At 39.8% G+C, this 72,089-nt stretch overlaps 3 protein-coding genes and 1 non-coding gene across 4 annotated transcripts in view; 1 reads left to right on the top strand and 3 right to left on the bottom strand.

Annotated features, from left to right (window-relative positions):
* The window catches only part of Kng1 (kininogen 1), a 25,808-nt gene extending 8,247 nt beyond the window's left edge, over positions 1 to 17,561 (bottom strand). Inside the window, exons 1-6 of the mRNA XM_027951485.2 lie at positions 17,367 to 17,561; positions 13,713 to 13,823; positions 11,423 to 11,507; positions 7,664 to 7,836; positions 6,487 to 6,594; positions 180 to 264 (exon numbers count right to left, since the gene is read on the bottom strand). Of these exons, the coding sequence (XP_027807286.1) occupies positions 180 to 264; positions 6,487 to 6,594; positions 7,664 to 7,836; positions 11,423 to 11,507; positions 13,713 to 13,823; positions 17,367 to 17,561 (757 nt within the window). The remainder of the gene's footprint in view (positions 1 to 179; positions 265 to 6,486; positions 6,595 to 7,663; positions 7,837 to 11,422; positions 11,508 to 13,712; positions 13,824 to 17,366) is intronic.
* Positions 17,562 to 24,200: 6,639 nt separating this feature from the next.
* Positions 24,201 to 34,436, bottom strand: Hrg (histidine rich glycoprotein). The gene is made up of 8 exons (XM_027951417.2): positions 34,222 to 34,436; positions 32,377 to 32,490; positions 31,258 to 31,348; positions 29,913 to 30,079; positions 28,139 to 28,219; positions 26,323 to 26,424; positions 24,968 to 25,232; positions 24,201 to 24,757 (listed from the first exon to the last, which is right to left on the bottom strand). The coding sequence occupies exons 1-8, from the start codon at positions 34,402 to 34,404 to the stop codon at positions 24,201 to 24,203; spliced, it is 1,560 nt and encodes a 519-aa protein (XP_027807218.2). The 5' UTR covers positions 34,405 to 34,436.
* A 5,834-nt stretch (positions 34,437 to 40,270) lies between these two features.
* On the bottom strand, positions 40,271 to 54,791 carry Fetub (fetuin B). The gene is made up of 8 exons (XM_027951534.2): positions 54,683 to 54,791; positions 49,061 to 49,286; positions 48,623 to 48,733; positions 46,684 to 46,771; positions 44,674 to 44,843; positions 43,728 to 43,829; positions 41,578 to 41,661; positions 40,271 to 40,730 (listed from the first exon to the last, which is right to left on the bottom strand). The coding sequence occupies exons 1-8, from the start codon at positions 54,706 to 54,708 to the stop codon at positions 40,392 to 40,394; spliced, it is 1,146 nt and encodes a 381-aa protein (XP_027807335.1). The 5' UTR covers positions 54,709 to 54,791; the 3' UTR covers positions 40,271 to 40,391.
* Positions 44,142 to 44,215, top strand: Trnav-cac (transfer RNA valine (anticodon CAC)). Its single transcript has one exon. It is a non-coding gene; the product is annotated as a tRNA-Val (tRNA).
* Positions 54,792 to 72,089: the final 17,298 nt, after the last annotated feature.

Genomic DNA, 72,089 nt, shown 5'->3' with positions numbered 1-72,089 from the left:
CTGCAGCAGGTGCAGCACCCTGGGCAGGGGAGGGATGAGAAGTTCTCAGAAAGGCCCATAGGCTACCGAGACTTCTGCATGATGTCGTGGGAACAAAAGCATGTTCTATATGAAAAGACTCAGCCAGTTGTCCAGGGCCACTATTTCATTATTGGGTGGCAACACGTGTTATCTCTCACCTGAATGAATGTTGCAGTTCTGTGAGAAGGAAGCAATTCTTAGCTGAGGATCCACATATGCACTATCTGTACATTCACCCACATCCTGGTTTTTAAAAAGCAAAATTAAAATCTTTAAACAACTAGTAACATTTTAAAAGATATCTGTTTTCCAAATCAATGCTGGGGGTGGGGGCAAGGAATAAAACATAGTATAACTGCAAAAGAAAAAATAAGAAATAGGTAATAGAATCGATAACATCAACAAACATATCCCCTACATAAATAAGAGAAAAGATGAAATAACATGACAAGAATACTTATCATAGACAATAATAACCTTGTAAGTATAATTACAACATTGATGAATCATTGTTACCTTGAATTTTACTTTATACTATTCTTCTACGTCCTTGTTTTTTTACATTTACCTGATATAGCTTTGTTTATTCCTTATTTTAAAACTTTATTCTTTTTATAAAAATATATGATCCTTGAAGCTGTAATAAATGATTTTATTTTTAACTTACTTGGAATCTTTTTTCCTTTTCCTTTTTTTTTTCTTTTTCCTTTGTGTAGTGCTAGGACTGAATCGAAGGGCCCTATAAATGCTGGGCGATTGCTCTACCACTGAGCTACAACTTCAGCCCGTCTTTACCTTCTTCAAAGAAAAATTGGTAACACAGATACCTTAACAAATGCTCTGAAGCATTTGCTAAGTTTGACACCAATTCTTTTTTTTTTTTTTTAAAAAAGAACTCTTTAAAGAGTAGAAATATAAGGATGCTTCCTTAACATGATAAAGAATGTCAATATGGAACTCACAGCAAATAGTATACATAATGATAAAATTTTAGAAAATTCTAAATTTTCTTTTCCAGTAAAATCAAGGAAAAAATAACTATGTGGTGAGTGTCATTTCAAAAAATGTTTATGAAGGTAAGTTGAATTCAGTGAGACACTTCTGTCCCTCCCCACCGCCCCCCAAAAAAAGTCATTAAAAAAGAGATGATAAACCTCAGTGATTCGGGCCTGTACTCCCAACTGCTGGGGAAGCTGGGAAAGGACGGTTGCAAGTTCAAAGCCAGCCTCAGCAACTTAGTGAGACTCTATCTCAAAATAAAAAATAAAAATGGGTTAGGGATGTGGCTTAAGAGCCTCTGGGTTCAATCCCCAGTTTTTTTAAAAAAAGAAAGAAAGAAAAAAGGAGATGAAAATTATTATTTGCAAAATATATACTTATATACCCAGAAAAATCAAATGAATCAATAAAAAGCTATTAGAGTTGATCAGAAAGTTCAGAGAAGTTCCTGCATATAAGATAAACCTATAAAAATGATAATTTATACATAAACACTACTTATTAAGAAGAGAAGAAAATAAAAAGAGAAACAATGGGATTTAATTCTTAACTGCAATAACCAAACCAAATCAAGCAAAAACAAAAATAAAACCTAGGAATAATTTTGTTGAGAAATGTTCTGGCTATATATAAAGAAAATCACATAACTTTATAAGTAGACAATAAAACTTGACTAAATCGAAAGATTTAACAAATTCTTGAGTAAAAAGATGAGATAGAGTATATATGCTAATTCTCCTTAAATTAATTTAGGAAAGAAAGCAAAGCAATTCCAATCAATGTGACAATGAGTTTTTCTTGCGAACTTATTGAAAGGTTGGTTTTGGAAATACAAACATTAGAATAATAATCACATGTTTAAACTTAATATGATGTCATGGCTATTAAAATATTAAAGTATAGGTATAAAAATAGAGATCAGATCTTTTGTAAGAAACCATTATAGGATAAAAGTTGCCACAAATTTATGTAGGAGAGAAGAATGTTGAGAAGTTTTCTTGTTCTTTTGAAAAATTAAATTCAAATACCTCATAATATATATCAAAATTAATTCCAGATAGATTTAAAAGCTGTGTTTTAAAAATATTGACCACATACAAACTAGGGGAAAAAATGAAGTGTCTGCTGGGCAAGTAATGAAAGATTTTGAAAGGAAAATATTGGTAGATTTGGTTACCTATGAACAACAGTTATTTTGAGTCAGAAATACTATAATGAAAACTGAATGGTATAAACTGAGACAATGTGGCAAAGCACTGATACCTTTAATATATAAATGCTCTTTTCCAATTTAATCAAATTCATCTCAAAGAGAAATGGGCAAAGGATATAGATGATAATTCATAAGGTCACTCCATAAACTTCTAACACGTATGAAGATATTATGGATAAATAAATGCATAGTAACTGTATTGTTGATTGAGGAAATTTAAACTGAAAATATTTTAATCTATGAAATTAGCCATCCTTAAAAAAATAGTACTGAATACTACTGTGCATTATAGACAGAATGTAAATTGACGCATTTTTAGTAAACAGTTAATGTGTGTGTGTGTGTGTGTGTGTGTGTGTGTGTGTGTGTTGAGAGAGAGAGAGAGAGAGAGAGAGAGAGAGAGAGATTGATTTAAATACTCTTATATGATTTATACCATACATAAAACTGGGGCTTTATTCTGAAGATAAAAATACCAAATACAGAAATAGTTTTGCTTTTAAAAGTTTTGGTGAACTGTTAATTATAATGAAATATGGAAATAACCCAAATATTCAAAAGTAGAATGATTTAAAAAATAATTTAAAACGTCTTCATTAGAATATTACACAAGTGTTTAAAAATGATTTTATCAAGAATTTTAATGACATGGAAAAATTCTTGTGTGAAAAAAATACCATGTAAAACAATCACAACTATTAAGAGGAAAAATCACTAAAAATTGTTCATAATTATTTCCCACCGAGAGGAAAATACACTAAGATATCTTTGGGTCTTCGGCATTATAGTTCAATATTATTTTTCCTATGTCTCTATATATTCTCAAAGTTTTTTTTAATAATAAGTATATTTCCAATAAAGGAACACATATATAGTAAGTGTCATTTGAGATGGGGAGGAGGATGCTGGGAGGAGCCCGATAGTTCTTGATTCTGTCAATGCATCTAATTCACTGAGAAGCTTTCATATCATCCTAACCCCAGAGACCCACCCTACACCAATTAACTCAGTAAATCTGGGGGAATGCCCCAAAATAAGTGTTTTTAAAAGGTAACCAGGTGATTCTAATAAGCTGTGTGGCTTGAGAACTACTATAAAACCTCTTTAATCACTGCTTTTAAAACTTTATTATATACAAAAATCATCAGAGAATCTTGTTAACATTGCAAATTCTGATTCAGTATATGCCAGGATTCAAGATACTGGTCCATGAAATATACCTTGAATACCAAGGTCTTCAATCTCTCCTTTTTTTTTTTTTTTTTTTTTTTTTTGGTACCAGGGATTGAATCCAGGGGCACTTAATCACTGAGCCACATCCCTATCCCTTTTTGTATTTTATTTAGAGACAGGGTCTCACTAAGTTGCTTAGGGCCTTGATAAGTTGCTGAGGCTGGCTTTGGACTTGCAATCCTCCTACCTTAGCGTCCCCAGCTGCTGGGATTTAGAGGTATATGCCACTACACCTGGCCAAGGTCTTCAGTCTTAGCAATTGTGGGCAAACTATTTCCTTTATATTTCATTTCCTTTAATTATTATAAAAATTCTGTGAGACAGTTGCTGTTACCATCTCCTACCTTACAAATAAGGAAGTGGAGTCTCAAAGAAGTTATAACAAAAAACTGACTGGCTTTGTAACATCATTCAACACTTGAATTTCTTTGTGTTGCAAAGAGATAACATGCTACATAACATTTAGGTCTATACGACCTCAAATAGCTAACTAGGCATAAAATGCAGAAGGCTTTATCACTTTTTATATTCACCTTTACTTTTAGTTTATATATTTGGATGAATTTGTTAGGGGATAGACAGATGTGAATGGTGGGAACACAAGATTAAGAGAATAATTCTATAAAATGAGCCTACTATGCTGACCCCACCTGCTTTCCTTCCAAGAAGCAATTAACCTGCATCCCCGCCTGGCCTCAATGGAAAGGGTATGTCACATTCCTCAGCAAACTACTTGTTCACTGCAGGAAAAATGAACAAGGCCCAAAACAATGTTGATAAAAGGAACCCAAGTTACCAGAAAGGAAACTTTTGTGACCAGATCCTGAAACTCTGGGAGATAAGGATAGTTCCTTCTAACCATAAAATTTGTAAGAATGTATGGTTAAGAATTCAATTAGGGGCCAGGTTGTACCTCGGTGGTAGAATGCTTGCCTAGCATGTGTGAGTCACTGGGTTCAATCCTCAGTACCACATAAAAATAAATAAATAAAATAAAGGTATTGTATCTATTTACAATTAAATATATATGTATGTACATATATATACATATATGTATATGTATGTGTATATATATATTTTTTTCTTTTTTTTTCTTTAAGGAATCCAATTAGAACTGGTCACCATGGGCCAAAGTGAACTAAAGTTGCCATGACAGTGGAGACTAGAAAGTCTGATGTCACCTTGCTATTAGTTGAAAGTCAAGAAGTAGACCTGGGTGGAACTCTACGGAAACTTTTCTGGGATGCCCAATAAAACTGGAGTGCAAGAGAGGCACATTGTCCCCCTCCTCTCTGAGAGGACTCACTCCCTTGAGAGTGTCCACTTTCCTTTTCCCTAACCCTTCAATAAACTCATTCCTGTTACTCTGAGAAACATGCCTGAAATCTTTCTGACTTGATCTCAAGAATTGAGATTTGAAGAGGGTGTCTTTATACTGCCTCAGCTTCACAGAAAGCCCCAGATCTGTAACAGTGTAAATCTGTATGTATAGTTCTGTAACCTGATTTTTTTTTCACTGAACATATTGTGACCATTCTATTATTCTACTAAAAACTCTCCATAAACAGTATTCTACTCTATATTTATACTGCCATTTACTTAACCATTTCCAACTGCTGCATATATAATTCATTCCCAATATTATCCTATTAAAAACAACAACAAAATTAACATCCTGTGGTCTGGACTTTCCATCCTCCCTCCCTCCCCACCTCCACCCCGCCCCCATCTAATAGAATTTTAGAAGTAGATTAAAGGTCTTGCAGCAATTCCTTGGTTAAAGGACAGTCTTCTGCTACAATGAAAATATCCCTGGGGAAAGATGCCTTTAGCCATTTTAACATTCATCAACTATTGCCAACACCATTTTAACATATTGTGGTTGACCATGACAAGATATCATCCTATAAAGGGCCACTAAGGGATAGAGACTCAGAATGTGCTTATTAAAGACCAAGGTAGAAGAGGGAAGGTGACTAAAACCAGCAGAGACAAGTTTGAAGTCAGGAACTGTCCTGTGTGGAGGTGGAGAACGCATTTGAATTCCGTGCCCTTCAGGTCTCCCCAGGAGATAGGAAAGTGTGAAGACATAACAAAGACAAACCTGGCAATTTCATCATTTGTTTAGGGCCTTTCCTAGTCTTTGGTTACCGTATTTCCCCTCTCAATCGTTGCAGATTTTATGCCCCCAATTTTTTGCTGATCTTATGAGAAGTCGTTTTGTTTGTTGTTTGTTTGTTTTTATTGTTGTTTAACTTTTCGTTCACGGAAAACTCTTTCTACGGTCTGTTTCTGTGCTCCACAGCGACTATAATCACTTTCAGCTTGAAGCAGGAAGAATAATTTTTATATTTATCCACCATCAGAAATGCTTCGGACGTTGACTTATTGCTGACTGACGAACTGTGCGGTTTAGCTATCACCGCGAGATGCAAGGTTTGCCAAATCGTGTGGCAGCCTCGCCAGCAGGCTCCCCTTGTGGCTATGGCTCTTCAATAGGTTGACTGACAATACCGTTAATACCGCAGCGCTCTAAAGAAATCCCGCGAATTGGCTTTTGGAAACACACTGATAGCGCGCGGGGGCTGAGAATTCTAGGCTCAGGGCTCGCTGAGCGCAAGACAAACGCGCATTCGCTTACCACCCGCGATAGCAGTGCTGCTCCGTTTTCCTTTTAAGCGGCTGGAGAACAAAAGTATACCTTGCGATCTTTACCGATGAAACGTTATGCACCAATTTTTGGACTGAAAATTAGAGTGCAACGATTATGCGGTGAAATACGGTATACTCTGTAAATACTTAATTGCTAGATGTGCAGATTCTTTGATGGGGTAAGTTTGACCAGTGTCAAAGGTTAGGGTTGTTGTTAATTCAGGGATACTGAGTGAATGTGACTATGAATTGCTAAATGACATTTATGTTTTAGGGACAATCTTCTCACATAGCCTTGATAGTTTCTATGCCCCTGAATACTGTAAACAAAATTGAAGAACTTTATAATTAGACTTTTGCTCACTTACACCATCGGAAAGGGACTTGCAGTCTGGAGTTAAGAGTAGAAAATCCTTTTTGAGACAATCAGTTTGAACAATTGAATAGGTAATTTCATAGTTCCATCCAGCCACCACCTGCAATAATTTGAGGATAAGAGTTTAAAGTACAATTTAAATATTATTCACAGTGAGATAAAAAAGTTATGAGAAGTTTAAAGTACTGCATAACATAAGTGCTCAAGAAAACTATTACTATTTCCTGACAAAAGTCATTACTGAGTAAATATAGAGTACCCTGAGACTCAAACAAAACACTTAAACGCGCGCACACACACACACACAATACACACATTTACACACACACTCTCATGCACATCTACAAATGAAAAGCAATAATAGATGAACTTGCTACATTTCCTTTAATAAGACCTAGCAATACTTCCTCTGCCAGTCTGCAGAAAGAAAAGTTTTAGTAAATTTTGTGAAACAATAATGCTCTCTCTTCTAGTTAAGAAAACTTTAGAGGGGGAGTGGCCTTTATAGGTTCTGAGAATACCAGGTAGTGGAATTTTCCTTCTTTATTCTGGGCTGGCCCAACCCTGATAGTTGTATATGGACAGAATTGAGTAAAAAGTGTGTCTTGCCTCCAGGCAAGTCATGGGTGTCTTAAATTCAGAGAATGTTACTGACCAAAATGAATCACTCATAAGCATCTGAAAAGCAAGGGTCCCAGTGAATTAGCAGAAAAGACTTGGTGAACTGAACCAATAAAAAAAAAATACAGATTATTAGGTATTTACTGTTTTCTCCATGATGATATGGAAACTGTAATTTAGGGGCAACATTAAAAAAAAAAACAAAAAACAATCAGCCAGCCTTTTTAAGATATGGATTTTTAAACTCTAAAGCCAGAATGACTTTTCCATTTCTCTTTCTCTGGGAAAAATATGTAGTGATGACTACTTGCTCATTAAAACAGTTTGAAAGGAAGGATGAGTGATTAGCCACCCATTTTCCTTTGCATATTACACTCCTCACTCTTTGCCTTTGGTGCTCTTTACATGAAAACACAGCCACAATCTTATGTTTTCCTTCCACCAATGATTTATTTTAGGTGATGAAACCCTGAAAGTAAAGATCTAAGAAATCTAAACCCTGAAAGTAAAGATCTACATCATGTGACGTGAAAAATTTCAAAACAAACCTGTCTTTGGGCTCTTTTTACTTCTCCAAGAGCAAAGAGGTGGGAATGCTTCGTGTTGTTGTTAAAATGTTGAATGGCATGTTTCAAAATGGGCTCCAGGTCAGGGCTCTCAGTTGATATGGGATGCACACAGCCCCGACAGGTGTACTGGGCTGTCACCACAGGGCCCTCAGCTGAACGGAGAGAAGGCAAAAAGGCAGTGTTAGCTATCAAAACCAGCATCTGGTACATTGTCTTGTCCTAAACCAAGAAGATACTTCACTCATTCATTAATCATTTACTTAAATTTAATTATTTGATTTTTTTCTGCTCCAGTACTGGGGATTAAACCCAGGGGCACTTTACTACTGAGCTCCATCTCCAACTTTTAAATTTATTTTTGAAATTCTGAGACAGGATCTTACTAAACTGCTGAGGCTGGCTTTGAACTTCCAATTCTCCTGCCTCAACCTCCTGAGTCACTGGAATTACAGGTATGTGCCACTTCACCCAGCCAAGAATATAATTTAGAAAGCTCTAACAACTTTTGCAGTAAACTCTCTCTGCAGAAGGAAAAACAAGAATATAAAACTGCTTTTTAGCTTGGGAGGGGGACTATCATTCACTCCGAAACATTTTATCTATATAATATCATGCAAAATTATTTTTAATGTATTGAATTAAATTAATTAATTAGTTTATTAATTTTTTGACAGTGCTTAGGGATTGAATTCAAAGTCCTATGTATGATAGGCAAGTGCTCTACCACTGAACTATATCTCCAGCCCTTACATTTATTTAAAGTATTTTTAAATTACAAAAATTACACATGAATATATCCTTTTATTAAAAATTAAAACATTGCAGATATATTGCTTATTTTTTAGTGATAATGAAAGCAGAAGCCTAACTCAGAGTTTAAGGTGTTTCATATCAACTCAATCTGACAAATGTGCTCTTTGCTCTAAGAGAAAAAGAGCCAGTGCAAATACAGATTCATATAAAATTTTTTATGTTACACATATTGTTAAAAATTTCTTAGATCTTTATGTTTAGGATTTCATGCATCACCTAAAAGAAACCACTGGGGGAAGGAATACATGTGGCTGCCTGGCTATGTTTTTATATGAAGAGTGCTGAAGGCCAAGAGCTTTCTTATTAGTCAAGGTGACTGGGATGGTGCATGTGTGAAGGGCAAAGGTATCACACCCTTTCCTTTGAGGCTGGTCTGTACCTGCTGTGATAGGCCCAGCGCTAAGCTGGGCTGTAGGGAGACCTCCATGTGTTAGTAAAGGTCACTTTTATGAAGGATGGGAGAGACAGAAGTGTAGACAGATCCTTTCAATATGATTCGGCAAGAGCTTGTAAAGACCCAGAGTGAGGTCAAGGAGGTCTCTAAGAAAAAAGTGAAGATGCCTGAACTAAGGCAGGTGGGGGTGACCCGAGGTGTCACCATCAGGTCTGAGGGCCTAAGAGAAGGGAGGAGAGGCTCCCAAGGAAACAGGATAGTTGTGGCACAGTAGCATGGAATGTGGCATACACACATTACCAGAGCTTTGGGAACAGTCGGTAGAGACGACTTGGGCTGCTGAGCCAGGTTCTCATTCCCTAGGTCAGGGTACCCAACTGCCTTCATATTCAGCTATATTCAAAGAGACACAGACTCCATGGTGGATCCGATGAAAGTTATGGCCCCCTCCCCCAGGAAAATGCACATATTCAACATTTCTCCACATAAGTCCAGGGCATCAGAGACCTCCAGAAGTGCCTGAAGAAGAGTGTGCTGTAAGAATGGGGAATTGCAGAAGGGTTTCTGATAAATGGTGTGAGATATTTGAGAAAGAACCTGTATTAAATTATCAAGTAAAGTTCACAACAGGCAGCCCTAGCCCTGGAAAGGGGGACATAGCTGCAGAATGAGAGGCGCGCTTGGCAGGGTCACCCCCTGAGAGCCTGAGGCTTCCTCACCCAGTGGGTATGGAAGAACCTAACACAGGCAGGAGGCCAGCTGTGGTGCACAGTGCTGCCCCTCAGTGGTTAGCTTCTCAACATGACTGTCCTCACACCTCTTTCTTGGATTTCTGTCCATAAATATGCGTCAGAAAAATATTAACTGGGCAAATATGCAACTTCTCATTGCAGAAGTTATGTTGAATTGGGATAATAGGCAAAGTTAGAAATCTGGAGGGGACTGCTGGGTATGCTGGTGCACGCCTGTAATCCCAGCAACTCAGAGGCTAAGGCAGGAGGATTGCAAGTTTGAGGCTAACCTCAGAAGCTTAGCAAGACCCTAAGACCCTGTCTCACAATAAAAGATCAAAAGGGCTAGAGGTGTAGCTCAGTGGTAGAACCACTTGGATTCAACTCCCAATACCCCCCCAAAACAAACAAACAAAAAAAACTGGAGAGGAAATCAGTAGAGAAAATGAGAGAATCACTAATGATTATTTTTAAAAAAAGATATAGAGAGAGATGAGACAAACACAGAAGGTAGAAGAGGAGAGAGACAAGACCAGCAGTTTGCCTTGTCTCCAACCCGTTTTTATTCAGAAGACTGAGTGGGAGGGAGAGAAGAGAAGGATAGCTTTTTGAGGGTGAAAAGAATAGAGAAAGAAGTACATTCAGCTTTTCTGGGTGACCAAATAATTTCCTACCATATCCAGTTTTTCTTTTTTCCTTTCCTTTTCTTTTTTTTTGGGGGGGGTATTGCGGAGTTGAATCCAGGGTGTTCTACCACTGAGCTACACCTCCAGCTCTTTTGATCTTTTATTGTAAGACAGGGTCTTAGGGTCTTGCTAAATTGCTGAGGTTAGCCTCAAACTTGCAATCCTTCTGCCTTAGCCTCTGAGTTGCTGGGATTACAGGCTTGCACCAGCACACCCAGCAGTCCCCTCCGGATTTCTAACTTTGCCTATTATCCCAATTCAACATAACTTCTGCAATGAGAAGTTGCATATTTGCCCAGTTAATATTTTCCTGAAACATATTTATGGAGATACTTGGTACTTCTGCCACATTAGCAAAAGGGCTAATAGTGGTTGTACTTGTTGACAGGTTGCTCCATAATTATGTTCTTAAGCAATTTCATTTATTGAGGTTCTATTCTACCAACTCCATTACTTCCTATCTGTGGGATCCTGGACAAGTTATTTAACTGCTCTTTCTGTTTCCACACCTGAAAAATGGTGATGTTAATATCTACCTCAAAGAGTTGCTGTGGGATTAAATAAGTTCATGCACGTGAAATGCCTAGAACCATGCCTGGAACATGAGTGTCCAATAGATATTAATTATTATTTTTGTCCAGATTATCATTAATAATTATCAAGATAGTAGACATGGCACCTTCAGGCCTCCTGTCTCCTTTCAGCCTCACAGAGCTCCTGTGCAGCAGGCAGCACTGCTATCTCCCAAGTGACAGTGAAACAGGTGACAAAGATCTCTGAAAGTTCCAGGCAGCACTGACCTCAGAGCCTCTGCTTGCCTTATTCTGGGATACTGCCTATAGTTGAGGGCAGGTCTGTCTTCCTGCCCTTTTAGCAGGGGACCTCCTCCCCCACCCCAGAGTTGGGGATGGGTTTGGCATGATGATTGGCATATGATGGCCCAACATCAGGGCTCTGCAGCTCCACCCACCAATACAGCTGCTCTCCTAAGCATTGCAAATGTCATTGCAACTGCCACCCTCTGGGAGGGGACAGTCACCTGGCCTGGGTTGTGTTCCAGATACATAGAAATGGCTAATCTCCTCTGGGCAGTGTCACCAGATATATCAACTACCTGGAATAATCTGGCAGATCTGGGTAGCCACGGAGAATTTCGTACTCTCCCTCTTCCCCACGGTTGCTGTGCATTCTCCTGTCGCCTAAAAGGAAAGATAGAGACCATTTACCCCAATCTTTTCTATCGAGAAGTCCACTCAGTACTGTTACTACATATGTCTGTCTTTAAAAATAAAAATTAAAAAAAAAACTTATGAAAGTTCTTTTTTTCCTAACAGAGTTTTAAGACATGAGAATGAGCATTTTTTTTTCTTTTGTAGCCCAGTGATTGTGTTTTATGGCCCACTGATATTCATGAAGTGTCAGAGGAGAGGCAATATGAATGGGGAGGCTTTTAAGAGCCTCAGAGACACTTCTTTTTCACCAAGATATTCACAGTGCCTTAGAACATCCTGCTAAACTCTCTGCTTGCTTTACCTCTCAATTTCAGTGGATTAACACCATTTGCACAAGGTTCAAATTGACCTATGAGAAAGAGCAAGGATCTTGGTATCTGCCACTTGCTCACTGTTCCCTCTGACAAGTCTCTTTGCCCCTCAGAGTCTCAGTTTACCCATCTCATAGGAGCTCTGCCACACTTGTTGTGAAGAGGAAGTGTGCAAACTCACAATAAGGTGACCCTCGGAGGCCCACCACATCACGGGCACTTTGGCGGCTTTCCACTTCTTGTTGAACAGTATTTTTTTAGTTATTTTTCTGTCGTGTCATTTTTCAGTCACACCCATTGGACTTACCCTAAGCAGCAGACACTATTCTATTAGGATAAAGCATATCTTCATCCCCACAGCCCAAGAGGCAAGCAGGGCAGGGCACAGCAGCTCACTAGCCCTGACCACCAGAAGGCTCAGTGAGGGGGCAGAACCAGCACAACCATCCTGGTCCCCTGACTTGGAGTCCTGAGCCATTTTATAACTACAGGTGACTGTCATGTTCAAAATACACAGAGTATGGCAATATCCTGACATCAAAGAGGGGAATTCGTGGAATGTGAAAAGAGAGGCTTGCTTCTCAGGTAGACAGTAATTCCAACTTTCCTTTAGATAAAATAACCTCTATAGTGTGCCAGGCATGTGGTAGGTGTTTGGTTAGTTATGGGTGATTTTAGTATGGTTATTTGCTTTGTTTTCTAATCCCCCCTTTTAAGAATAGCCTTTCTTAACAAGGTCCTTTGCATAATTTATCTCATTTCATCTTCCAACAATGCAATGAGGTCAATATCATCTCTTTATAGGGGAGAACATCAAATCAGAGAGGTCAAGTAGCTTTCCTGCCACCACCCAGGTACTTGAAGGCAAAGTCAAGATTTGTACACAGGCCCAAGTAGATGAAGTACCTGCATTCTTCTCTCATTGGACCTTGAGTTCAGCCCAAATGTTGATCTGCTATCTCTCTGAGGTCTGACTCCCAAGTCCTGGGTAATCACTAGGATCTCCTTCTCATGGGAGGGCTTATCCATGATTTTTCTATCTATGCAAGAACACAGATATTGGGCTGGGGTTGTGGCTCAATGGCAGAGTGCTTGCCTCGAATGTGTGAGGCACTAGGTTTGATTCTTAGCACTACATATAAATAAATAAATAAGATAACTAAAAAAAAAAAAAAACACCTAAAAAAAAGAAGAGCCCAGATATTACAAATTTGAAGGTTTGTGTGCCTCCCTCAAAAACAGGCTCAATAATATTAATAGTCCCAGTGAAACATCCACAACTGATGAATGGATACAGAAGAACACCTGGTACATGTACACAAGAGAATACCTTTTTAATTCAGTCATTAAAAAGGGTAGAATTATCATTTGCAACAATGTGGATGGAACTGTGGATCATTATGCTAGTGAAATAAGCCAGGCACAGAAAGGCAGGGACCATGTGACCTCACTCATATGTGGAATATAAAAAATATATATATATCATAGAAGTTGAGGGTAAAACAGTGTTTACTGGAGGCTGAGGAGAGCAGTGCCGGGTGTGGAGGGGGGATGGGGGTGGGGGTGGGGAAAGTTTGGTCAGTGGGTACTGAATTGCGGTCAGTGAGAGCAAGAAGTTCTGATGTGCCGTTGCACAGGAGGGTGACTGTAGGTAATAGTTATGGACTGTGGATTTCAAAAGGCTAGAAGAAAGGATTTTGAATATTGTCACCATAAAGAAAAGCATGTCTGTTTGAGGAGGTAGATATGTTTAACTTGATCTAAACATTACACAATGGATACAGCATCAGAACATCACATGGTCGCCCACGAATACATACAATTTTTATGTTTTCATGTTGAGAATCACCTACGTACTCACAGCTTCCTCCACTCCCTTGTAGTCACAATCCTGCCAGGTTTTGCCACTTTGAACAGGACAATCACCCTCCTTGATTTGATACTTGAGGGAATAAAATGTTTCAGAGCCAACCTGAAAAGAGCAACCACAGATTACGGAGTTCATCCAGCTGGCCCACCAGGAATGATCTGAGTGGGTTCTACGATAGTTATTAATATTGGTCTTGATCTGATTTGATTCAATGAGAGCCACACATTCATTAAAAATATAAATACTTACATCTTTATAAATATTTCCACAGAGGAAAATTTATATTATATTTACAAAAACATTAGCTTATTTTTTTTGGTGAAAACTAATTTACATGTACATATGTCTTTTAAAAAGCTGGGAAAGATATGTAGCAATCCATTGAAATATTTGTCTCTCAGTTGGATTATAATTATCTTTCACTTTCTTCTTTAAGCAAACATTTCTAAGTTTTCTGACTTTTTTCCTAATAAACATATATTTGATAATTCTAAAGAATGAGAGATATTTAAATTAAAATTATTAATAATTATTTCTGTGTGGTAGGATTAATAATGAATGATTTTAGAGAGTTTATTTACTTTATTTTCTAATTTTTCTCCCTCTCCCCCAGCACATTTTTAAAGCAGCTTTACTGAGATAAAATCACATGCCATACAATCCATCCACCTAAACTTACAATTCAATGTTTTTTAGTGTATTTACAATGATTGCCTTAATCCATCTTAGACCATTTGATCTCCCCTGCAAAAGAAACCCTGCACCCTTTCTTAGTTATTAACAGTTACTTCCTATTCTTCCTCTCTCCATCTCCCTGGAAGTTAATAATCTACTTTCTGTCTATCTGTATTTGCTTATTGAAGACATTTCGTATCAGTGGAATCATAAACATGTGGTTCTTCTTTCACTTTGCATAATATCTTCAAAGCCTTGAAAGAATGCTAAGAATCCTTAACCTGTATATATAAAGACCTCAAAAAACTTAACGCCAAAAAAACAACCCAATCAATAAATGGGCTAAGGAGCTGAACAGACACTTCTCAGAAGAGGATATACAATCAATCAACAAATATATGAAAAAATGTTCAACATCTCTAGTAATTAGAGAAATACAAATTAAAACTACTCTAAGATTTCATCTCACACCACTCAGAATGGCAGTTATCAAGAATACAAACAACAATAATTATTGATGAGGATGTTGGAGAAAAGGCACACTCAAACATTGTTGGTGGGACTGCAAATTGGTGCAGCCAATCTGGAAAGCAGTATGGAGATTCCTTAGAAAACTTGGAATGAAACCACCATTTGACCTAGCTTTCCCACTCCTCGGTGTATATCCTAAAGACTTAAAAAACAACATACTATGGTAAAGCAGCCACTTCAATGTTTATAGCTGCACAATTCACAATAGCTAAACTGTGGAACCAACCTAGATGCCCTCCAATAGATGAATGGATAAAGAAACTGTAGTATATATACACAATGGAAGATTACTCAGCATTAAAAGAGAATAAAATTATAAAATTTGCAGGTAAATGGATGGAGTTGGAAAAATATCATGCTATGCAAAGTAAGCCAATCCCCCCAAACCAAAGGCTGAATGTTCGCTCTTATAAGTGGATGCTGACCCATAATGAGGGTGAGTGTAGGGAGAATGGAAGAACTATGATTGGGCCAAGGGGAGGGAGGGATGGGGAGGGGGCAGGCAGGAAAGATGGTGGAATGAGACGAACATCATTACCTTGGATACATGTGGTGCGACTCTACATCATGTACAACCAGAGAAATGAAAAGTTGTGCTCCATTTGCGTACAATGAATGGAAAAGCTTTCTGCTGTCATGTATAACTGATTAGAAGTAATAAAAAATAAAGTTAAAAAAATAAAGATTTTTCTATCACTGGGAAAAAAAAAAGAATCCTTAGCCTGAAAGGATGAGTGACATCGTGGACTATATCAGTGCTTCATTCCTTTTTTGGGGAAACATAATTTTTCTAAGATGTCATACAATGAATTTAATGTGCAGAGGTGAATTAGATGAGTTTTCAGATACAGAACTCTGGCATGTCAGAGCACCAAGGGGCCCACGAGGCCATGTTGTCCAACCACTCACGTTGCAGCTAAGAGCAGGAGGTCTCCCAGAAGACAGGGCATGTCTCAGACCACCTCATAACCTCAGGAAGGCAGAGACAGCCACACCTCCTTAGTCCCCTAGAGCCCAGGGTAGTGTACTCTAAGCCTGCCTGGTCACAGGATCTGTATCTGGGAGATGATGGAGTCAAACAACATTATCTCCAAGATTTCTTCCTGCTGAAGAGTAGGAGGTGATAGGAGCTGTACCCACATGGCAAAATAAAGATAAAATAGGATTATATGGACATTTTAGCATAAAGTCCAAATTTGCCACAAAATTAGTTGATGAAGACACTACCAATGTATTGTTGCTTGCAAGCAGCAGGAAACAGAATTCCTTACACAAACATATTAGGTTGTGAAACAAAATGACTCGATTTTGCTTTCCAAAAAAATGATAAAATGAAAAACCATATCGCCTAGGGTTTTCTCCTTTATCCTTCTGATGTCACAGGGTGGTAGTTTACTTCTACTGAAGTAAAACATTTGCCTAACTAATCCAGAGAAATAGTCTTTTATAGTGAAATTTAAACAAACTCTCGAAAGATTTGTATACCTTTGAATTTATTCATACTGACAGCATTTTCTCCTACCTGAGTTCATCAGGGCAGAGATAAACGTATATTAAAAGTCAACCCAAACATTACTGTTAACCTTGGTGCACTCAGCCACAAAGACATCACGGCAGATATTTTGCCTAATGCAGTAGAACCATGCTAATCTCACTCCTGACTCCTCTTAGATACACCGTACAGAGAACCCCCTCTCATTTAAGGTTTAGAGGTCTTTAGATTGTATTCTCAGGCCAGACACCTAGTGAATCAATCCTCTTTCTGCAGGCTCACTGAGTTCTTGGATTCTCCTGTAGCCCCTTTTACCTTTCTCCATTTTTCTTTCTAGTATACTGCTCCCCTGCTCCCTCCCCACTGGTATTGAGGATTCAATCCAGAGGCACTTCACTATGGAACTACAACCCCAGCCTTTTTTATCTTTTATTTTGAGACAGCATCTCACTAAGTTGTTGAGACTGGTCTCAAACTTGTGATCCTCCTGCCTCAGCTTCCTTGGTCTCTGGTATTACAGGCATGTACCACTAGGATACTACTTTTTCTATCCAAAAAGCCAACTTTGTTTGCCAAAGGACTAGCCATACCTTGCCTTCTACCCCTGGCTCTGCCTTCCTGAGGTTGTGAGGGGTAGAGAGCAGGGTATGGCTAGTTATGCCCAAGGACTAGCCATACCCTGCTCTCTACCCCTACTTGCTGTTTTTTTTTTTTTTTTTCTCTCTCCCCATATACTAGGAGAGAGAGAAAAAAAATAAAAACAACACCAAGTAGCTCTGGTCTTTTCCAACTGATTATCAGTCTTTAGTAGCTGTTATTGGTGGTGGTGGTGGTGGTGTTGTGTAGTGTGTGTGTGTGTGTGTGTGACAGAGAGAGAGAGAGAGAACTGGGCTCTGAGTGATTGCACAAATCCCAAGTGACTTCAAGGTAAAATATAACTTACTTACCGTCTTATTGACCTCAGTCACACGGTACAACACAAACTGGTTGCCGCTTTGTATCCTATTGTTATAATTCTTCAGAGCAGCATCCACAGCCTTAAATACATCCTCATCATCACAATCAATTTCCTCAGTGACAAATTCCTGGGATAAACTTGCTAGCAGCCTGGAGCAGAGGAAAAGGATGGTTATTAATTTCATGATTCAACAGTCTCCCTGTAGAATCTGAGAGATGGTTTCCCTTAGAATTGGGAGCCAACTTGGATGCTGATTTTAACAGTCTCCAGTCTCTTGTTTCCTCTGTTCTCTTCTCTCTCTACCTCAACACTTGGGACCTCAACACTTGGGGCCCTACTGCCATACACTATTTGCTCTCTTCCAAAAGGACAAACAGCTCTGCCGGTTATCCAAGCAGATTTCAGCCTGTAACATTACAACACTTGGGTCACTGACCTGACTGTTTGCCTTTGAAAAGCACATAGGAGCACATAGCACATTTTCCAGTGATTGCACAAGTTTGCATAACAAATTAGAGCAGGGTCTAATAAAGGAGGAGAGAAAAGTAGCTCTGTTATTTCCTTGTGACTTTCCCAAAGCCATTTGTGAAGGTCACTGGGTGTATAAACAAAGCAACAAAATGAGGGCAACCTGCAGACACTTTTCACATAAAATTTCTTTGCAGGATGTTTATCAGCCTAGAAGCAGGCAGCCTAGAAGCAGCCTAGAAGCTGTATGCTTGGGAACCTAAGCACAGGGGTATCAAGTGAGTTCTAGGAATTTTACCCAGGAGATTAGCATGACTGGATATAAGCTCTTGGCATCTTATCTGGCCTTTGGCCAAGCCAGCCTCTCTCTGCTCAATTGTATTAGTTCTATAAAGGAAAAGCTTCTTTGGGTAAGAGACAAAGGAAATTTAGAAAGAAAGAAAGAAGGAAGGAAGGAAGGAAGGAAGGAAGGAAACTATTCGAAGAAAGAAGGTCTCAGGGTAGGTTAAAGATATGACTTAATACTCAGTAGATGTTTGCCTTCAAGTAAAAAAAAAAAAAAGCAGAAAGAAAGAATAAGAAGATAAAGATTGAGTCTTTGTTAGTACCTACTGGATCTCTAAGTTGGCAATGTAGTCTCCCTGAGAGTCCTGGGAAAAATGGGGTCAATATGGGCTGAATGGTGGCTTTACAATGCTGATGGAGGAACATGTGCTTGGCAATGTCTAACCTGGATTCCTGTCTTGCTCTGATACTTAACTGCTATGTGACCCTGAGCAAGTCAAGGTCACATAATATTCCCACCTTGGTTTTCTCACCTATAAAATGTAGAAAACCACAACATCTGTGTGTGTGTATGTGTGCACACGTGCACAAGTGGTACCAGGGATGGAATTCATGGGTGCTCTACCACTAAGCTACATCTCTAAACCTTTTAACTTTTTTATTTTGGGTCTGGCTAAGTTGCAGAGGCTGGCATCAAACCTGCAATTCTGCACCATTGCTCCTGACAGAGAATCATAATATCTTATTGGGGTTGTTTTGAGAAGTGAGTGAGGTCAGGGCCTGAGAATTAATTATGTCTTATTAATTATATCTGTTACTAGAAGGGAATGGTTAAGAATCTCTGACTCACCAGTTTCAAGTGCTTGTTAATGGCAGAAGGTAGGTTCTATTAGGGAGAGGGGGGTGGAAATTAAAGGCAAAAGAGCTTGGATAAGAGTTTAGGCTGAGAGAAAGGAGAGAGCAACAGAAATGTAGGAGTTGAAAGGTGGGAGGATGGGGAGAGGAGCAACAGTCACTGTCCAGGATGAATTGGAAAGGAACATTCGAGGCTGATCATCATGGAGGTACTTGGTGGTAAATGGATGGAAATTCTGAAAATCATGTTAAGTGAAATAAGACAGACTCAGAAAATCAAAAGCTGAATGTTTTCTCTCATGTGTGGAAGGTAGAGGAAAATAAGGGAAAGAAGTGGCAGGAAAGGAGATTGAATATCGAAAAGATATAAGATCAGTAGAGTAGAAGAAGGAGAACAGGAGGGAGGAAAGAAGAGAAAGGGGTAGAAACATGGAATGAAATAAATAATATCTTGGTTCACACACATATAAATGCACCAAAATAAGTTTACACACACACACACACACACATACACAAATATAAAATACCAATCAAAAATAAAGGAATAAAAGGAAGATCAAGGGCTGGGGATGTGGCTCAAGCGGTAGCGCGCTCCCCTGGCATGCGTGCGGCCCGGGTTCGATCCTCAGCACCACATACAAACAAAGATGTTGTGTCTGCCGAAAACTAAATAACAAATATTTAAAAATTCTCTCTCTCTCTCTCACTCTCTCTTAAAAAAAAAAAAGGAAGATCAATAGAAGAAAGGAGAGAGAACAGGGGGCATGAGGAGGGAAGGTAAAGCGGAGGGGAATAGGGATGGAAATCATATTCCTCACATGTATTATTTTGACAAAATGAACCCAAATACTATGTATAATTATAATGTCTAAAAATTTTTAAAAATAAAAATGAAAAATCTCTAAATTTATAATAAATGTTTACTATATCATATCAATTCATTAAACAAACATTTATGAAACTCCAGTATGTGCTAGGCACTTTAGTGAATAAAATCGGCAAAATCTGTACTGACATAGAATTTACTGGGGATAAAGAAAAGGGTTAGTTCTCGAAACACTGGCCAGAGCAATTAGACAGACGAAAGAAATTAAAGGCATCAAAATAGGAAAAGAAGAACTTAAATTATCACTATTTGCAGATGACATGATTCTATACCTAGCAGACCCAAAAGGCTCTACAAAGAAACTATTAGAGCTAATAAATGAATTCAGCAAAGTGGCAGGATATAAAATCAACACGCATAAATCAAAGGCATTCCTGTATATCAGCGACAAATCCTCTGAAATGGAAATGAGGACAACCACTCCATTCACAATATCTTCAAAAAAAATAAAATACTTGGGAATCAACCTAACAAAAGAGGTGAAAGACTTATACAATGAAAACTACAGAACCCTAAAGAGAGAAATAGAAGAAGATCTTAGAAGATGGAAAAATATACCCTGTTCATGGATAGGCAGAACTAACATCATCAAAATGGCGATATTACCAAAAGTTCTCTATAGGTTTAATGCAATGCCAATCAAAATCCCAACGGCATTTCTTGTAGAAATAGAGAAAGCAATCATGAAATTCATATGGAAAAATAAAAGACCCAGAATAGCAAAAACAATGCTAAGCAGGAAGTGTGAATCAGGCGGTATAGCGATACCAGACTTCAAACTATATTACAGAGCAATAGTAACAAAAACAGCATGGTACTGGTACCAAAACAGGCGGGTGGACCAATGGTACAGAATAGAGGACACAGAAACCAATCCACAAAATTACAACTATCTTATATTTGATAAAGGGTCTAAAAGCATGCAATGGAGGAAGGATAGCATCTTCAACAAATGGTGCTGGGAAAACTGGAAATCCATATGCAACAAAATGAAACTGAATCCCTTTCTCTCGCCATGCACAAAAGTTAATTCAAAATGGATCAAGGAGCTTGATATCAAATCAGAGACGCGCCGTCTGATAGAAGAAAAAGTTGGCTACGATCTACAGTCGGTGGGGTCGGGCTCCAAATTCCTCAATAGGACACCCATAGCACAAAAGTTAATAACTAGAATCAACAAATGGGACTTACTCAAACTAAAAAGTTTTTTCTCAGCAAAAGATACAATAAGAGAGGTAAATAGAGAGCCTACATCCTGGGAACAAATCTTTACTCCTCACACTTCAGATAGAGCCCTAATATCCAGAGTATACAAAGAGCTCAAAAAATTAGACAATAAGAGAACAAACAACCCAATCAACAAATGGGCCAAGGACCTGAACAGACACTTCTCAGAGGAGGACATACAGTCAATCAACAAGTACATGAAAAAATGCTCACCATCTCTAGCAGTCAGAGAAATGCAAATCAAAACCACCCTAAGATACCATCTCACTCCAGTTAGATTGGCAGCCATTATGAAGTCAAACAACAACAAGTGCTGGCGAGGATGTGGGGAAAAGGGTACACTTGTACATTGCTGGTGGGACTGCAAATTGGTGCAGCCAATTTGGAAAGCAGTATGGAGATTTCTTGGAAAGCTGGGAATGGAGCCACCATTTGACCCAGCTATTCCCCTTCTCGGTCTATTCCCTAAAGACCTAAAAAGAGCATGCTACAGGGACACTGCTACATCGATGTTCATAGCAGCACAATTCACAATAGCTAGACTGTGGAACCAACCTAGATGCCCTTCAATGGATGAATGGATAAAAAAAATGTGGCATTTATACACAATGGAGTATTACTCTGCATTAAAAAATGACAAAATCATAGAATTTACAGGGAAATGGATGGCATTAGAGCAGATTATGCTAAGTGAAGCTAGCCAATCCCTAAAAAGCAAATGTCAAATGTCTTCTTTGATATAAGGAGAGTAACTAAGAACAGAGTAGGGTCGAAGAGCATGAGAAGAAGATTAACATTAAACAGGGATGAGAGGTGGGAGGGAAAGGGAGAGAGAAGGGAAAATGCATGGAAATGGAAGGAGACCCTCAGAGTTATACAAAAGTACATACAAGAGGAAGTGAGGGGAAGGGGAAAAATAATACAAGGGGGACAAACGAATGTCAGTTAAGGGGGCAGAGAGAGAAGAGGGGAGGGGAGGGGAGGGGAGGGGAGGGGGGATAGTAGAGGATAGGAAAGACAGCAGAATACAACAGACACTAGTATGGCAATATGTAAATCAATGGATGTGTAACTGATGTGATTCTGCAATCTGTATATGGGGTAAAAATGGGAGCTCATAACCCACTTGAATCAAATTGTGAAATATGATATATCAAGAACTATGTAATGTTTTGAACAGCCAACAATAAAAAATTAAAAAAAAAATAAAGAAAAGGAAAGAATCAACAAATATTTCTAGTCTTTAAGTCTTAAAGAATGGTAGGGTAATACAAAGAGAAGGGTGATGTTTGAAAGTAGGATTTTTCTAGAGAAGGGTGAGGAGCTCAGACTTTAGGCATTTGAGGAGTCAGCAACATTGCCTCTGTTAATATCAGTTTTGAATGTAGATAGCATAGTTGCAAACAAACATATCCATTTTAGCCATTGTGACATAAAAAATCTAGAAAAGCAACAGTCTGTGGCGTGTTGTCTAAAACCTCTAGTAGTATATATGCTCCCTGGAATAGAAATAATTTTTTTGCAGCGCTATTTGCCTGCAGCAACTGTTTGCATAGGACAAATGAATTTAATTAAAATGAATTGAGAGCTTTTTGATTCCTATGTTTTCCAGGTAACATTTTCATTAACTCAAGCAATATTTGTGCAAGTACCTTAGAAGTTATAAAATAAATGATTCTGTGGGAGAAAACATTTTGAGCTGTTGACCTGAAATCCCTGGGTTTCACCTTTCTCAAGACCTAATTCAAGCAGCTCATCCTATGTTCATGCCGCCTTGAAAGAATGAGATTCTGTAAGCCAACGTTCAGCTGGTCCCCACCAGTATGGCCACACTGGTTGTTTATGGCTGGGAATTGTTCTTATTGGTTGTTGTGTCTGGTCTGATTGGTCTGTTCTTGTGTCATGTTGGTTATTAGATATTTAGATCATCAATCATCATTGTGGCTGGAAGGTAGAGAGAACCTGAATTCTTATCAACCTGTTTCTAATTTCTTGAGTTCTGATTTGGAAAGAAGAAAAAAGAAAGAGGATTAGAATGTAGGGAAAACACCAAAAATGAATAGTGAGCTTATGTGAGACTAGAAGAAGAGTCCCTAGCCTGGGAAGAAGAGATGAGAAGGGCAGTGGTATTTGGGGGTCCTGAGCCAAAGAATGCTGCTCTGCTTCCAGAATGCAGACTGAAAGGCGGTAAAGAGGCCTGGAAGAGAATGGCCACATGGTGTGTCTCAGTAGTTATGTCCATTGGTGGTGTTACAAAGACGCCTATATTTCTAGTTCCATACAGAAAGCAGCAGACTAACTAGCCTTAGAGAGCAATGTGAACAGCAGCGGGGCCTCAGGATTCTTGATCTTGAGCCAGTGATCAAGAATCAGACCTACTTGTGCCCACCCAAACATCCTGGCACTATGTGAGACTCTAGAACCGAGCCACAACCAACTTTGTGTGGGGAATCACGGGGCAGAGCAAAAATGCCAGGAAGGACTGGGATTGAGTTTCCCATTAGTCCAGGAGGATGGACCTGAAGTAGAAATTAATTGATTCTGAAAATAAAGTGATATTTATTGTGCATATGAACTTAGGGTCTTGACTCATGCCTGCAACTTCCTTTGCAATTTATAGCTGGGACTTTATTTGCTTCTTAGTTGAACTTAGATAGTATTTTTCCAAGAGGAAATTTAGACAAATAGAAATAACCACTAGGAGACAATTTGGGTCACTTTCATAATAATCCTTTAAGTAATAATACATATCTTTTTGGTATGCTTAAACATAGCACAAGCAGTAATGGACAATCTAGAGTTAGAGAAGTTCAATCCAAGAAAGAAGGAAACTCTGAGAATTAGAAATTTACTGCAAGCAATACAGTGGCCAGTGACCTAATTAACTTCTGATTTGTAGTATGAAATCTTTCCTCACCTTTCCATCTATTTGTCTCTTCTTGCACCATTTCCTTCCACACCCACATATTGCCCTATCCTGAGTATAAAAGTATGATTAAAACAACTGCAATTTCACAGATGGCTCTAATTTAGAATATGATTTACTTCTGTCGTAATCCAAGTTTATGTGGCTTCTGAGGATGCCCATCAAATAATCAAATTTTATTTTGGAGATGGATATGCAAAAAACTTGGAAAGGTATAGAAACTCACTCTTGAACGTCCCTGGACACAATTCAGAGGCTGATGGAGGAAAGGGCTGAATCTTCGTGTTTAGGCGATTATTGCAGTTTGGCAATGAGAAGTTGGGGAAATTGGCTTCAGGAAGAGGAAGAACTTCATTTATGTTTAGTGGAGGGAGTCGAACAATGGATCCAATTTGTCTCGGATGGAAAGGAAAGTGTCCTTTACCTGGGCCTCTTTTTCCTGGGTGCCTATGTGGTGGGCCATGGCCACGGTGATGGTGATCTGGGGGACCTTGGCCAAGGGAAGGTGGATCACAGGGTCCATAGTCATCGAAATCATGGCCACGGGGACCATGTCCATGGGGACCGTGTCCATGGGGTCCATGTCCATTGGGACCGTGTCCATGAGGCCCATGTCCATGGGGTCCATGTCCATGAGGACCATGTCCATGAGGCCCTTGTCCATGGGGTCCATGTCCATGAGGACCGTGTCCATGAGGCCCATGTCCATGGGGTCCCTGTCCATGAGAACCGTTTCCATGAGGACCATGTCCATGGGGTCCATGTCCATGAGGACCGTGTCCATGAGGCCCTTGTCCATGGGGTCCATGTCCATGAGGACCATGTCCATGAGGCCCATGTCCATGGGGTCCCTGTCCATGAGGACCGTGCCCATGGGGATCATGTTTATGGGGCCCATGGCCATGGGGACCGTATTCATGGGAATGGGGTCCATGGTGATGCTGATCACTGAAACTATGATTATAAGGGTGTCTTTGGGTCTCATTGGTGCCAAAAAGAGGGTGATGACATCTTGATCCTGGAGGTGGCAAAAATGGTGGAAAATCTCCTTCTTGAAGTGGTGGTCTGTCAGAGTTATCTTTTCCTTCTGGGAGAGGTCGGAATCCGAATTTATGTGGCTTCTGAGGATGATGATGAGAATGTCCATGCCCATCAAAGTGGTGGGGAGGGCCCCAATGGGGTCTCACATCACTGATGTTTCTATGTTCCTGGTAAAAGTACAGAAAAGTGTGTGTTATCATGTAACGCAAAAGGAGAAATTTGATGTTTAGCTTGACTTAGGGCAATGGCTTCCAAACTTTTGGACTTCACAAATCAATTTAAAAAGTCAGATACTAAAAAAGGGTGTCCAATTTTTATCTAGCCAAATCAACATTTAAAATGCAAACAAAAACTGCCCACTAACACCATTATTATTTCACAAAAGGAATGATATCTTGACAACAAGAGTCAGAAAATAACCATAGAGTAAAGAATAATTTTTGGATGGAATATATGTTGTATTATGAAAAATTTTTAAATTATACATAAGTGAAACTACATTAAGGAATGGCACCCATTTATAGACCAGCCTTTGGAAAACTAGTGTCTTAAAACTTAGACTCTCAACAGAGTTCTGAGACTTGATATAAAATCCTTACTCCTACAGGATGGACACCTGCCTCTTTACTTTCCTCCTCGTCCAGACTTTAACTTTCTAAAAAGTCTATGGAGCTGTATTCTTGGTGACAAACCTACCTTTCCTTTTTCCTCTTCTTCCTTCTTTTCTTTTTAATTTTTATTTATTTATTTTTGCTAATATAAAAATTACTATGAAGAACATCTTTGTGCTCACTCAGAAAAAGCATAAAGGTTTCTTTCTGGGATGGTTATAAAATATCATTTTTAATCTTATAAACCTTTACATGATAAATTTGAGACCAATTAATTCCTCTTAGGTTCAACATCTAATAATAAAAGCTAAGAATTATGAAGTCTCATCACTGGAAGTTCTAACTATAAGGACCATTTTCAAATTCACTTAAGGTTGATTGAATTGGTCATTGTACTTTTCTGCCAAATCTTGCCCTTGCCCTATACTTGAGAAAAAATTTATACTTTTTTGGTGTCATGCCAAAAATTTTTCCTAGGGGCCTATTCTATTCTCTCCAAATCTCTCTCTCTCTCTCTCTCTCTCTCTCTCTCTCTCACACACACACACACACACACACACACACAACTCTAAGAACCAATTACACTGTGTGTGTGAAAATATTTAATCTGGCACTGTTCATAACAAAGTGTACTCTGACAACCCACCTCAAAGTTAAAGACTTCACAAATTACTTCAAGGTCTTCTGGGGCTTCCAAGTCAGAGGCTTCTATATTATAGGACAAATCTGCTCTGCAGAATCCAAAAACCTACAAAAGAGAAAGAAGTCTATAGTGGGTGTGTGTGTCTTCAAGGGGTATGAGGGTTCCCACCGAGACTTATGAACTGGAAAGGAAGAAGAGCTTTAGAAAAATCAGGGTAATGATATTATCAGACATCTCCACCAGTTACTTAGCAATCTTTCCCAGTCAACCCTTGGGGAAGGTACAGGTTGCAAAGGATTTCATTGCAACTTCTCTCCCGTGAGCAGTCACAAGCACTGGGGGCTTCCCCATGTGTGTGGCGATTGCTCATGTCATTACTGCTTTTCCTTTAGGCCAACACTTCTGCCCTGAAGATCTGAGTTGTCAGTGCCTAGAGAAAATGAGGAATGGTTTAGAAGATAAATTTGAATGACTTTAACTGGTCCCTTGAAAGTGTTAGAAAGGAGGGAGCCAGTATAAAGACAGGTTTGCAAGGACCCTGTCAAGGTAAAGAGTCTGCTGGCCCCATCCTAAGTATGAGGGCTGAACTGACTAGCCCGATGCTCCAAAGTCACCTAAGCTCAGCCATCAAAGCTAGACAAACAAGTTGACAATTCTTCTCTAGAAAACAAACAAACAAACAAAAACTAAGCTATTAAGTATTGAGGCTCTGAGTATGGTTTTGGAGTGAGGTCTGTGCTAATCCTGGCTTCACCATTTTCTACTTGTGTGAGTCTCAGGTTACACACATTTTCTGAAACTCAGACTGTAAACAAGTACAATGCTATCTACTCACATGGTGAGAGGATTTAGAAAATCAGGGTAATATTATCACCAACTTCTAATTACCAACTCTCTTGGTTCTGCACTGGTCTTTTATTACCCACACAATGATAGCTGAGTTTGTTGGATACAGGAGGGAAGCATTTTTTTTTTTTCTAGCCACTGAGCAGGAATCTAAAATTAATTCAGGTCAAAATTTTGAGCAGTCAGAAAAGGAAATAACAAATGCTTCCTCTCTTCAGCCAGAGAGAGAATGTGTTACTAAACCTCAGCAAAATCCTGGACTTGAAATTAGAATTAAAGTCTTGTGTGCACTTTCTAGCCAAGTGCCTTAGGTAAATGATTGAAATTCTAGGCCCACTTGCCCCAAAGAAATGGAGGCAGGCATTTGCTTCTCCTCAGTAGGTTATCACAAAGTTCCCAAAAGACAATAATATATGCAGGGGTGTTTTATAAACTGTGAGTCACCAAGCAAATGTCAGGTATCATTAATAAGATTCTCTAGTAGATATCAGATTAATTTGTAAATAATTAGGAAAAAATCCTACTGGACTGAGCATGAGAAGAACTGGACTATAGTCTCAGCTGGGTTGTGAACATTGGCAAGACCCTTCCTTTGTTGAACCTGTTACCTCCTTACTTGTCAAATGCAATCCCTGTGGGTGTCGATGCATTGGAATGAGTGAAAGCACATCGTAGGGGGGTCTTAATACAAGCTGGTTATTAGTTTTAGTTAAACTTTTAATTTTAACATGTTAAAAACCTGTTTTAGGTTTAGTTATATATCATGTATATTATAAAGGCATTTTCTCATGATTTGTTTAACTTTTCCATGCCTCTGTTTCCCCATCTACAAATCAGGGACAAAGAGTTTCTACCCCATAGGGTGGTGTGTTAATAAGTTAATGTATAAAGCACTTAGAAGAGTGCCTGTCAGGGAGCAAGAACTCTCTAGATGACACTTAGCATTTCACAGACATTTGTTATACTCACTCACTTTAGGGGGTCTGGGGAAATGTTGTGTGGAGCAGTTCCTCACAGAGAAGTCCAGATAGTATTTGGTTCTTTCCCCTCCTCTCTAGAACAGATAGGAACAACATAGTTTCAGGAAAAGAAAAAGTAGAAAAAGAGAACAGTAACTATCCAATGTATTGTAAAACACTAGAATGCTTAAATCACCAATAAGTGATATTTTTCTTATGGGCTTTTTTTTTTTTTTTTTTTTTTTGGTTTCTAACTAATCTTTAATTATTTTGGTTATACATTTTTATTAGTTGTTCAAGACAATACAATGATCTTGACATATCATACATTTGATTCAAATAGGGTATGAATTCTCTTGCAGGGAAATGGATGGCACTAGAGCAAATTATGCTAAGTGAAGTTAGCCAATCCCTAAAAAACAAATGCTGAATGTCTTCGCTGATATAAGGGAGGTGACTCAAAACAGAGTAGGAAGGAAGAGCATGAGAAGAAGATTACCACAAAATAAGGAAAAGAGGAGGGAGGGAAAGGGAGGGAGAAGGGGAAATGCACGGAAGACGGAAGGAGACCCTCATGGGTTCACAAAATACATATACAATTTCTTATGGTTTTTGCCTTTTAAAAATGTATCACAAAAGCTGGGCAAAGTGGTGCATGCTTGTAACCCCAGTTGCTCAGAAGACTAAGGCAGGAGGCTCACCAAGTTTAAGGCCAGCCTGGGCCACTTAGTGAAGCCCTATCTCAAAATAAAATAAATTTAACAAGGTTTGGGGATGTAGCTCAGTGGTTTTGCCTACACTCACCAGGCTCTGGGTTTCATCCATAGCACAGGGGGGAAAAAGTATCACATAAGTGATAGAGTGAACACAATTTCACTGTAAGGGTTCAAATATGCAGACATGATAAGCATGGTGTAAAAAATCACTCTTGCTGCACCCTAGCCTCTCCTTCTCAGAGTGAGCACCACGGTCTACTTGATGTATTTCTCCTTCTAGCCTTTTGCCACATATCCATGGCGACCTAAGTATCTAACTTCAGTGGGTTCATATGCTGAGTATTGCTCTGTAACCTGCTTGTCTTAGTAATATGTCTTGAACTCTTTCCAGTACCTCTGGGTCCAACACATTATTTTTGGAAATTGTATTAAATGCATTCCATTGTTGGTATGTACCGTGATCCATTTAATTTTACATTTTTGAAATATACAGCAAATATCAACCAGCTGCTCCTCAAGACAACTCTGGTTGGAAGGCACTTGAGTCCTTGGACTGTGAGGCAGGTAACTATCTAGTTCTCTAGACACACCAAATGTCATGAGATTATTTCCCGAAGCCTCATAATATAACCATATAAGCACAGATAAAAAATTTTGTTTTCAAAAACTGAGAGGTTAACACACCAAGATATCTTAGTGCTTTTTCCTTCAGAAATGTTTGGGATAGGGTCATAATCCATTTAAACAGTTTCTACCATAATATAAGAAAATTAAAATTCAATGATTGAATAATTCACTTAACCCTAATATGCTCTTGTCCTTCCCTCTTTCCTTTTTGGATTTTCCCTTCTCTCTTTCAGATGTCTACCCTCCCTTTCTGCCTCTCCAAACAAATAAAACCCTTGCAGAAGAGCAGTTCTTTGTTATCCACTATCTATTATAGCCAAAAGGCTGCCACAGTTTCAAAGGCAGCTGGTCACTTGGGGCAAGTGGAGAGGGTTGTCAACAGTTCTTGCCTGCCAGGTTGATGCCTGGGTCCTCACACTCTAGCTAGACATTAGTGGTGACTCACCCCTCTCGCAACTCTCTCTACTCGGTCCACTCTGAAAGAGGCAAAATCACTGTTCTCGCTTTTGTACTTGTCAAGGGCTTTGTCAGCTTCTTTTCTGTACTGCTCCGTGTCCTCAAAGAAATCCAGGATTACAGGACTGTCTTTGTTATTGCTCAGTGCTGAAGACACTAAAGAAAGAAGACGACGGCAATATTGTAATTACAAGTGGGAAATAGGATGCCAATGTTTAGACTCCATGTGGTACATAAAAGCATGGTGGTAAGAGTAACAGGAACTTACATCTAAAACATGGGCAAATCCAGGGTTGGAGAAACTAAGTAGCTTGTTGATCAATCAGCCAGTCAGCAGCTGAGCTAAACCATTAGTCTTTCTTTCCATTTGTTCTAACACTCAGGTTCCTATTGTGACCACTGTTCTGATGCCCTAGCATTCATAAAATGCAAATATTTTAATAAATTCTTCCTGTCTTTGCCAAGGAGGAAAGAGGCCTCCTTAACATAAAGTTTGGTCCAGAGAGAGAAGATATAGCTCAATCTTTCTTTAAGGCAACCTCCTGTAGAAGTTGCTCCACTGTGGCCTATATTGAACCAGGTTGAGATTTAGCATGTTTAAAGGCATTCTGTGATAATTCTTTTTGAAAAAGCAAATATAAAAAGCATGGACTTTAGAGTCACCATGGTTGTTGATACAGTCATGCCTTCATCACATCGTGACCATGTGCCCAAGGCCATGTCATTGAACTTCTGCCTAAATTATTTTATCTCTAAAATAGAAAGCAACACAATCTTTATTTCATAGCCTTGGGTGAGGGTGAATGATATTATTTATAAACAATCACTTTGTAAACTATAGAGTAATATATAACTTTTAAATATGAAGCCAATACTTATGAGTGGTAAATGTTCCGCAAAGCATATTATATAGACCATTTTATTTGATTCTAACAAGAATCCTAACAGCTACTACTACTATTATCTCTATTTTAAAATGAGAAAAATCTTAGATTAAATAACTTGGCCTCAAAACCACAGAACTAGTAAATTATGAGACTGGGATTCTAACACAAGCAAGTCTGACCCCAGAGCCTATGTCTACACAATGTTGCTATATGGCACTTTGGAAAGCTCTATTTTCTTGTATTGATTTTTTTTTTTTAAAGGAAGATGTATCAGTAACAGGGGAAAACTGTCCTCCTTCTATTCTCAGTAGAATGAATAATAATGAAGACCATGAGAACAGGGATCCTTTCTGATGTACATCATGGTATTAATATGATAAATACTACTCTATGACTGAGTTCTGTATTAATCGGGAATTTATTTAGCAATTTAACAGATTAACATACCAGAACTGGTGGTGCAGTTAAAGTCATTCATTCGGAGGTCCTGAGATTCATTTGAATATCTTGTAACTATTACCTTACATTGCCCAATCACCTGTAAAAAGAAAAGAGTTTTGGGCTGGGATTGCGGATCAGTGGTAGAGGGCTCACCTAGCATGGATGAGGCACTGGGTTCAATCCTCAGCACCACATAAAAAATAAAATAAAGATATTGTGTCCATCTAAATCTAAAAAATAAATATTGAAAAAAAGTGGCTTTTGACTCATTGCATACCATCCTCCTTTATGAGGGAATATGAAGGGAATGCCACATACTCCTGCTATCCATTTAAACTGTATTTGTACACACACAAAAGCCCTGGCTTCCATCCTCAGCACCACACACTCAGAAAATTGTATTTGGGGTTTCCTTCATCAAAGCCTGTCTCAAACCCTGCATTTTCTTACCTTGCTCCTGTGTGCTGCATACTATCAGAACCCAAAACCCTTAGGAGAATGAAGGAAAAACTGTTTAAATGGATTATGACCCTATCTCAAACATTTCTGAAGGAAAAAGCACTAATGCGTAAACCTCTCATTTTTTGGAAATGAAAGTTTTATCTGTGCTTATTCATTTTTGTGTTTTACACCTGTGACAGATTCTGGCATGTCAGTACCCACCTCCAATGTGCACAGCAAGAACCCCTTCCTCAATGTAACTAAGCCCTTTGGCCATTCCTAGTAATGAGACCAATTTTGATGGGATACACTTACAAGTTCATAGCTTCATGGACCGTAGATTGTGAGGCTTGGAAAGGATTTTGAGTCTATCTATTTCATGACTCTCCTCTTATTTTTACAGTTGAAGAGACTGAAGTCTAGGAATGTTAGGTGATTTTTTCCTAGGGACTCACAGCTGATCATACTATCCCAAGGAATCACAAGCCTTGTTGAGTTATCTTTCCCTGGGTTCCCATGAAGGGCTCTTTACAGGGTGTCACTCAAGGTAAACACAATCTTCATGAGTCTCAAGGCATAAACTGCTCTTACTCTTTTCCAGGTTAGACCAAACATATGGTTTCCCTGTGTAAGCTGATAGGAGGTAAGAAGGATTAAGAGGAGAATGGTACCCTGTATACTTACTATATCAGACGGCCTTCTAAAATGAGCTGGTATACAGTCTTCCTGGTTCCTGGACAGGACCCAACAGTCAGATTCTTTTACATCCAAGACTAAATAATAGACAGTCGCAGATCCCTGAAGAATGCCAAGAAAGCAACAGGTGAGTAGGATGAGGGAGCTCAGGAGGTTTTTAAAATAAAAACAATCTCTTTATTTCTTAAACAGAATTCCTGCTTATCTCCGAGTCTTTGCAGATGTCCTACCTCTGTGTCATTTGATCTATTTATTTGGATAAATGGCTTCAAATAGTTATTTCCAAGTGTTCTTTTTAACTCATTATAAGGTTTCTTCTGCCCCCAAACTTTAAAAAGTCATCACTGTAGGGCAGTGTTGGGTGGGTGGAGGTGTTGACAATACAAGCCTAGAATGGTAAGTGGAGATCGCCATATCACCATGTGCAATCTGCTGTGGTGGTGGTGTCCTCTCACCCAGCTCTCTTCCTGAATCTGGACTTCTGACCTTGATTTCAACTTAAACTCACTTCTCTTACAGATCTGCTTCCTCTCTCAACTTCCCTGGTCTTTGTCAGAAGCTATTAATTACTTAACTGCTGTAGGCTCTAGTTTAGAAAATGTGTATGGGCTTTGCTTTACTTTGGCTACACAGAAATCAAGCCATCAATGGTCTTTCTTTGAAACGTTCTCATGTGTATTTTTCATTTTCTTGCTTCAATTCCAACTACCTGGGTCTGACCATCATTTCTTCATTCCTGAACACATGAAATAGCTTCCTACTTCATGTTCCAGTCACTTTCTTACATCTCTCCAGGCACATTGTGTTCTCCTTTTCACCCCACTGCCACAAATCCATACTGCCACTCAGAGGTAGCACCATGCCCATTCATTCTGTGCCCCACACATGTGGCAAAGACCCTGAAATGGAACTGATGATCATTAAATTACTTGCTGATCATGAATTGCTTGTTGTTGATGATCAGTACATTGGTAAACTCCTGGATTTCTATTCTCTGCATTCTTCAGCACTTTCCTAACACCTTAAAAAGGGTATATTACTCTGCTCATCCTCTGTAGTAGTCCATAGTGACCTGACTCTCTGATTTCAGTCACTCCACCAAAGAGAAGATAGGTTATTATATTTTGCAAGGACAACTTCATCAGCCTTCCATAATCTCTATCAACCCATCAAATCCATTTCAAATCAGCATATAATCTAAGTGAAGTCTTGTTTAAACGTCTTCAAGATAAGCTCAGTCTCTCTTCCAACTTCACATTCAATTCTGGCCTCTCCAGAGCCCGTGCAGTTCTGGATCACACCCCTTACCCCGCCCAGCCTATTCAATTACTCCCTAGGGCCTCCTTTTTTGATTCCCTGCCCACCTTGATGTACCTAGAATTCTCTTGAAATGCCTTTCTCCAGGCCTCTTCCTATTCACATCCTACCCATTCTTCAGATTCAACTGAAGTCTTCTCCCACCCAATCTTAATAGCTCTCCTTTCACTGAAAGTGCTCCAAATCAGCACTTGATCACTGAATACATTCTTTGTTACCCAGTTTGCCTTGGCGCATCAGAAGATTGTTCTTTCCTCAAGGGCAATTCCTGCTAGTTAATTCTGATTTTTCTCTGAAGCCATTTGCATAGTGCTTCTAAGTGCTTACAGATTGATCCCTAGTTAATCTATTCCAATAATAATCGTGGAGTTGGAAGGAAAAATAAACAATCTAGAGCAGCCACAGAAACTAAACAGAAGACCCTGACTGAAGCCATTTGTTGTGCTGAGGAGCTAGAATCTCATTTGCCCCGGAGCATGGTCTCCCAGCTCAGCTCTGACATGGACGATTTCTCACCACTGTGTCCAAGTGGGCATCAGCGACCCGCAGCAACTGGAAAAGATAGCCATTCCGTCGCCATTTATTGATAAGGTCTACAGCTTTCTCAGCCTCAGGCTCAACAGCATTGCAGTCGGTGGGACTCACAGCGCATGAACATTGCAGTGAGATCAAAAGTAGTAGGGCAGTGAGCACCTTCATTTTGCTACACTCCCCCTGCTGTGGTCTACCATAGCAGAGAATTTATACACACACAATTGATGAAACTTTATACATTTTTGTTGTGCAACTAGGAATGTTCACCTTGACCCCTGGTTCAAATATCTGTCAACAATCTGTAAATGATTAGTGGATCCTGGGGACAGAAAGCTGAGACATGCCACTGGTGATCCGGTAAAACCATTATCTACACAAATCTGGATTTTTTTTTAATTGTACATAATTACAGCACAACTTTTCATTTCTCTATACATGATATAGTATAGCACCATATGTGCAGTCATATATGTACCTAGAGTAATAATGTCCACTCATTCCACCTTCATTCCTGCCCCCCTGTCTCCTCCCCTTCCCAAATCTAGATATTTTTAGTAGGTTGCAGATCCAAAGTCTATTTTTGACCTTAAGCACTGCCAATGTGTGTGCCCAGTGGTGAGGTTTGTGCTAAGGTAATTTTCCTCCATCAGCCTGTCAGTCTCAGCCAGAAATCTCCACCATCAGCCCCTCTTTGAATTATGGCACTAAAGTTCAGTAGAATGCAATCAGTAGATTTTTTTTTTAGTTGTCAATGGATCTTTAATTAATTAATTCACTAATTTATATCCAGGGCCGAGAATGGAACCCAGTGCCTCCCACATGCTAAGCAAGTGCTCTACCACTAGAATTCTTTAAAAAGAATCCTTGGTAACATGTTTAGTAGTTAACATTATACAAGGAATTGACTTCAAATAGAATAGCATGATTAATGGACAGTGGCCTTGGAGTCAGATGTAAATTTCTAACCCTAGCTCTGTCACTTTCTTATTGTGTGTTACTGTGTAAACTCCCAAACTCCTCTGATTTTTAGTTTCCTTCACTTATAAAATGAGGATTAATACTTCTTTGTAGGCTTATGTGATAGTTAAATAAGAAAGCACATATAAAAGAACTAATACAAATCTTGGCACAGACTAGGTGCTAAATAAATGATGCTATGTGTTATTATTAATGCTGTTTATTAGGGTACCTGGGAAGAAGTGGGGAGCATTCCTATATCATCCCAATTCTCTGTGGCTCTTAAAGCATGCCAAACAGAACTGGTTCATGTGCAAGAGGAGAGGGGTGAGAGCAGGAGTCAAGCAATTGAATACCTGTCCCATAGTGGGGAGGGCTCAGCATTGGAAGACAGGGCTGGGATACACCTGACCCCCTGCCACTAACCCTCCAAAGAAACCTATATACCTATGTGGAACATTCATACCTGCAGAGGCCAGCAGCTTCTGAAAAGACTAAAGGGAATCAACTTCACTTCCCTCCCCACTGCCAAAAACAATCAGAAGACAGCATCTCTCTTCTTCCCTGTACTTTTTCTACAGTAAGGTTCTACAGCAATAGTTCTCAATCTTGATTTCATATTAGAAATGCCCAAGGAGTTTAAAAAGAATCCTGGGATCAGGACCCTTCAAAACAATTCAATCAGAATGGATCTGGGTTTGGATAGTTTTTAGATTCCCAAGTAATTCCAGTGTGCAGTCAAAATTGAGAATAAATGAGCATCCAGATAGAACTGAATCAAGTGAAAGAATTAGAAGAAAGAAAAGGGAGGAGTTATATGAAAAATAGACTTCACTTCCAAGGGTCACAGGTTGGTTTAGTGAGTGCTAAAGTGGAAGAAACATGTTTAGGATAATGTTCGAGACTGAACTTTTAGTGTGAACAACAAGTGGCTTTTAAACAACTGAATGGGACCACTATAGTATAACTCAGAAGGATAGAAATAGTATGGAATCTGCTGTAGGTATCTTTAAGGGCCCCAACTCAGTGGGGCAGGGGATAACTACTGATTAAAACAAAAACAGTTTTATGTTCTAATGAGTTGAGCTCCTTAATCAAGTCTTTCATCCAATATGGAGTACCTGGGCAAATCAGATGCTGGAGTAAATTAAGGGATGGGAATGCTGGGACTGGGAAAAAGGAAGGACAATTTATGCTTTCCCTACAGTACTGTTTTGCTGAGATTTGGGGGTACTTGCAGGACCCAGGCATTCCCTTCCCCTGGCTTTATTGAATATTTAAGACATACAGTGCTAACGATGCCTTTCCAGTAACCAGGGAAGCTTCAGGTTGAGGTGTCTCAGGGAGCACAAAATTAAAGGTAAGTATATGTTCCGTTCTGAGAACTGTCAAATGCTCTAGGCATTGACATTAGCTTTGGGAAAGCTTCCCAGATGGTCTAGAACCAGAGAATGGCCTTAGATGTGATAGAGGAAGAGGAGTGGTGGTGACTTCACAGGATGGCTTTTGGGGCAGACTGAAGTACACAGATCTTCACCTCCATGGTCTCGTTCTGGCATTCAGGTACTTTCTAGGTGTTTTAACCATGTTTTCAGGAAAAGTCAGCTAACAGAACTTTCATTCTTTTAAGATTTTTTTTGCTCATAATAGAATACACATTCTTTGCAAAAAAAGAAGCATGAAAAGTACAAAAAGTATAAAGAAAATTCATCTCAAATTCCACTACCCATGAGAAAAATCAACTATAATATAATTTCTTTATAGAATGTTTTCTATTTGGATATATACAACACAGATTTTTTTATGTTGTTGGAATTACTCTGTACATACAGATTTTTTTCCTTCACTGTTGTTGAGTATTTATTTACTTATAACTTATTTTTTCAGGTATTAGTAGAAACTATATAACATTTTAAAGTATTGTTTCGGGTATTTTATAGGATTTTAAATATTTGGGTTATTCTAATCATATAATTTTTAATTTTAAACATAAACCTCACATAAAATAAAACAAACAATATTATTAAATAAAATTAAGTCTCTCTCCCTTCCGTTTCATACAATCCCTTCCCTAGGGAAAGACTTTAAACAATTTCCTGTAATATGTAGCTTAAATATTATCTTTTCCTTTAAGGTTACACTGTGAGGACTTGTCAAGATCATTAAATATTCTTCAGGAAAATTATTTTCAGAGATCATGGTATATTGCAAGTTATATAAATATTAATATATTCAACATTCCTCATTTTTGGTCATTTATGTTGTTTCTATTTATTTGTTTTTATAAATAGTGCTACAGTAAATATCCTTGTACATCTCTGATTATTTCTTTGAGAATCACTGGATCAGTTAATATAATTTTTTAGCATCAGGGTTTTTATTTTTATTTTTTTGGTAATAGGAATCACTTCTTTTAAGAAAAAAGAAGTCAATTTTGGTCAGACGTTTAATGTATTATTTTGTTACTTTACTTTCAAAAAATAGACATATTTTTTAAAGCAGGTTTAGGTTTGCAGCAAAATTAAGTGGAAAGTACAGGGAGTTCCTAAGTACTCTTTACTTTCTGGTCCCATGCTCACAAACTCCCCCGCCCCATGATAAACATCTGAACCCAGAAGGTCACATTTGTTCCCGCCAAAGAACTTACAATGACACATCATTTTCACCGGAAGTCCATAGTTTGCATTAGGGTTTCCTCTTCACTCAGTAGGGTACCTAGCATGGGTTTTGACAAATGTGCAATGTTTGCATCCACCATTATAGTATCATGCGGAATAATTTATCTGCCTTAAAAATCCTCTGTGCTCCATTATTAATTTATCCCTCTCTCCTCTCTCCCCTCTAGCCTCTGGCAACTACTGATATTTTTCACTGTCATCACAATTCTGTCTTTTCCAGAGTGTCGTATAGTTGGAATCAAACAGTTGGCAGTCTTTTCAGATTGATTTCTTTCACTTAGTAATAAGCACTTAAATTTCCTCCATGTCTTTTCATGACTTGATTGTTCATATTTTTTAGTGACAAGTAATATCCATTGTCTGGATGTACCACATTGTATTTATTTATTCTCCTACTAAAGGTCATTTTGGTTCCCTCTAAGTATTGGCAATGATGAGTAAGTAGATCTGCTATAAACATCCATGTATGGGTTTTTGTGGATGTAAATTTTTAACTCATAAGGAGTGTGATTATTGATCACATGGTAAGAACATGTTTAGTTTTTTTATTTTTTAGAAATTGCCAAACTATTTTCCAAATTGGCTGTACAAATTTGCATTTCCACCAGCAGTAACTAAAAGTTCCTGTTGCTTCACATCCTCAGCAGCATTTGATGTTATTGTCAATGGACTTAAACTTGTGACCTTCCTGCTTCAGCCTCCCAGTTAGCTGAGATTACAAACATGTGTCCCCCTACCTGGCTAAGAAGTTACTTTTAAAGATGCATCAGCATTAAGTCTTAATTCCACATAACTAGAAATGTTCAACACCAGACGTTTCTGCATAGGAGACTGGTGTTTCAACAGAGATGATTTGAAACCACTGATTATTTGAATACAAAGCCTCAAATGAATAATGTCTACAGCATTTAGAAACTATTAGCTGGCATTTGGATTATCTAGCTTGCATGGAGTTTGCAGGGTAAGAAAAGAAGGTCAAGAATAAAAAACTAGAGAAACAGCAAGAAGCAAGCCAGAGAAGAACCCAAGTCAGGACCTGAGGAGAATGATGGACCCAGGTTCCCCAGCTTACTGGTTTACCATGGGGTTCAAGGAGCCAAAGGGAAGACAAGATTGAAAGAAGAGAGGGAGGCAGGGAGAGGGCACCATGTTGATACCATGCTCCTTCCCACACATCAGCAGCGAGTTCAGCAATGGCTGCATCACCACCACGGTAGCTCCTGCCAGGTGGCCCCTCTTCCACAGCTCCAGTTTGTGCTGGGCTTCTTGTCCTCCTGCCTTCCCTGCAGTCGCTATTTCTCCGTGCCTCAGCCTCCCCTGTCCTTCCCTGACCTGGCCCACAAGCGTTCATTAAACGTTCCTTCACTGATGGATCTTCAGTTGAGCTGTTTGATGACCATTCTGCCTCTTTCCAGACCCTGACTGAACCCACATGACATTCGCTCCCCAACTTTTTAACTTATTATGGGTAATAGGTAAGAGTAATGGGGTGTGAGTTTTATCTACTTCTTTTACATAAATTAGGCCAAGGACTGTGCATCACTTCTAAGAAATGGCCACCAAATGGAGGGCAATCATTATATGGGCAGATTATTTGACAAGATGTCAAAAGTCATATCCTGAGTGTGTGTGTGTGTGTGTGTGTGAGTGTGTGCACACAGATATACTTCTGATTAAGAGGAAATTGGTTCCACTGTTGGGTGTGTTTGTTTTTCTGGTACTGGGTATTGAATCCAGGGGTGCTATGCCACTGAGCTACATCCCCAGCCCTTTTTATCATCTATTTTGAAACAGGATCTCACCAAGTTGTCAAACCTGGCCTCTAACTTGTGATCCTCCTGCCTCAGCCTCCCAAGATGCTGCGATTACAGGACAGCACCACCACGCCCAGCTTGTCCCAGTGTTTTTTAAAAATGGGAAAAAAGACTACAATTGATGGGCCCTTCAACTTCTGTTCTAAGAATCTGTGACAATAAGAACTCTTGTGGCCTGATGTTCCCATAGGGCCCTGCACAGGTCATAGGCACATTTCTCTTCCATCTTAGTCATCTGTTGAGACACAGAGACCTTCAGGCAGATGAAAAGAGGATGAGTGTTGGAAATGGCATGAGCAATACACAGCTAGACTTGGTCTTGTAAGGGGAGGTCAAGAGGGAAGCTGCTGAGCCCGTTTCGTGTACCTCTTGCACTTAGGGAAGTTTCTTTATTCATGGAGAGCTTTAGTACAGGTTGCTGAGCACACAGATACACTGAAAGGATAAACCTCGGTCCATGGCATAAGATCACATTTTGGAAAAGGATGCAGCCCACCATGTAGCACCGTGTCCAGAGGCCAAGGCAGCCCAAGTGGGGGAGTCTCATTATTTCCATTTCCAGCCAATAATTGAGACCAAGAATAATGGAAGACACACTTTATTAGCTATTTTCTACATCTGAACCCATTCTTTCTCCATCCTATCCCACCACCTCTCATCTCACACAGGGTACTATATCCCCAAGGAAACTTCTCTGTGATTCTCAGGGTGGGAGGAGAAGAGGGCTATTATTTTGGGCAGGTCCTGGGCACTCATCAGAGTGCTGCTTTTCTTTGGGGAAAGGAAGGACAACCAGCTTCTTCTCCTCGGGTCCTAGGAAGAGGAAGGACACATCCAGGATGTCTCCCTGGGGGTTGGTGGTTGGATCCAGCTGCACTGGGAAGGCGTCCTGAAGGTCTGTGCTCTGGGGATCTTCAGGCTTCTCATCATCCAGATCAGGAAGGTACTGGATAGAGGTTGGTGCAGTTTTGTAGGAAGACCCGGAGGAGACTGCATTTCTTTTGGGGGGCTCTTCTACGTTGTCGTACCCAGGGGACTGAACCTGAAATAACAATGTTTTAAATGCAGAATTCCATAAGCCACATCTGGTGGCAGGCTAAGCTGGTCTATGCCTTTCAAGAAGAACATTTAAAAGGAGACCAGCTAGAGGGATGGGTCTCCTGGTGAAGGGGTTAAAAAAGAAAAACAGAAAAGGGCCAGGGGAACCAGGACCTGTAGAGGACTGACTGCAAGTCTCCTGATTTCAGAGCTGAACAACTGTCCAGAGAGGCTAAAAGTCCCTGGTGAGTGCTCTCTCTGTTCCTTGTAGGGGCAGCCGCAGGCACCTTCTACTGTATATTCTGTGCCAGGCCCTACACAATGCTCTTTGTCCAGTCCTCTCACTTGTCCCTCTGGGATCTGAATGAGGTCGCTGTTGCAGTCCCACTCTATAGATGAGGAAGCAAGACTCAGTCAGGCCACACGGCTCATGAATGCAGACTAGGACCAGCACTTGTCTCAGGCTTGTCTCAACCCAACCAGGCTGCCTCGTGGTCTTAGAGCTCAATAAACATTGTTGGAGGGGGATGGGATGTTTTCATGGATGACTTCTCCCTGAATTTGGGAATAAGGTCTCTCAGGGAAACTGAGTTTAATGCTTCAGAGGCTCAAGCCTTCTGAGCTGGTAGTACCCTGTTTCTGAGTGTGTCTTTCTAATTCTGCAGGACCATAAATGTGACTAAAACGAAATGTGACAGGTCTCTGATGAGCTACCACATGGGTGTGGCCTCAGGGTAGCCTTAGTGAAGTGGTAATCGGGGATCTTAGGGAAAAATCAAAGGGGATGGGATGGTGGCTACTAAATTTAAATAATCAGCTCTTCACAAAAAGATAATTAGGACGAAAAATACCTGCGGTGGGAATAAATCACAAGTCACAGAGACATATTTTTCTGATGCTCTTTGAGCCAGAGAACCTTCGCAAAGACCAACGGGCTGAAAGAAAGAAAACACAAAACTATGTTAAGTATTAAGATTACTGATGATCATAAACGGAAATCAACTTATTTTTGGCTTTTGAAGACACACAGCCAATCAATATTTTATGCTCTTACCATAAAATGGCAGATTTTGAGCCAATTCTGTCACCCCTAGAAATTATATAAACTAGGTCAAATTGCTTCCAAAATTCAGTATTCAGTATTTAGTATTCCTTGATGAACAGATCTCTGATTATTAGATTTTTTTTTTTTTTTTGTATTGAGCAGAAAGTTGTGGCTATACAATTTTACCTCTTGGTCTTAGTTCTATACAAAGCTTGTTTTTATCTTTTAAATAAAATCTGCTTCATCTTTCATACAGCAGCCCTTTATATGTGTCCCACTTAAATTTCCTCTTTTCAGACAAAACCATTCTCAGTTTCCTTCAACCTCTGTTTATAGCAAACTAAAATAACTTTGTTTTCTTACCACAAATGTAATAAATAGTTATTTAGAATACAGACAAAAGAAAATAAACTGGGTGTAGTGGCACATGCCTGTAATCCCAGCAACCTGGGAGGTTGAGGCAGAAGGATCACAAGTTCTGAGCCAGGCTTAGTAGCTAAATGAGGACCTATGCAACTTAGTGTGACCCTGTCCAAAAATTAAAAAATCAGAAGGATTGGGGATATGTTTCAGTGGTAAAGCACCACTGGCTTCAGTCCCCAGTGCCAAAAGAAAGAAAGAAAGAAAGAAGGAAGGAAGGAAGGAAGGAAGGAAAGAAAGAAAGAAAGAAATAGAAAAAAAAATACTTGTTGCCTGCAACAAAATCATTTGATGTCTTTTCTTCCAAACTTTTTTCATATTATATATATATATTATTTCCACAAAACTAGGATTATATTATACATATTATTTTATAACTATTTTGTCACTGAACAGTATATTATGAAAATCCCTTTATGGTGTTAGATATTCTTCTGTGATTATCTTTATAATGGCTATCTAGTATTCCTCTGTATTATCTTAGCAAGCTTTTTTGTATGACAACCACATTGAATGCAACTTTTTTGTTTAAGTATCCAGCTCTATCTTTTCACATATCTCTAGTTAGTTCCTTAGAGCAAATTCCTAGAAGAGGAATTGTAGATTCATAGAGTATGTACATTTTCAGGTATAGTAGGATATTATAATAAATTAGCAGTTGCCAGGGGCAGCAATGAGGAATAGCTGTTAATGGCTATGGGGTTTCTTTTGGAAGCTAATGAAAATATTCTAATGTAATAAAGTGTTGGTGACACAACTCTGTGAATATAATAAAAACTAGGAATCGTACACCTTAAAAGGATGAATGTTATGGTACATGAATTATGTCTTAATAAAGCTGTTATTGTGAATAAGGGGAAAATTACTTTTGGTGCATTTTGCCAAGTTTTGCTCCAACACATTGTACCAATGTACATTCCCACCAGTGGTGTCTCAGATGGTTTTAAGTTGCTCTCCCCATTATATATGCTTTCTTTGACTTTTTTTTGTTTTTTGCGGTGGGGTACCAGGAATTAAACTCTGGGCATTTTGTATTTTATTTAGAGACAGGGTCTCACTGAGTTGCTTAATACCTTGTCTTTGCTGAGGCTGGCTTTAAACTTACTATCCTCTGTCTCAGCCTCTGAGCCTTTGGGATTACAGGTGTGTGCCACCATACCTGGCTTCTTTGACTTTTTACTTGACTTAATCTTTCTTAAAGAGTGGTCCAAGGAATGGAGCACCATGGTGTATTCCAAATGTAAGGAGATTTGTTCAGACAGAAGTAGGATCATCACCAGTTCATCTATATTTTATGGTCCCCATGACCATTTTTTGCAATATGGCATCATATTGAAAATGAAACTTGTACTTATAGTTGAATAAAACCCCTTATCAATGCATCTAGGCCTGCCTGATTCCTAACTAGTCAGTTGTGTTTAAGGGGAATAAAAAAGGCACATGCTCTGCAACATTTTATGTAAAATTTATGTTCCAAATACTTAGAGGTGACTGTGAACACAATCTTAAATTATGAAGACATTCTGGAATACTCACCACAGAATCAGAGGACTGGAGTGTGCAGCTACTGGCCTGGGATCTGGTACAGGGTGACTCTTTGATTAGGTATTCCACAAAGTAAGAAGGGCCAAACACCCACTATAATAAGACAAGGGTTGAGATGTTAAAATTAAATCTTGCTACATAGGAAAAACACTCAGGTTTGCAGCAATACATTTACAGAAAGGATACATCTCCAGAGGCATTGCCAACACACATATCCATTGTCCCTGTAGATCCCCACAGAGATCAAAGCATGTACTATTACTTGATTATTTAGAAAACATGATCAACATAACTTTCTTTAGGATTAGAATGGGCCCTAAATACTTTCCCTTAGTAAGCTTATTTTCCTCATATAGGTTTGTCTTTTGTATTTTTGTTTTTCATATGAAAGATATCAACGTGGGCTGGGGATATAGCTCAGTTGGTAGAGTGTTTGCCTCACATGCACAAGGTCCTGGGTTCAATCCCCAGCACCACAAAAATAAATAAATGAAAAAATAAATAAATGAAAGATATCAATGTAAGCAAATACAAATGAAACTCCATTTCCCCTAATCTATAGAATTCAACCTCTACCCTAGGTCTTAACATGGAATGCCTGTTGTGTTGTGAAGTAGTCCATGGTCAGTCAGATATGAGGACATAGTAGTAACTAGTGAACCTAGGTAGAACCCCACCAATGAGACTATGAATCCATTTCTCTTCTTGCCTTCTGGTTGATGAAGTAAAACCAAGTCACATGACTCATAGAAATGGCATGGTATAATACAAGCTGAAACATGATTTAATGTGTATTAAATCTACCAGGAAAGGGAATGTAGAGGGGCTCTTGGGTTCTAATCAAAAAGAGTGCCTGGATATTCTCCTTTCAGCTTAGAAATCTACAGTGACTGGTATGAGATACACTGTGTAACCAACCTGGGCATTTAAGCCTTACCTGACTTGACCCCCTGGTGACTTTGACGAGAGAATACTGCTTTGAGGTGCTCTCATTGTTGTATTTTGCAAGAGACTCTGTGGCAGCTTCTAGAACTCTGGGATCCGACAAGTCAATGGGAACTGGGCTTGGGCAGTCAGGGCACATATTGTGAACTTTTCTCCGAGAAACTATTGATGTCAATGAGAATAGATTAAAAACATCATGGATTTTCCAGCCTACAATAGTCATATATCATATAAGGTAAAGATTGAACAGATAAGATAAGGCTGGAGTGAAAAATACATTTTCTGGAAAAGAAATTAGTTGTTGGCATTGAGTTTTCTGTGGTGAGTAGTATTATTTTTATAAAGAAATCAAAGCCAAATTGTTTCCACCTCACACAAATTTATCTACTCTAGGAATTGTGCTCAAAGACAACATAGTCCACTATATTGATAAAAGACAGATCCCCTCAACTAATTTAACATCTTCTCACCTTTGCCTCTGTACTCCAAATGCCTTTAAAAGTTTGGGCTGTCATTATTGCCATGTTGTATTTATCTTTTAGTCCTTAATACCTAGCATCATATCTTGCACATAGTGAGTGCTTACTACATGCTTATAGATTCAGTAAGGTGGAAACACACACCCTTTTGGGCTGGAAAATGAAAGTTACCCAGAAAACAAAATTGGTCAAATCACCATGTGACTAATGGTAGAACCCACAATTTCTGTTTGGGAGGCGCTGAGGATGACAATCTATTCTGAAAATCAGGTAGGGAATCTGCCTTGAAATCGTTTTTGCAGAGAAAACACATTATTTTGATTGATTGTTTTGGGGACTGAGGAAGATTATGGGGTAGTTATGTCCAAAGCTTGTCACTCTTGCTTCATCCCCACCTGTCACTTTCTGACTCTCTGAGCCCTGGTACCTGGGACTCCCATGAATGTCCTGAGGCTATTCATTAGTTGTTATTCTCTAAATTATTTTAGGTGAGTCTTGTCTTCACAACCTGGAACCTTAACCTGTAACTAATAAAAGGTTTGTTCTGTTGCCTTGTGACTTAAAGGAACCAGTTCTACTGTTATCACCTGGATCATGTTTGAAATGCAGGATCTGGGGCTCTGATCAGGCCTATGGCATTGGAATCTGTACTTTAACAAGATCCTCAAGGAGAGTCACAGGCACACAGCAGCTTGATAAGGACCCACATCCTATCTTTTCATGCTATGAGGTGCTGGCTTTCCAAGGGCTTTCCCTTGTGAAAAGAGGATACAGAAGGATGCGTGTGCATATTTCAAATGTCACCAGTTCCCTTGCTATTATTTTATATGTTCAACAATGTGAGTGACTCCTTCAACTTGAAAGGAACTAGAGCGTATGTAGTAGGGAAAAAGAGAAAACACTCTACATTCTAAATAGAAATAGAAGACTCCAAGTCAAAGCAGAACTTGGTCTGGGCTCCCTGAGTGGTTTAGACCAAGTCTTGTAGGAATGTATAACAGGAGAGCACCCCTCCTTTCTTGAATAGCGAAGAATGTAGAAGAAACAGTATAGGCGGTGTTCCTTAAAGAATTGGTAGGAGTTCCAATGACAAAGTTCATCAAAGGCAGGCATGCTCAGTAAAGGGAGAGGAGCAATCAAGAGGCAGATATTGGAAAGTACAGTGTGTATTCAGATAATATTGTGGCATCCAGTTGAATGGAATGTCAGGAAAATAATGGCAGTAATGGCAGAGATAGCTAGAAAGGAGCCTGGGACCAGTTACAGAGAATGTGCCATTTATATAAGACTGAAAATTTAGAATTTAATGCAGGGCATTAATATAGAACTATTGAAGGTGATTTAGGAAGATTAATTGTGGAAAAAGAAGTAGTGTAAGTTGAATTTCAGTAGGGAGGTAAGTAGTGGACGTTTAAGCAATACAAAGCAAGGATAGAAGAAACTGTATACACTGTTGGCAGAGCCCTGTTTGAACAGTCTTTCCATCTTTTTCTAAAATTAACAAAATCATCATGATCTCTTACCTGGGCGAAGAGTACAATTATAAGCAGGTAAATAGAGAATTCTTCTTGGCTTGTTAATGTAAAACATTGCTTTACATTTGCCATAAACCTGGAATCAACAAATACATTTTATAACATGGTTGATTTAAAACCACAAGGTTTGAAAATACTCCCCAAATTAAAATTTGGAGGTTTCATTGTAAAGTAATGAGAAATTCAAAATCAAATTCTGTGATTAGGCTGGGAAAAATTGAAATTTATCATCAAACTGTTGAACCATTTCCTGGGACACAGTGAGCTATACTTCCCAACCTCCCTCAGAGTTAAGTATGGACCACTGAATTCTAACCACAAGATGTGAGCAGAGTAACTACTTTTTGGTCTGGCACACTCTATTCGCTATGCTCTTTCTCTTGAAAGATGCAGCTGAGCCTGGTGACAACAGAAACCAGTAGTTGAAGATGGCAGAGCCTGAGCCACAGCACAGGAGGAACCCCTGTCTCCATATTCCTCCTGGAGTAAACCCCTCCCCCACCCTCCACCCCACCTCTGCTCAGAAACTTCTGTTTTGAACTCTACATGAATGAGAAATAAACTTCTATCATGTTAGAGCCAATATGTGTTTTTTAGTGTATGCATTGTCATAGATAGTATCACCATAACAAATATAACCAACAACAGGGTGAACAGACTATTTACTTTAAAAAATCAGTTAGGTGCACACTGACAAATTTGATTAAATGATTAGAAAACATCTTGTTTTTAAGGCCTCTAGAATCTTCATTTCTTTATTTATATTTTTGGTCCCCTGTAAGCTGCCATCCCCCTGAAGTTACCCATGTTAACCATTAAGGATGAGTCCATCTATATCTTTCTCTGTGCAAAAACTTAATATATATATGTGTGTGTGTGTGTGTGTGTGTGTGTTGTGGTCGCAAATCAAGTCAAGAGGGCGCCTGGCAGTTTGCCAGGAGGAGTGGTTTGTGAGGCAACGCCACCGAGCCATTAAGTTGGTGGAGATTCCTTATTGGCTGATTGCTGTAACTGGATGATGCTAATTGAGTCAAGCTGTGTGTAATCAGTTAGGTATATATACCGCTGTTGTTCTGTAATAAAGCAGTTCCCGCTTTAACCTTCAAGTTGCTTGTCACCTCCTGGTTATTTTGCCCAGCCGGACTGTAGTAGTGTGTGTGTATATATATATAAATAAATATATATATATATAATATATATATATATATATATATATATATATATATATACACACACACATACACACACACACACATACACATGATATATCTTTAGAAAATATATTTTGATCAAAATTTTTACTTCTAAACACATCACTATCTTGCATTCCTATTATTTAGTTCATATCAATTATTGGAAATAATCACAGTGTGATTAAAAACCAAATCAAAACTAATGCTATTATTTTCAAATCTTTTCAATGGTCATCTTAGAAAGGATGGATTCTGAGGCCCAATAGGTCCTATGGTTACAGAAAACCCTTCCTTGGCACCCTTGAGTGTCCCCATACTGTGAGCCATCCCTTTTCCAAGCCTCAAACCTCATGCCAATGTTTACTAAAGACGAAAATAAAAGCAAAATAAAATGGAAAGCTCTCCCTCCATTGCTTCTGCTGTCTATCTTAATCTCATAGCCAGATCTTTTCCTTAGATCTTTCTCTCACAATTTAGACACTGGCTCAAAGCCTACCAGAGAGGTTTGGAGGTAGAAAACCATTTGGAGGCAATTTTTCAATTCTGGTCAGCATTATCCTAATGTGTCTTCACAGAAATGCCTCTGATTAAATTTGGTTCTGTCCCCAGTGTTAGAATAAGCACATGTGCACCTCGTCCAGGAAATTATACAGAGGGATATATTTTAAAAATGGCAGACACTGAACAGTCTTCACCCTATAGAACTTAGTTTCTTTCGGACAACCAGCACTCACTGATTCATGCAAGGGCCTCTCACTGCAGTCCTTCCATGACTTCCTGCTCTGCACATGGCAGCTGGTTTCCAGAACGTCCATTGTGAGGTAGAACAGGGATCCCAGGTCATCCTGTGGGAAGGGGTGGAGAGACACACCATATCCCAGATGAAACAGAAACCCATGAAGACTAGATAAAACTGCCCCTGATTTCTGGGAGAGTCAAAGGACATGAGGTTTGTGAAGATGCCTTATAAACTTAGGTGTCAGAGAAAGCACATTGTAAGCACTTGTTCCCAATAAGAGCATCTTAGCACCCCCTGGCAGAGGAGGGCACGGCATTCTTAGCAGGGTATCCAATTTGAAAAGCACCTGCCAACTGGGGGTTCCCATCCCTCTGGCCCATCTCTGCAGTCTGTCCAAATGCCTATCTCAGAAGGGGGACTGTCTATCACTTGCCTGTCTCTGTTCCCAGACATCCTTCACTCGGTTGAGGGCCAACACATAGCCATCCTTTTGTTGTTTGTTGATATCCTGTAGAGCTAAGCCTGCGACTGACAGCACATCTGAGTCGTTGCAGCCCCGAGAGACCAGTGGTGCAGGTTTCAGAATCTCCCTGGGTGGAGACACAGCCCCGCAGCAGGTGGCCAGGATACAGAGTACCAGCAGTTGGAGCAGACCCATTCTGTGGGGAACAAGGCCCAAGATGGGTCAATCTGTGAAACTGCAGGAGCAGGCTGTTCAGTGGGGCTCTTTAAGGCAGACTTGAGCCATTTTATCATTGCAATCTGAATGGCTGACCAGGATTTGAAATACTATTCCTAACTTATCACCTTGAATTCTGAACAAGCATTTCCCTGAGTCAGTATTTTGGATAGGATTTGCCAATGCCGTAACCTTCCAACCCCCAGCAATCAATCTTGTATTCATGTGTGCACATAAACAAATTTAAGTTTCTTAAACCTTTTCCCCAAAATCATAGCAAACATTTGGTCAAGGCTCTTAGGAAATCATAACTAGATTCTCCTTTGTGTTCAGGTCTCCACCTGAATCAGAATATGGGGGGAGGGGTATCACCTTTCCACATTCCTCATTGCTGGTCTCCTCCGCTGGACATTTACCTCAGGCAGCAGCACAAGATCATGGGAGCCCAAGAGACCGAGGGAATTCTGACTTTCCAGCCAATCTCCTGAGTTCACCACTCATGTTAGACCCGAAAGGCAGCCTCAGTCACCTACCACAAGCACAGGTGTGTTTCTAATTAGGAGCCTCACTTGGTTATTTTAAGACAAAGACTGTATTTAAATGGAAAAAGGCTAATGCAATTTCAAAAGTTCTCACATAATACTCAGACTATTCTTCCTTCTATGGAGCTAATGGAAGCAAATTCATAAGGGGCTAAAATCTACTACTGAGAGAAAGATAATGATGGGCAGGTAGGCTGGAACACTGGCCAGATACTGGTTGGGACTCTTGCCTTCCTCCTTCAGCTTGTTTGGGGTCAAGGAAGGTTCTACTAATTGAGGCTGTATGAAAGACAATTTTTTAAAAAAATATTTACTTTCAAACACACACACACACACACACACACACACCAGCTATAATTTATCATGGAAAAAAATAAAAGATCCATGACAAAAGGGAGCTTCTAGATTAGATTATCTCCAAAAGCTTTCCTGGAAACCAAGCCATGAAAGGAATAGCACCCACGCCCTACCCTCCTTCTCCACCTCCCTGTCTTGCCCAAGGGTTCTGTTCAAATTGGTTTAGGAACTGTTGCTTCCATCTGTGTGCAGTCTTGGAGAGTATCCACACATAGAAAATATTAAAGGCTCTCAAAAGCTTTGGGGAGATGAAAACCATTTAACCCACATTTTCCTGCACTTACTGGACTATGAGAAAGCTGTTAATAACACCGTAATTAACCCACAAGTATATTCTGGGAATTTACATACTAGTAGGTTAGGATAGCTGTCTGTGAAGGTTTTTTGATGAGACATAGGTCAGAGTGAATGAAAATTTTGACTGGAAATGGAGATCTTCTAAATAGATTGAAAGAAATGTCCCTCTGGTCTGAACCGAAACACACGTGTAATAAGCCATGGCTGACAGAGTAAACAAAATATAAGCAAGACATTTAATACTTCTAAAGCAGCTATGTTTACTTAGATCTTTGCTTGCACATTAAACAAATATAAATACTTGTGTTGCTGGCTGTATCAATGTGACTGGTTATTGTAATAAAATTTAAATTTCATTAAAAATGTGAAAGAAGGGTCTGGGATTGTGGCTTAGTGGTAGAGCACTTGCCTAGTATCCCGACAATGCTCTCAGGAATTGAAGGTAAGACCAATCTGATTTGAAAATGGCTCCCAAAGTTCATTTCTGATGCAACAGTGTTGAGAGGTGGGACCCTCAAAAGGAGGGTCTGCCCTCACGAATGGCCTCGTGGCAGGATCACAGGAGTGGGTTTATTATGAAAGCGAGGTCAGCCTCTTCTTGTCCCCTTTCTCCTTGGCCCTCCTGCCTTACCCCATGGGACAACACAGCAAGAAGGAAGGCCCTCTCCAGCCCTGGGCACCTTGACCTTGGATTCCCAGCCTCCAGAGCTGCAAGAAACAAATCTGTTCTTTATACGTTCCCAGGAATGCTGTTATACCAACACAAAAATGGACAAAGACTAATAAAAATTGATAAGGTACAGTCCTAACTAATTTCTGGAAATAAACAAGAACTTTTTGAGGATGATTTACAGAATGCAGATCTAAGATCTCTGTTCTTTAGAGGTGGACTGTCGGCATGGCTTTTTAAATGAGAACAATATGAGGAGAATGTACACGGAAACCAGAAATGGGTATTGTTAAAAAATTCTAATCGAGAGTCCATTTGACTGGAGAGGCTCTGGCACTTTAAATTCCTACAGGAACAAATCAAAGCCCAAAGTAAACAGAAACCTAAAACTTGAAACCGAACCAACCAGAAACTACCAACTAACCTTTAGCTAGGAACTTTCCACATACTCCGGCAAAATTGTTTTCTTTGTCTTGCTTCTGCAGAAACTTTATGAAAAGTTTCCCCGTCCTGCTATTCCTGGCAAAGTGTCAGCTGTTGTGGTCCAGCACTACCCTGAATGCTCAAATAAACTCTAAAAATTTAAAGATTTAAATTTAAAGATGCTCAGGTTTTTCTGTTTGTCAGGATAGAAAAAGACTTTGCAATTCTGGGATAAAACAGAGTTAATTTCGCAATAAGTACACAAATGTTCTTTGAACTGTTTCAGCAGGTAGGTCTGAGGCAGGAGGAAATGAACCAGCCCCATAGGTGAAGGCCACTAGTGTAACTACAGTGAAAGGCAAGACACAAACAAACAGATTAAAAGGGACAGAATGCTGACCCAATGGTCAGGTGGACTTCAACACAGATCAGTCTGATTTGTGGGAGCTGATCTTAGTGGCAAAACCTTTCGGAAGCTCAGTTCCTCCTCTGTGAAGTCAGGTTAAAGCAGTTTCTTAGAGCCCCTTTAAGTGCCAACATGAAGATGGCACATAACTTCATCCTGTCCCGAGAAGATGCCACTCCTCAGGTCCATCAAGATGGACCTGTTCACCTCATCCCAGGGATCTGGGTTGCAAAGTAGTATCAACAACCTGAGCTCAGTCCCTTCTAGTGTGCAGAGTATGGGAGTCATGGGACACAACAGGATGAAGAGCCTAGTCTTTGGAGACAGCAAGTCCTGGGTTTAAGTTCTACCACCACCACTGTGTGGTAAAGGGTCTGAGACACCACAGGCATGCCATCTGATTTAGTTTCCTTTTCTGAAAAACAATGATGCTCTCAGAGTATGCACAAATGTGTAGAAAGAGGACAACATATTTCCTCTTTCCCTAGAAGCCCTGGCCATGTACACATATATTTGGTTCCTACCACATGTGGGGACACTTTAGTATCAGCATAGATTTGTAGTTTCAGCAGAGGAGTGAGGAGTGAGACTTTGAAGACAGATCAGCCTGGGTTTGAAGTTTGATTGTGGTTTAGGGTAACTGTTGAATCCAGCACCATCCAGTAGAAATACAACATAAATCACATTAATTCTATCATTTCTAGTAGCTGCATTAAAAAGTGGAAAGAGGGACTGGAGTTGTGGCTCAGTGGTAGAGAAAGTACTTGCCTAGCATATGTGAGGCACTGGGTTCAATCCTCAGCACCACATAGAAATAAATAAATAAAGGTATTGTGTCCATCTACAACTTAAAAAAAAATAAAGTTGAAAGAAATAAAGCTAATTTTAATAATATTTTGTTTAACCCAATCTGTCCAAAATACTTTTTCATATGTGTAATTAATATACAAAAATTATGAGACACTTTACATTCTTTGTTTTGCACCACAACATGCTTCTGTGTAGACTAGCCATATTGAAGGTGTTCAAGAATCAGATATAGCCACTTTCTTAGACAGCCCAGGACTAGCCCATGGAGCCTCACATTCCTCTGGTGTAAAAGGGAAGGCAGCAGGGGTATCCATCTCCAAGGTGTGATAAGGACTGATCACAGGAGTTGTAATGTGTTTAGCAAGAGCCTGGAGCATATGACACCCAGGAACAATGATCACTGTCAGTACCTCTGAAACCTCACCTTATCCCACCCAGCACGGATTCCCATGTGACTGTGCCAGTGGCCTTTTCCCAATCCAGCAAAAGGGAAGTGGTCACACCTGAATGGATTTATCACCAGGTGAGAGTCAGGTTAGAAGAAACAGGCAATTGTCCTCGAGTGAAGAGGAGGCTCTAGAGGGCATCCTGCCCACCTGCCTTCTGACACTGGAGTGATTCAGGGCAGCGATTTAGGATTGGTTGACTTTAGAAAAGGGAGAAGTCAGATAGTTGAGGTTTTGCTTGGGGCAGAGCTGGGAGATTAGATCTGGTAGGAGATTAGATCTTGGGGAAGTTACAGGCACCTAAGAGGGCAGGATGTATACTCAAGCAAATTATTCAGCAACCACAGCACTAAAATAAGGCTAGTGTTTTCCTGGCTAAAAATATCCCTGTAATGAGTCTGTTTATCTTTCTCTGTGTCCTTTCCCCTCTTTATCTTTTCTCCTTCCACAAACACAGAATGAACAACAGCTGAGGCCCAGCATGATACATAACACTGAGAAGTTCTCAGTATATGCCCAGCCCTAAACTAAATATTTTGTGTCCCTTCTCTCATTTAAGCCCACGATCAACCAGGGCTATAGAGACCACTCTTATTCTCACTAAATGAGAAAATGGAGGAACCTCTGTTACATTACTTGCCCAAGGTCTCAGAGCCAAGGTTTTCATTTGAGGTCTATGTCTTCAGAGAGGCAGGCACAGTTCTTGCCCTTAAGAAATGGATACGAGGAAAGCAACAGAGGCAAAACTCATTCCTCTGGGGCAGTCAAGACTGGTTTCCTGGATGAGGTCACATTCAATCTGGGGCTTGAAGAATAAATAGGAATATGCTAGGATGGGCAAGACAGGGAGGAGAGGAGGAGGATGGTAAGAGAAAGAAATGTCCTCAGCACCTAAGAGGACATTTGCTTCCTGTGTCTTCCATTGTTCCCCAACCCTCTCAGCTGACCCTTCTATAAACTGGATGTTTATTGCTCCCAACCCACCCAGTAGCCTCAGGTCACCTTAGAATAGTCTGTCGCCCACTACTTCCCTAAGTACCCTATGTTTAGAACTTCCCTCTCTCCTACTTTGATCAATTATGTTTAGGCAATGAAAAATTTCAGAATATCTAGAGCACATTTTTCAGTATCAGATATATTCTTTAGGCAAATCTGCCTTATAGCATCAAAAGTGTGATTTCCTGCAAGAATCTCTATTTCCTGCACAGATTGCGGGTGCGACCAACTTGGGTTCAATTCCAGCTCAGCACTCAACAGCCATACCAAGGATGAGTTTCCCACCTTATCTGAGGCCACAGTTCTTCCACAGGATGTGAGGATCAGGTAAAGCCCTTCTGGCACACCGTTTATCCTCATTAACTCATCAAAGAGACTCTAAAAGATAAGAAAGACAGGGAGGATCTCCAATCCACATCCCATACTCACAGTTTTGTTGGTTGATGACAAGACATGTTAAGAATTCTTAGTCAAAGTCCTCTCTGGGTAGTGGTACCCGAGAGGCAGGGCCTCAGCCTTGAAGGTCTTGCAGTTGGGCTTTCCTAAGGACCCAGAGTTACTCAGGCCTGCAGCCTGACTCTCTGCACAAGTAACTGAAGTAAAAACCTGAAGGTTGTTTGTTAATTTCCACTAGAGAGGGATGCCCCTCCTAGCATTTCCTCAGTAGGCTGGACAACACTGACAAGTTCTTTTTCTCTGGTCATCCTTTAATATTCTGCAAACTGCACCGTCACTTCTGAACTCCTGGGAACAATACAGTGCTTAGCTTCCAATTCCAGATCCAGGTGCACATCCTGAATCCTGAATTGGAGGCGGGGTCCCAGGTACAAAGGCTAAACTTCAATTAGGTTCAGTGTCTTCCTGAGGAGCCACCCAGCACTTTGTTCAGACCTGGAATTTCCCAATTTACTTCACCAGCACCTTTACAAGTCAACTCAGAGGGTGCAGGCATTTCCAGAAATGCTGGTGCTGGTTCTGGTCAATCAGCTGTCCACACACTAACCAAAGATGGCACTGACTGCCTATGACAGCATGCCAGGCACTGTGCTACCTGCCAGGTGCTTACACCTCCCCCCCCCACCCCCAGGTGAGGCTTTGTTGGAGGTATCTTGATTCCAATTGACAGTTGTCACCCCAAAGCATGTGTCCTTTCTAATACCCCACATATATCAATATCTACCAAGTGAACAGAACCAGGATCTGACCACAACACATGTTCTCACGGAGGGCCTCACTCAGGTCTGACGCACTTTCTCTCAGTGGAAGCTCAGCTTTGATTCAGCTGAGCTGGAATATTGGGAGCTAAGAAGATTCAGATGAAGAAATGAAAGCATATGGTTGTAGGTAAAATTGAAGGGATGAAGGGAAAGGTATGTGCAATGGAGATCCCACCAAATCCCATTGCAGGGAGGGATATCTAGCAAGATTGAAAATAAAATTCTGAATATAATAAAAGACAAAATAAATTACTCCAAATTACCAGTACTATTCCAATGCTATTTTATGCATAGTTTTGACTTTTGAAATCATGATATTGTTTTACATTTTTGGAACAATAAAATTCACTCGACAAAGCTGAGAGGAGAGGATACTAAAATTAAATACAAACAGAAACAAATGAGCCTCTTCCAAATGAATACTAAACACAGTGAAAGGGGAAAACAACCCCTTTACACATAGTTCTTTGACTTATATCATCAGTTAAAAAGGGGGGATGCAAAAAAAATCTTGTTTTTCCATAGCAGATTGGATATAGCATTTCTTACAACTACAATATTGAGACAATTATATCACTGCTCAGGAACCCGGATACTCATTGTGAGAGAGGGTGAGAATGAGGGAAGACAGAGAAACTCTAGGTTCTTGGATTGGTACTAAAGGTGGAAGAATGAATTCATAATTTGACATAAAGCCATATGAAATTAGTATTCTTTTCAACTGTGTCTATTGAGAAAGTTTATAATCAATGAGCCCACCTGTTGCCCAGAACTTGGTTTCTAAATCCTAAGCACTTGAGGATTTCTTGAAGAAATGGTTGATTTCAGAGAAACAGAGAGTACAAGTGGACCGTGTACAGTAAGTAAGTAAGGAAATATTCAACGAATAAGGTCATGTAAAAATAAACCATTTGAAGGAAATCCATTTCTAAATTGTGGACAATCTAAGCATCCAAATACAATGATAGTAGTGAATTATAATCCACTCAACAAAATAATGACCAATGGGTCTGTACTGATACTGCTTAAGGATGAAGGAAACTTTTTGCTTACAATGAAATGCCATTTGCTAAATACAGAAGAAATGATGGATTAGAAAGTCACCATTTTGCAACCATCATTGTAGTAAGTAATCCAGACAGGAATCTTCAATGTATGTTAAAACTATTGTGTGAAATTTGATATGGAATAAGTTATCTGCATAGTTTCCAAGTATCTCCTCACAGACTACTTATTGATTATAAAGAGAGAAATTATATGTATATATAATTATATGCAATTATAGTTATATATTAAAGAAACCTGGAAAACACACCTTGACTAAATGATCAAAACTAATATTATTGTTATTGGGACAAACAGATATCAAGTGCTTGCTGATGTGATGTCCTGAGAAGGACATGTTCTCATTTCTGTGGTATGTGGAGGGGGAAGTGGTGGTGTTTGAAGGACATTCTATAAAACAACCAGTATTGACTTAGGGGTGTAAGGGTCCGGCGAAGCGTCGGAGAAAGAGACCACCAAGTGACCACTCATGCAATTGGCAGAAGGGGATTTATTGAGGATCCGATTTCAGCGTGCTGAGGCTCCAGGCTCACTCAGGAAGGGAAAGCAGCCCAGAGCCCATTTTGTAGGACCAGCTGTCCAGGGGTGAGGCCAAGATCCTCTGGGCCTCGGGCCAGTCCTCACAGTAGCCATGCTTTGGGTCTCTGCACTGCCACCTGTTCTGCTTTTCATAAATGTAGATCATGGACACCACATAGTCCATCGTAAACCTGGTATTTCATTAAATTCCTAGAACTTGGAGATTATAACCATCACGGATTCTTTCTTTTTTTTTTTTTTAGTTGTATATGGACACAATATCTTTATTTATTTTTATGTGGTGCTGAAAATCAAACCCAGTGCCTCACACGTGCTAAGCAAGCACTCTTCCACTGAGCCACAATCCCAGCCCAACGGATTCTTTAAAAGAACAAGGGTGCAGGGGCTGGAGTTGTAGCTCAGTGGTAGAGCACTTTCCTAGCACGTGTGAGGCATTGGATTGGATCCTCAGCACATATAAAATAAATAAATAAAATAAAGGCATTGTGTCCATCTACAACTGAGAAAGATATTTAAAAAAAAAAAAAAAGAACAAGGATGGAGGTGAGAAGAAAGAGATGGTGAAATTCTATGCAGGAAGATGCTCAAAGGTTGAGAAATTGTCCCCCAAACTTTTCTGAGAACTAGTTTGCTCATCCTGAAAATAAGAATAAGAAAATCTCCCTCCAGAGGTTGGTGATACTGGAAAATTTGAGGCACTAGGCATTTTCTCCCTGTCCCCCTTCCTGCCTATATGTAGTGTGACATATATCACAGAATTGTAGGGTTAGAGGTTGAAGGGGCCTTGAAGAGTTAGTGGGCCAAACACCACTTCCTTGAAATTATGTAGTCAAAGTCTTGAAAAATTACATAAACTGCCTGAGACCACACATCCACCCAGGAATTGAACCCAAGACTCCTCAACTACTGTGTTCTTAGTGAGAGTGTAGTGTTTGTTCTTTTCACTGTGGATCATGGAACTAATGGATAAATACATAATTATCCATTAATGGCAGGGTGAATCAATATCCTCCCAAGCAGCTTTGATCTGCAGCCAGTTCACACTGAGTTCCTGGCCTCTAGTGGGTTTACATCAGAGGACAATGACCTCAGGAACTGGTTTGTTTTCTGCCTTCTTAGGAGTGACACTGGCCTAAGAGGGGGGCAGTCCTGGGGGGGGGGGGGCTCTGCTGTGTGCTGTCATGGACAAGGTAGAGCTTAGAGTTGGGCACATCTGTTGGATGGCATCTGTCACCCTGCTGTGTGACTTCAGGTATAGGTATAATTTATTTTCTCTGGCACTCAGTTTCCTCATCAATAAAAACATAGACAAAATTCATATTTACAGGATTAAATGAGATCATGCATGTGATACATGCCTAGCCAATAGTAAATCTTAATAATTGGTGATTTTTCTTTTGGTCCAGAGATATTTATGCCTGTGAATAAAAAGTTTGGATTACTTACAGTGGGTTCTGCAAGCCCTCCTGTGAGTGGAGGGCTTGCAGAACCCACTGTAAGTAATTCAAACTTTTTTTTTCTCATTAAAAGAAGGCTACTAAAGTGATTTAAGTGTATTATAGAAAAATAAAAAAGAAAGCAAATAAGAAGATAAAATTATCCTATTATACTGTTAATAGTTGATAGATATCCTTTATGAATATATCACACACATTTCTATATATAAAAGTAATAAAGTACTATACATACTATATTGTAGCTTGCTTTTGAAATCCAACAAAATTATGAACAGCTAACATATAAATAAACCCATTTCTACAACTTAATTTTTAATTACTACACAGTAGTCCACTGACAGCCAATTGTTCAAACCAATTGTCTTTGTGACTTGTTTAGATTGCTTCCAATTTTCTGCTTTTAAAAACAATGCTGCAATTATCCTTGTAGGTAAATCTTTGTTTGATTATCATTGTTTGATTAGTATAAATGCCTCAAAATGGAATTATTGGTCAAAGGAAATTTCTAATGTCTGGATTTTGGTAGGTAAAAGGAAGTTCCTCCTAAGTTCTTCTCCAGTGAATGAGGTTTCTCATCCGTGTCAGGCACTATGCTAGATGCGAGAATAGAGAAATAAGAAGCATATCCTGTGCCCTTGGAAGCAGAAGATTGCATTAAAATTTCGAGTCAACCACAAATGTAAACCTAAGGGTTAGGTCTGTCCTAAACCAGACCTGGGAAAATAAAGGGGCCAAAGGAATGAGCAAGGATTTTGTGGAGGCCGTGGCCTCTAAGACAGTCTTCCAAGAGCAACTAGGAGTTACTCTCATGAAGAACCAGAGAAGAGGAGAGTGATCACACATTCAATGCCTGGAAGTGGGAGCAAGCAGATTCAGGATAAATATACCCAGGAGCCTAGGAGTCTATAACCCAGAATCCAAACCCAGAACTGTGCTTAAAAGAAAGAAAGAAAGGAAGGAAGGAAGGGGGGGGGGAGGGGAAGGAAGGAAGGAAGGAAGGAAGGAAGGAAGGAAGGAAGGAAGACAGTTTGATAATGAGTGCCTATATTTCAACAGACTCCATTGTAACAACTGAAGAATCATTTGCTCCAGTGGCTTAGAGAGGATCACAGACACCACAGAGATGCAAATGATCAGTCAGTGACAACAGAGAGGTCAGGCTATCTTATGAGAACAGGGCAGTGCTTTTAGTATAAATGAAACTTCTCCGTGGTGTTGGGTATACCTGGTTTGTAATGAATAATTCGTGATAATTATCAGCCCTTTCTATGTTTTAACAGGTAACAATATAATTTTTCAAGTGTTCTTTTTAAGTTAGGATATCAAAACTTTGAGCAGAGTGTGGTGTAATACTTGTAATCCCAGTGACTTGAGAGGCTGAGACAGGAAGATTGCAAATCTGAGGCCAGCCTCAGCCATTTAGCAACATCCTCAGCAACTTGGGGAGACCCTGTCTGAAAATAAAAAATTAAACAAATTAGGGGTATGTGGTTCAATAGTAAAGGATCCCTGGGGTTCAACCTCAGTATCCTCCACCCTGCAAAACCAAAACTTTAGAAATATTCATTTTGAATGAACCAGGCCCCAAATTTCATGAGTAAATGTTTTTCTACACTAGTTTTATGACTTGAGATTGTGTGTATATTTGGTGTGTGTGTGGGGGGGGAAGGGGTGGAGAGAAAGAGATGAGAAGAGGGAGGGTGAAGGAATGACAAGATACAGAGCCAGGGTGGTAGGCAGCAGGAATCTGAGGGTCTTCTGTGATCGAATGAATTGCATTGCCTCCTAAATGTCTTGGTGAGTCACTAAGGTTTTTGAGGACTTGGTCTCCAGAAAGATAATTCCACTCAGCAGAGACAAAAGGCTCCAGCTTCTCATCACCAAGGTCAGAAGTAACCAGAGCAGACATGGTGTCGTCCATCCTTTGGGTTTCCAGCTCATGCTGTGGCTTCCCACCTGCTGTCAATTCCCCTACTTCATATCCATCTTCTCTTCCTGAATGTCTGCCTCATGGAGTTTGGGCTGCATCATTGGATATGGAGACAGCTTTACAGGAACTGTTTATCTAGCACCCACAATTGCATAAGCCAATTCCTTTTAATATCTCCCACTGGTTCTGCTAAATCTGACTGAATCTTGACTGATACAGTTGTGAATGGAGGAGAACTGCTGAAGTGACGGTGGGAATAAAGAGGAAGGAATGGATCTGAGACACATTGAGGATGAAGGAAATCAAGAGCTGGTGAACAATCCAAATGAGGGCAGGGTGGGGATTGTGGCTTAGTGGTGGAGCTCTTGCCTAGCATGCATGGGCTACTGGGTTTGATCCCTGGCACTATATAGGAATAAACAAATAAAATAAAGGTACTTTGTCCATCTATAACTAAATGTATATATGTGTGTATTTAAAAAAAAATGGCGGCAAAGAGGAGGGCAGGGTGGGAAATGACCCTGAAGGTGGAGGCTCTACGGCTGGGTTGGGGAGTTGTGCTGCCATTGCAGGAGTGGAGCAGGCTTAGGAAGGAGGGGGATGGGGGCTTTCATTTGAGACTTCAGTTTGAAGGGCCTAAGGTATCTCTCAGTGAAGATTTACAATTGGTGTTGGCTACATGGACTGGAAGCTTGAAGAGAATGAGTCTCAGCAGCAGCAGGCAAAGGCAGAGGCTGGAGCATGGGAGAAGCTGAGCTTCCTGCGGGAGAGCCCGTAAGGTGATGAGATGAGAATGAGGCAGAACTCTAGGCAAAGTAGTATTTAGAGAGGAAGCAGAGGGAGGTGAGCCTAAAGAGTCTGAAACTGAAAAGACTGTGGAGCAGAAAGCCACGCTCCTTAGACCAGGAAGGACTGGATTGAGGAAAGAAGGGGTGGTCACAGAGAGAGAAGCCATGGGGAGCTTGATCTGCAAAAGAAAAAGGCTAAAATGTACCCATTACATTTGCATCCAGGAATGATGATCTTTGGTGATCTTTGTCAGCAGCTGTTTCAGAGGACTGTTGGGACCAGAAGCCAGAGAGCAGTGGAAAAAAAAGAATGTGAGTTCATGATCTTGATAAGCGTGTAGACCATGGTTTTTAAAAGTTTGGCTGTAAACAGAAGGAAAGCAACACATGAAAGAGGAATATAGAGTCAAGGAAGGACCTTTGAAAATATAGATAGAAGAGATAAAAGAATGTTTATACACTGAGGTTGTAGGGCCATCACAGGGAAGATTAGAGATCCAGCAGAAAAAAAGGGAAAATGTAGGGAATATTATCACTGAGTAAGTGCTGGGAGCCATTAGCCAAGTAGGTATGACAATTTCCTTGCCAGCGTACCCCATGTTGCAGTGACATTGAATGTAGGTGACCTTGCTCAAGGACCAAGGCGGATTAGGGCGTTCCCGGTTTAGGTTCCAGGTTTAAGGTTTAAGATTATTCCTGCTGGGAATAGGGTGTATCTTGCTGCCTGAGTTCCCCTTGAGTTCTCACGGGATTCAGACAGTATATTTTGGGAGACAGAAGCCCAGTGGAGGTGGATTTGGGCAGAGAACGTGGATTTGGGCAAAGAACGTGGATTTGGGCAGAGAACGTGGATTTCCCCAGAACGTGATTGTAGACGGCTGGTGTGAGTTCGGGAATAAAGAGTTGCTGTTTGAATCTACAAGCTGTGTGGTGGCTCGTGATTTTGTGCCCAGCCAGACTGTGGCATTTACCAGAGAACGTGGATTTGGGCGGAGAACGTGGATTTGGGCAGAGAACGTGGATTTCCCCAGAACGTGATTGTAGATGGCTGGTGTGAGTTCGGGAATAAAGAGTTGCTGTTTGAATCTACAAGCTGTGTGGTGGCTCATGATTGTGTGCCCAGCCAGACTGCGGCATTTGGCGTCCCGTGCGGGGAACTTCTGAAGCTTAGAGGTAAGTGAAATTTCTCACCCTTGAGGAAGAGAGAAAGAATGGGTCACCAATTCAAAAAACAATATGTTATTGTTTTGATTTATTTTGTTTTTATTTCAAGTTGCCTGTTCCTAGAACTTTCTCAGGCAAACTGGGGAAAATGGTTGACTCAAGGTTTGAAGTTGTTCACCTCCGAGCAAGAGAAATTGTTAGAGGAAGGAGGCACCCCAGTGAGACCAAGAACAATTAGGGCATATGTTGATACAATACAAAAATGTAGCCCATGGCTTTTTAAAGACAAGTTATTAAGTATATCAATGGGACCATCATGGTATCCTGTAGAAAGATTTTTCTTCAACAAGAAAGAGAGGGCTAGTTCTGTTTGCTACACTTGTCTAAGATCTTGGTTTCTACAAAGTTCTGATTAATTTACAAAGCTAAAATGTTGAAACAGCAACCACTCTTTACTTATTAAGTCCCATAAGGTAATATATTTAAACATGTGTGTTTTCATAAATTGGTAAATGGAAAAATGTTTAATATTGCTTTGGTCTGTGTCTTTGCTAAAACAAGGTTACTAAGTGTTAAGATTCTATCATGTGTAATTTATATACAAAGAGTAGAAAATTTTTCAGTTGGGTTTCAATTATAGTATTATAGTATCACAAAAAACATGAAAGTCTTTCATCTTATTAAAGTGGAGTAATTTGTCTAAATCAGAAATTTTATAAGGGTTGTTTCAAAATGTGAATTTATAAAAAGGGTTAACGGCTACAAAAGAGATATTAAAAGATTGAGGATGTGAAAATATATTTTAATATGGTAGGTTAAAAAAAAAAGAAAGAAATGTTTCTAGATGAGATAATCTCTGTGTGGTAAAGTAAAAAGTTGTAAAATGCCGTTTAAAAAGATTTTGAGGAAACTAGACTTACTTTAAAAGCTTGAGAAAGGAAGAAAGAAGAAAAAGGTATTTGTACATGGCAGATTGAGACAAAGCTTCTCAATGGAGTTAAAAAAAAAAAAAAAAGCCTTTGGTTGAAGGGCAGCCATGTAAACTAACATTAAAGCGATTTAAACAGAATCTAAGCCTTGTTTAAAAGAGTGAAGCTGTAGGTGGTAAAAAAGTACATTTAAAAGTACAGTATAGATGATAATTAAAAGGCTTTAAAAGGTTAAATTGAAGGTGGTCGAGATACCTTCATGGCAGAAAAAAGATTGCTTTATTGCATCATTCGAAGCCTAGTTAATCTTAAAGGCATTACTTTAAAAAAAATGGGAAGATAATAGGATAAAAGATACTTAGATAAAGAAGATTAAAAATTTGAAGTGAAAAACTTTAAAGACAGAAGTATAGAAAGTTAAAAAGAAAAAAGATAAAGAGGATGTAGAAAGATAGAAAAGATGTAGGAAGACAAGAATTTTAAACCCACAAAATAGGAAGAAAAAAAAACTAGGAGGAAAATAAGCAACTAAGGGTAAATATACAAACCTTAGAAAAAAAATTAGAAGATAGAAATAAGAAAAAATGGTTGAAAATGTCAAGTAAGGTATTACAGATAGAAAATGCAAAAAGCTAAGACAACTATTAGATACAGACATATACTTATTAAAACAAAAAGAGGGAATTGGAAAGGGGTATATATCCCCCAAAGATAAACTTAAAATAACCCTTTTTACCCTAAACGTTTTAAAATTTAGATTCATCAGGACTTAGTGCTGCGGAAAGGCATATGTATCCAAAAAATGTACATAAGCCTAAGGTACTTTGGAAAGATATTCTAACAGGACAATGGAAAGGTCCTGACCCAGTGATTGTCTGGAGTCGGGGTTTTGTTTGTGTGTTTCCACAGGGAGAACAGCAGCCGATTTGGATTCCAGAGAGATTAACTAAAACAATTTCTACAGATCGAAAAGAAGATGATTTGACTCAAATCCATAACAGCTGATATCCAGAGCTCCAGCTTGGCCATTCTTACATCTGCGACAGTGATTAACCAGTGATGCAATTCTTATTTCCTTGCCAGCGCACCCCATGTTAATTGTGGTAATGCTGGCATATCTTTGCTGATGGTGTCACCAGTGATGCAATTTTTCCCAAGGAGCCATCAATTGGCTTGGTGTCGTGGCATTTCTGTATCCTCCTCCCTTCTGCTAGTGATGGTCTAAAATTTTGGGGCCAATGGCTTATGCTGGACCGGTAGTCAGTGACGGGTATGATCCAATTGCAGTGGTATCAACCTAAGACAGGAGGCTGACGCCTAAAGGTCAGTTTTCCGATGACGGGTAAGAACCATATGTTGAATTGGACAACCTACCAGGCACGGTCCTTAAGCCACATTGCTTGTTGTTTAATTAATCAGAAGGGGGGAGATGCTGGGAGCCATTAGCCAAGTAGGTATGACAATTTCCTTGCCAGCGTACCCCATGTTGCAGTGACATTGAATGTAGGTGACCTTGCTCAAGGACCAAGGCGGATTAGGGCGTTCCCGGTTTAGGTTCCAGGTTTAAGGTTTAAGATTATTCCTGCTGGGAATAGGGTGTATCTTGCTGCCTGAGTTCCCCTTGAGTTCTCATGGGATTCAGACAGTATATTTTGGGAGACAGAAGCCCAGTGGAGGTGGATTTGGGCAGAGAACATGGATTTGGGCAGAGAACGTGGATTTCCCCAGAACGTGATTGTAGACGGCTGGTGTGAGTTCGGGAATAAAGAGTTGCTGTTTGAATCTACAAGCTGTGTGGTGGCTCGTGATTGTGAGCCCAGCCAGACTGCGGCAAGTAAGTTGAAGTTACAGGAGTGGGTAAGATTGCCACTGGGAGCCTGTAAAATGAGAAGAACGAGGTGAAATTGCAGTGCCTCTAACTCTCAATGTCAGGAAGCTCTAAAGAAAGAGTTCCAAATTGGAGATTGACAATGACATTAAACATTGCAGAGAGCTTACATAATATGAGAAGGAAAACAAATCAATGTATCAATGGTTTTGGCAATAAGGTCAAAAGTGACCTTTTCCAGAGCCATCTAATTATATTGGTATAAATATGAACCAAAGCATAATGGAGTGAGATGTGATAACTCAGGCAATTGTAAGTTTGGGGAGGAAATGATAATGCCAAGCAACGTTTGTAAAGGTTCCCTGAGATGGGCATGCTTGTATTTCAGCAGAAAAAAAAAAAAAAAAGATTGGCAGAAACTCTTCTTGGAAAGTAATTTGGTGATATATATCAAGAGTTATAAAGTAGTATTATTCTGGAGTCTTGGTTCTATTTCTGAGGCTCTACCTTTTACACATAATAATATTTATCTATTTTTTCAATATTTATTTTTTAGTTATAGTTGGACACGATACCTTTATTTTATTCATTTATTTTTATGTGGTGCTGAGGATCGAACCCAGGGTCTTGCGCATGCAAGGCAAGCACTCCACCGCTGAGCCAGAACCCCAGCCCACATAATATTTATTGTTGTGCCACTTACAACTGTGAAAAAGAGATAACCAACTGAATGTCCAACAATAAGAGAACGGCTAAATAAACTATGGTATGTCTACTTGCTAGAATACATACTAGCCACCACAAATGATGTTTATGATAGTAATACAGAAAATGTTCATGTTATAAGGTCACATTGCAAAACAAGACAGACTTTGGAAACTACAGTAAAATTATACTGGGTTTTGTTTTTGTTTTGGGTACTAGGGATCAAACCCAGAGGTGCTTTACCCCTGAGCTACACCCTAGCACTTTTAATTTTATTTATTTTTTTTAAAGTTTTGACTTTTAATTTCTTAATCTTTACAGAAAAACACCAGAACATATTTTTCACTCCTGGTGATATAGCTGTATGATCCTGCTTTCTATAGAGTCAATCTGTTTCAAAAAGGCTCTAAAGCAGAGCTCCTTACATGGTACACTTCAAGAAAGTGGCATTGACTAGTGACATTACTAGAGGTTTCCAATAAGCAAATTTGTCACGATCGATATGATTCTAAGTATAAATATAAATGTTTAATTTTTCTAAACACTCAGTCTGGGCCCTAGTTTACTGTTTTTGTTAATGGCATCAAGAGGCCACTTGGAGTGATTGACCTGTGCCATCTAAGATTGTGTGAGCTCACTCTGCGATGTTCACACAACTAGGAAATTCCCTAACCATGCATTTCTCAGAACATATCACCCTTTTTATGGGAGGAGAAAGACTATCACTGAGCTGCAGACAAGGAGGTAAGAATGGGTGACTTTGAAAATACACTGGAGGGAATTCTTAGATGAGAGTATTTATTTCATTTGGCACCGGGGATGTTTGACTTGTTGAGGGTTGAGAAATGGGAGTATGATCTGAGACTTGAGGGGGGCAAGCATGGATTAGCCATTGTGGAGACTAGGAGATGAAATGATGGTGGGAAGCTCTGTGGTCCCATCTAAGGATGGAGAGCAACTTTTGTGAGGGCATCAAGAGCCAAGCATGGGACTACAAATTTGTTGCAACCACTCTGGAAAGCAGTTTGGAGATTCCTCAGAAAACAAAATTCAACTGAAATCACCATTTGACCCAGTTATCCCACTCCACAGTATATACCCCCAAAACTTAAAATCAGCACACTACAGTGATGCAGTCACATCAATGTTTATAGCAGCTCAGTTTACAATAGCTAAACTATGGAACCAACTTAGGTGCCCTTCAACAGATGAATGGATAAAGAATTGTGGTATATATACACAATGGAATATTACTCAGACATAAAGAAGAATGAAATTATGGCATTTGCTGGTAAATGAATGGAACTGGAGACTATCATGCTAAGTGAAATAAACCAATCCCAAAAAACTAAAGGCTTAATGTTCTCTCTAATATGTGGATGCTAAGCACAATAAGTGGGGGGAGGGAAAAATAGAAGTTCATTGGATTAGACAAAAGGGAATTAAGGGAAGGAAGTAGGTGTGAAGGGTATGAGAATAGGAAAGATAGTAGAATGAATTGGACATAACCTTCCTATGTTCATATGTGAATACACCACCAGAGTAACACCACATCATGTACAACCACAAGAATGGGAAGTTATACTCCATGTATGTATGATATGTCAAAATACATTGTACAGATATACATTAAGTATACCTAAAAGGAAGAATAAGAAGAAAGAGCCAGTGAGAAGCCCCTCAGTCAGAACTACAGCCTGGAAACAGAAATAGAAAGTGCAATTGGAGATGGGCCCTGAAAAGGCAGGCAGTCCCGAAGACAGAAGTCAGAGGGTTGTGGTGTATCACTGAAACACCGGAGGCGGGGTTGGGGCCTAAGAACAAGGAAGTGAAACCAGGAGGTGTCCCATAACTTGAATGACAGAGACAGATTGATGTTCTCAGTGAGGCTGAAAAACAGGCTGAGCTGATGAAGTGAATCAGGGCTGCACAATAAGATGGCTGAGGGCAGAGAGAGGGTGAGGCAAGGTCTGCCACCCAGGAAGAGGATAATTGCACCAGGATAATTGTGACTGTGGGAACCAAAGGGTGGTGGAGATGAAGCAGGGGCAATATGGCAAGCTAGGGAGAGATTCGGATGTTGGATGGGTGGGCCATTGGCGGGGTGTTGAAGGTGACTGGAGCAGGTGAGGAGAGACACCAAAGCCACTGGTGAATGTGGGAGGGTCCCTGCGGAGTTAGATCAACTGGGACAAGGATGGATAGGGGCAGCCCAATGGTGGGGAAGAGCAAACATCTCCCAGATAAAGGTAAAATAAACCCCTGAACACCAGTGTGGAGACAGGGGACTCTCAACACCAATGCCTGGTCCTCAGAGACAAGGTGCAGAGGAAACTGCACTGTCCACTGCAGAGGGTGGTGATGGTGGTGGGGTGTCATTCCAAAGAACGTGTGTGTGTGCAGTGTTAGAGATCAAACCCAGGGCTTGCACATGCTAGACAAGTGCTCTATCACGGAGCTATAGCCCCAGCCCTTTTAAAAATGTTTTATTTTGAGATAGGATCTTGCCAAATTGCTGAGTCTGGCCTCAAACTTGCCATCCTCCTGCTTCAGGCTCCTAAGTAGCTGAGATTACAGGTGTACCATACCCGGCAATAACAAAAAAAATTTTTTTAGATATTTTTTTAGTTGTCAATGGATCTTTATCTTTTTACTTATTTATATGTGGTGCTGAGGATCGAACCCAGTCCCTCACAAAAGCAAGGCAAGCACTCTGCCACTGAGCTACAGACCCAGCCCCAGCAAAAGAAAAAAAAAAAATTGAGACTTTCTAAATACAAGACAATATCTTAGTTGGGTAGAAGAAGAAGAGAATGAGTTAAAATGGTAGAAGTATACCACTTTAACCTGCTTTTTCATCTCAAAATATAAATGTTTTTCTATATGAATTGTTACTTTTTTTATAACATGGTTTTAAATTTCTGCAAATAATCCATGGAATGGATATAGCATAATTTAGTTAGCCAGACATGTATAAAGAAAATTTATAATGTTTATAATTTTTGCTCTTTTAAATAATGCCATGATGAACACTATAAACACCCTTATCTTTGGCAAGCACACATACACACACACACACACACACAAAATGCTAATAAAACGGCATTGCATTTCATATATTCCTAGTGGTCCTTGGAGCCTTGTGGCTTTGGGGTCCAAGTGCAGGGTGGGGGATGGGATACAGGTGGGAAGAATTGTATATGCTTATATCAACAATATTTTATAAAAATGAGTATTTGGGAAATTGATGTTAAGAGTGCTATATAGGTTTCATATATAATCCCATTTATTATTAAGGATTAAAAATATAACTTACCTGCTGCCCCGTCCAGCACAGGCAACTGAACCAAAGTTACTCGTGTGAATTTGGGGTGACATGAAAAGACCACACAGACATGGAATACCTTTTTATAAGCTTCAGGACGGCTTCCCTGGTTCCAGACCTCAGGCTACCACAAGGGGGGCAAGAGAAAGTCACGAGAGGCTGATAGAGACGGGGGCGCACGTTCTGGAGCTGGCTTTTAATGGGGGACTCTGTTTCTTGGAACATTCTGTCTGAAAAGGGCAAGCAGTAGGATTACATAGGAACAGGTGAGTGTAACTCAACCCCACCAGGTAACGCCTACTCCTGGAGCCACGCCTCATTATCCAAGTGGAGGTAAGGCCCAAGTTATTGCGGGAGCGATAATTATTCAGTATCTCTTGCTCAGGACTTGAGGGCGTGTATTTCCAGAGCAGCTCCCGACATTTACCTGTGTTTACTGCAATTCTAATTCCTAGGTGACTGTTATGAAGGAAAATGAGAGCGATACAGGGATGGAGGGCAGTTTGGATGAGTCGTGGACCAGCTAAGATGTGGACATACAAGAGAGTTATATTGTATGAAATTCTGAACCATACAAATTTTAAATAGTGAGAAACTAAAATAGCCACAGAGTCTCATCTGATATGCAAAATTTGAAACAAGTTGATGATATTATGAAAATACAGGGCAGCCTTAAAGAAAAAAAAAAAAAAACTGCTGTAAGGGCCATAGATTTAAGAACTTCATCACTTATCTTCCAAACCTTATGCTTATGACTGGGAAGAAATTATCCTAAAATAATACACATTTTTGATAATGCTCAGTCATTAGCTATGCATCATTTAGAGGAAATAAACCACATAGGAAGCTGTTCTTGGTGAATTCAGATGAGGAAATTCTGGAGATATTTGGAAATGCAATGCTGGAATTTAAGAGAGCGGTCCAGCCTTGAGTCATGAAGCCGGAAGTTGTCTGTGCACGGCTGTCAGTTTAAATCATGAGAAGGGATAAACTTGTGAAACGGAGAGTACAGATTTAAGAGGTCGAAATCCTAATCTTCTGAAGCTACTAAATTTGATTACAGGAAGAGATAGTAGTGAGGCAGGACCCTTCCTGAGAACCTAGAACGTGTCAGGACATTTCCCTGCATATATTTTGTAGCATCTCATGTAATCCTCCCAATATCTCTATGCCAGACTGTTGAATACACCTGGTTGTGCAATGAGGCCAGAAAGAGGAGGTAGGCACAGCAGCTCAGCCCAGGTTTTGCAGGTCTCTCCGACTTCACTGCTTCCTTGAGAGGCATGGGATAATTGCATGGGTGAGACAGACAGAAAAATCAACAGGCAAAAATATTAAGATAGAGTGAAGTTGAGGTAAGTCAAATGAAATGAACCAGTGTTCCCTGCCCAGGTAAATGGTTCCATCCTCCCAGTTAGCAAAGCCACAAATGCTGGAGTTGTAATTTTTCTTCTCTCTTTCTCACATCTATATCAAATCCATTGGTAGGCCCTGGAGTGCCACCTCCAAATTACATCCTCTCTTTATCACATCTGCGGCCCACTGCCTAAGACCAAACTTTAACCAAAATTTTCTCAATTAGTTACCTTGCCCTCTGGCTACTCCTGCTCAGCTACAAACACTTTCCATACAGCTACACAGGTGCCAAGGGAATTTGATAAATCACTAAACACTGATACATCGTGGTTCATTGTTGGGAGTTTATTGTTAGAAATGTCTTGTTCGTTTCAGAATGCTTTCCATCCCTGTCCTCTGTCCTCTAAATGTCAGTGGTGTCCCAAGTGAATGCCTCTATTCACTTCCAAATGTCTCCCCAGGGGATGGTGCTTCTGTTCCATCCCATCCCATCCCATCCCCAGATTGAGAACCATGGAACCTCTGGTTCAGTGTGGCCACTACTGGCTGCTGGTCTCACCCTTTAAAATTCTATCTGGAAGGGCCCATCACAGAGGAGGTTCAGAACAACCTCAAGCTGATGGACAAAAATTGAAATTGTGTAGGCATTACTCTTTAAGGGGGACTGTTTATTCTCTCATGCCATTGAGCACTTAGATAATGTCTACAGATTCACTTGCCCAGGGACCCCTTCTCTAAATATACCATACACCAGAGCTTTCACTTGGATTCTTAAAACAGACTGGCTAGAAAGCTGCATTATACACTGAGTGTGTACTAAGAAGATATTTAAAACATAAATAGTGAACAAATCTAATTAAAATGGGATTCCTGTGCTATTCCTGTACTAGTTACAATACCTTCTTACCTGAGTATTGGAGAAAACCAGTGGTTGATTTATCTGTACAAAGTTCAGGCACTTGGCTTCCTTTAGCAAGATTGTCTCTTCTGAATGAAAGGAATTTTTTTTTTCATAAGAAAATGGTCATATCCTAGGGTTGGGAGCAGATCCTAGTCTCACTTTTCCCTGTATTTGGCACCAAGATATTTGTTGTTTTCTTTTTCTATTATCAAGTAAATTTGGTGAGGGACACTTGTGTTGTTCTTGGGATAACAGACCCCATACATAAGCAGACCTGGGATGAAGCAGGCAATAATCATGACCATATTTCAGTTTAGAACCTTCTCTATTAAGAAAGGTCCTTCAGGCATTTTTATTAATAATCAGATACAAGTTTGACAAGAGCACCTTTCAAAGTCACAGTTCCCACTGTTTTTATGAGGTCAACTAGAAGGCAGAGAACTTAATGGTAGTGGTTTATCATGAAGACAAAGACAATCAAGTTGTCAGCCTATGTCTCTCACCCTCTCTGCTTCTATCCTCTGAGGCATGAAGAGAGGCTGGAATTCAAGATTTGATGTTGATCTAAACACATGTGGCACTTGCTTTGACAGCAGAAAAGGCCCACCCATGCCAGACCTGGACAAAATGG

The sequence above is a fragment of the Marmota flaviventris genome, chromosome 8 (assembly GCF_047511675.1).
Source record: "Marmota flaviventris isolate mMarFla1 chromosome 8, mMarFla1.hap1, whole genome shotgun sequence".
Classification (NCBI taxonomy): domain Eukaryota; kingdom Metazoa; phylum Chordata; class Mammalia; order Rodentia; family Sciuridae; genus Marmota; species Marmota flaviventris.
The sequence above is the reverse complement of the archived record's forward strand: the minus strand, read 5'-3'. Positions and strand labels throughout refer to the sequence as shown.

Bases quoted from the DNA above. Each gene is read 5' to 3' on its own strand.
- Hrg (XM_027951417.2), bottom strand. From the start codon at position 34,404: ATGAAGGTGCTCACTGCCCTACTACTTTTGATCTCACTGCAATGTTCA. The intron at 32,491-34,221 runs GTGAGAAATCGT...GGCATTCTTCAG, and splicing joins ATGCCCACTTGGACACAGTG to GGATCTGCGACTGTCTATTA. The intron at 25,233-26,322 runs GTGGGTTGTCAG...TACTTTTACCAG, and splicing joins GTGAAGTCTTTAACTTTGAG to GAACATAGAAACATCAGTGA.
- Fetub (XM_027951534.2), bottom strand. From the start codon at position 54,708: ATGTCTTGTCATCAACCAACAAAACT. The intron at 44,844-46,683 runs GTAAGAGATCAT...TGACATCAATAG, and splicing joins TAATTGTACTCTTCGCCCAG to TTTCTCGGAGAAAAGTTCAC. The intron at 43,830-44,673 runs GTAAGGCTTAAA...GTCTTATTATAG, and splicing joins TCACCAGGGGGTCAAGTCAG to TGGGTGTTTGGCCCTTCTTA.